At 44.4% G+C, this 65,340-nt stretch overlaps 1 protein-coding gene across 1 annotated transcript; it reads right to left on the reverse strand.

The window, feature by feature from the left end:
* Window positions 1-697: 697 nt before the first annotated feature.
* On the reverse strand, window positions 698-40,401 carry ISM1 (isthmin 1). Its single transcript, XM_071548099.1, has 7 exons — window positions 40,252-40,401; window positions 39,110-39,615; window positions 18,209-18,445; window positions 9,458-9,725; window positions 6,395-6,538; window positions 4,241-4,330; window positions 698-2,591 (listed from the first exon to the last, which is right to left on the reverse strand). Exons 1-7 carry the CDS (start codon window positions 40,259-40,261, stop codon window positions 2,074-2,076), a joined length of 1,773 nt encoding a protein of 590 aa, XP_071404200.1. The 5' UTR covers window positions 40,262-40,401; the 3' UTR covers window positions 698-2,073.
* Between the last annotated feature and the right edge of the window lie 24,939 nt (window positions 40,402-65,340).

Below are 65,340 nucleotides of genomic sequence, written 5' to 3' on the forward strand. Positions count from 1 at the left end.
TATGACCTTGCAAGAATTTACCAAATCTGGTTTTGATAACAATTAAGGGGTGACCCCCATGTTTACCCTCTTGCTCAACTAACCATGTTTTGCTACTACCAGCTTGTGCTAGAACTCATCCACATCTCCCCACAACTCCAACTCAAGCCTGTGCCGGGAAGCTCCGATGACTTGGCCAAGGTTTCCAGCTGCCAAGGTTACCTCAGCAGAGCAGCTGCTGTTGCAGATGTGCAGTAGCTTTGCTTGGAGGTCCAGGCTGCTTTTGAATCCTCTGCTGGGCACTACCTGGGCAGACCAACACCAGCCTGACCCTGCCCAGACTCGACAGGGTTGTAGTGCCTGTGTCAGAGCTGGGGCACACACACGTCAGTCTGTGGGGTCGCAATCAAACAGACCTGAACGGCCAACAGAGCCAAAGATCTACAGCATCTCATGAAAGCCTGGAATGGTTTGGGTTGGAAGGGACCTTAAAGACCATCCCTGTGTGTCTGTGTCCAGCAGAAGGAATTTTCTGTACTCTTTCAGCTCAGACTGACTGCGATGATGGTCGGCTTTACTGCTGTGTGAGGCTCCACTGCAGGACACGCAATGTGTGTCAGCCCACAGAACCCCAAGACAGGCATTTCCCTGGGAACACTGAGCCTGAGTTTGCCAAATGAAGACACTGACTTGCAGCAAGGCAGTCTTTTGCAGGATGGAACTGTAAGTATTTATTTACCCATGGTGTAATATTTTTTCATCTTTCATAAGAATGCAGGTATGAGCTGCTTAATGACAGGTATGTATGTACTTTATAAAAATTTGGAATTAAAACCTTTGCCTAACAACAGTCATATTCTTGGCAATCAAGTTCCATCTACAGAAGCCTTTCATCTTAGAGGCATATCCCACATGTGAGTTATTGTTACAATTCAATAAATACTTTACAAAAATAATGCTAGCTTTTTTTAAAAAAAATTAAGACATTTTAACTCACCAATAGTTCTTCCCAGAGAGCTTCCTTAAAGAATAGCCACTTCTGTAGGACACCGGGCACTCAGCATGAGAAAAATGGGGGAAAAGGGCTGGTTAATTGCTTTATCCCAGGGGACTTAGACTTGTGGATTCCATTTTTCCTGTTCTTTAAAAAATAAACTTCTTTCTTTTCTTAAAAGAAAGAAACAAGAAGATCCAAATATTCTTCATATTAAAAATTGGGAAGGAACTGTGATTTTTTTTCCTTTGACATGGATTACTTCGCTGCCTGACTCCTCCAATGTCTTACAGCATGCTCAGCTCACCGGTAGCTGCCTTGAAGATCTGCTCCCCAGCACCAGATGTAAACCCTGACAGCTGCAGCTCCATGTCTGAGATGTCACCTGGAGTTGCCTGTTTGTGACTCTTGCAAAACCAGTGCATCAGGTCCTTTTCTGGCCCATGGGAAAACCACAGCTGCATCTTCCTGCAAGCCTACCCCAGATGGACTGCAAAGACCTGAGCTAGAAGGTAACAGGAAGAATTCCAAGAAAAAATTGCCAGGAATTCTCTGTATTCACTTTTGACTATTACCCTTCCAAAAAAAAAATTCTTCCCTTCTTAGATATGACTAGTCATGAAATCAATTATAGAGAAAATTGATGCTGTAGGTGCATTAATCTTGTAAACCATTCCCATATGGAAGAGTACATTCTTCAATCCTATTGTTTTTAACAACTTTTAAATATGTGCCTCCTCAGCTGGGGCCTTGGGGCCCGATGGAGATGGCAGCTGCCCACCCCCAGCCCCCCATTATGTTACAGCTGGGAAATAAAATGAAATGCACATTATTACATGAATGTTATTGTGGTATAAAATCCTACCAGGACAAGATTTATGTATGTCTGTATGTAAAAATAGGTGTGTGTGAGATAGAGAGATAAATGTTTATAAATTACACACACTATGAAAAATACTTATGTATTATATTACAACTATATACATTCATTAGAAAGAACTGACCAACCCCTGTCAAGGAGCCAATGCAGCAGCCACCACCAGTTCTTTGGCATCCAGGAAACGAATGCTATTTTGTGTCTGAGGAGGTGGAAAACCTTCTCAGTATTCCCTTGCTTCTTGAAACTGCTTGTAGTAGTCCTCATCTGAGGGGTTCTCTGTGCACTTCTGCCCATTGTTGGGAGGCCGAGCCTCGTTGTAGCGGCTCCAGTCACCTTTGCAAATGATCCAAGGCAGGATGTCCACTTTGTAATGGAGTTCTGCTGAGAACTCGATGCTGATGAGGTTTGGAGTCCCTGCCCCTTTGCCCCTGGTGATGAGCTGCATGTTATCATCGTAGCAGCAGTGCTGTGCCGCCAGCGTCGTGCTCTCCAGGGACAGCATGGAGCGGATGCAGTACCGCGCCGTGGGCTTGTAGATCTCCAGCTTTTCTTTGGGGCCACTCGCGTCTTTCCAGCGGAAGTTTTTCCTCTTGAGTCGATCATAGATCTCAGCAGTGCTGTAAGCAACCTCTCGGGGGTAGGAGCACGGGCAGCTGGGCAGATCGTTGACCACTTTGTGCATGTACTTCTTCAGGAACTCGCTCTTGCAGCTCATCCATCTTTCACAGCTATCAGTATCTGTTTAAGGGCAGGAAACAGGAACTTAGGATACATTATGCAGCATCCCAGTTGGTGGGATCGGAGATAACAAATGAGTCAAGCCTAACTGTTCAGCACCACTGCTTTGCTTTAGAAAGAATGGGCAGCCATGGTTTGCTGCCCTTCCTGCAACGTGTTAATGTGCTGCCTTGTCAGATAAAGAAATCACAGATGCCACTGACTTTAGGGTCCCAGGCAATGCTAGTCTTGAGTTACAGTGCAGAACCAGGACACTAAGAACATGGGACATTTCTTCTACCTGGCAAGTTCTAATTAAGCTGCTGATAACCCCACAAGAGTCACTATTGAGGGTTTAGAAGCAAGAGAAATAGGGAAATCGCAGTGATTTGGTTCCAGTCTGCAGCTGGAACCCCTAGTCAGAACACACTTACCTGGTAAGTGTCAGATGTCATTGAAGGATTTTCTCATGATACTAGAGATTCCAAGATGGCAAGCAAAGCCTGGATTACTTTTTCTGAAGTTTATTTCGAGCCCTAATTCAGTCTTTCTTTTAACCAACAAATACTTTTTTCTACTTGGTCTGTACTTTCCCAAAGTGGTATTTCAAGTGCCTGCAGTTTAAACAGAGACTGACATCTTAGCTGGCAAATGCAGCCAAAAGTGATTCAGATTCTAAAAGGGCATATGTGACATAACATCAGAGTGGCTGTACATTAGGGGAATTTAATGGCACCAGAGCCATGGCATATAGCTGGGATTACAGAGATTTATAGACCAGTAGCATATTTAATACTGGCACTTTATTATTTTGCAAGAGTCTTGGGAGAATCCAGTTAAACATCTCTTACATAAAACATTATTTAAAGTGTCTGTATCAGTTACAGGCTGCCAAAAACCCCCTGCACATCTTGCTCCACACTTATTCATCTGGACTGTGCAGCAGAGGAGCTAACAGGGACCTAAAACTCTCACAGCAAACATTCTTGCAAAATATTTACTTAGTGATCTGTATCCTGATTTTCTATCTCCTTAAAGAGTCGCCTCCTGGCTGTCATTAACTATTGTGCTCAGCCACCATAGGAGGGAGGTGCTGGGTTACACTATTTATTTAGTCCAGCATCCAGTGTCTCTGAGTGGCCACACTACGGTTTCATTGGAGGGATGAAATCAGAAGATTACAGAGGTTGGGCTGAATTTTAGATAGATCAGAACCAAACCATGGCCTGTAAAATTGCTTTGGCTACCCCCACTGCAGCACACACAGCTATAAAAGCTATGCATGCTCATAAAAGTCATTGCCTTTTTTTTTTTAATCTGACAGCTATCTCTAAAATGCTTTTATAGTGTCTTCCATTCATGTCTGTTTCAGAAAAATGCTAAAGAGTGTTGGACTTTTTCCCCTCCATTAGTGTGGAGCCTTACAGATCTTTTCTCAATTAGGACAGACAATAATCATTTTATGATGTAATAAGCACAGGAATTTGCTAAGACTTAAGAAGAGAAAGATTCTGTGACTGACACAAACTAAGGTTCAGATCATAAATGGAAGCAAGTTATTAAATAGCTGTTATTACTGACATTTTTAGTGGTAAACTCAGTATTTTGGTCCCAAGACAAACCTAAGGAAGTCCCTTATCTATTACTGAAAGATTGACTCGGCTGCTTACCAACTTCAAACAGTTTGGTAGCGTTGAAGTCTTCACTCCCTGCGAGCAGGCTCACCTCCGTGGCTGCTGTCCGGAAGGTATCCTCAATCCCTAAGGCAAACACGTGTTAGTGGTGCTGGTGTTTCCCTCTAAAACACAATGGGATTAGCTGCCTCACACCATCCCCTCCTGCCCCAGGCTCTGCAAGGTGCTGTTGTTTGGCAGGGAAGCAATCTGAGGCTGCTGCTGGAGGCAGTGCTCCTTTAGAATTATAATGACCAAGGAATCTGTGGTGTTAGGAGGGTAAAACAGTAGCATGCCTGAAGACAGGTGAGTATGTTCATCTCTGTATGTGGATGAGCATTTTTCAGGAATGACATGGAAGAATGATGCTGTTACAAGATGACTGGTGCTTGTTGTTCTCTCCCAGTGCCAGGAATTTGAAAGGTGTGAGGAGACGAGAGATAACTCCCCAAGCAAATCCATCCCCACCACTGATAGCTATCAAATAAAATATCAGGATCTTAACCTATGAGGATCTTCCACCAACCTCCAGTTAAGTGTTTGCTATCAGTAGAGAGACAGAGATTGCCAGAAAAATGTATTAACTGATCTTGCCAAAGTAAACATCCTTTTGTTGCTGCTTTAGTTCAGCCTATCAACCAGCCTAATGTTTCTGTGCCATGTAGCCTTATAACAAATATCTCAAAGAAGCATTTGAACAGGTTTGGGGTTTTTTTCCTCTCCATTGAATTAAAGACCTCCAAAGAGAGCAGAAAGATCTTTAATATATGATAACTATACGGTTAATAATGAAGTCTATTCACCATCCATCTTCTTGCCAATGAACTTTCTCCTGATCTCCTGAACTGGGGTATAATAGTGGCTTGCAAAGCTTCAAAACAGCCTCAGGCCACTTTTCAACAAAATTATCATAGGGTTTTGCCTTAACTGCAGCACTAGATGCAGAATAATAGATGCCCAAGAACCCATTACAGGGCAGTAATTCACTGCTGGAATTATAATCAGCAGAAGCTGAGCTTTGCCCTTGTAATTTTAAAAATGTCAGCACAGCCTCAAAGACTGAATATATTTTTCTTGCTGATCGTTGGAGGTCTGTTATATGACATAATATATTCTTTCAAGTTTGCCACTGTTTGATGCTAGCTGGTAATAAATACTGGAGAATATAACTGGGGGCTACATGCTTTCTTCTGGAATTAACCCCTTATTATTGAGGTTTCAGGATGTATGAGGGCATCCAGAAACAATTTTCTCCAGGACTGGCTGGCAGCCGTTGCCTTGCAATGGAAACATGCATCTATGTATGAGTGGGAAAAACCTCTCCAACGCTTTCACTGAGTCTGCTCTCCAGCACTTCTGACATTTTACTTCCCATTAAAAAAAGCCTGACCTGCAGTTTAAGAACTTCTGCCTTTCTGAGTCATTAAGTAAACTCAGTGTAATGCAAACCACCACGGCTTGTTTTCACTTCTCTCGGATCTTGCAAAGTAATGAACTTGCACCCACCCTGTGCATTGTGGCAGCTACTGCATGACCAACTGGTCTAAATCCAAACATCCAGCAGCATTTAAAGAACATCATGGCAAAGTTTTCCATAGCAGCTTAAAATTTTTATGATGTAGGTTTGAGCACTCAGCCTTGCTTTTGCCAAAGTGAAGACTGTGGGACAGCAGGGACATTTTACATGTCGATGCCTGTGGATGGGTAGGACCAATATTTTCTGAATCTGTTCAAGCTAAAACTCCACATTCCCTCATCCCTGTTCACCATGCAGGCATGCCCATTCCCTGCACAGCAAAACGGGAGCTCGCTGAGGTAACAGCACAGCTGGTTTGAAATTCTAAAATGAACACAAATTTGTTTCACAAGACTAGATTACACCCTTTGGAATACAAACCTCCTGTGCACAAAAATGACCTGAAAAAAGCCTGTGCTTGCTGTTTAAGTCTCAGGGGATAGTGGACTGCCTCTAGCAGTGTATTATTGCTATGAAAGGACCTGCCATGTCATAAATGGCGTTGAAAATCAGTGTGTCTTTTCCCCCTGGAATTTCTACCTTGCCAGGGAGCAAATGGGCCCCAGGCTTTAAGCACAGGAGGGCTGTCCCTGCTCTGTGCCCCCTCCCCATCCCCCGGGCACACAGCAGCACACCTGGGCAGTTGGGCCTGTCGCAGGTGCGGGACTCGGTGGCCGTGCAGGCGTATCCGCAGGAGCGCGTCCGCTTCTGGTTCCCGCTGCCGCAGGTGACGCTGCACGGGGACCACGCGCTCCAGTCGCCCTCCCCGTCAATGTAATCTGTGTAAGAACAGAGACGAGGAAGGAAATGAAGAAACAAAACTCCTACTGCCCAAAAAACTACCGTGTAGTGGTTTTTATTAAGAAGGCAAAACAGGAATGGAATCCAGATGTCTCTACCTGAAGCTCGGGCTGAACGCCAGGCGCAAGACTGCTGTTTAAATGGTTTTCACACTTGATGCTCCTCAGGGAAATGCAGGCAACATTATTTGAAAAAATATTTCCTTTCTCTTTTGACCTTTTGGCAGCTGAGAATCCTCAGCTGCAAAGCTGGGTCGTGAACTAACAGTACACATCTATCCACGTAATCTCCCTGTATACAGGAATATGTTTGCTGACCCCAGACTAAGCAGGTATGGGATAAATGAAGTTTTCTTTTTTGTCTTTTCAAAACACACAGCAATAGGACAACAGTACCCAATTAATTTTCAGGGCAAGAGCTGTATTGGGTGATGGGAAGTTGAGAGTCATGAGTGAAAATTGCAATTTTGCTTCAACAGGGAACAGATATTTCAAAAATATTGCTACGAGTACTGGGAACTGCATACACATTTTGCACTGAGAGCAACTCGCAATTTGTGGTGAATTATTAAATAACATCAAATGGGACTGTTTACGAGCAGGAACCTTCAGAAAATGAATCATGACTTTACAGGATTCCAAGTGTGCACCTCCACAGCTCGGCCTCTACACCACTCAGCACCAATCTCCTTTGTTAACTGTTCTGCATCCCACCTTGGGAAGGCCACCAAACAGACATCCAGAACACATTCCAGTTTCCTTGCCTCCCCACTGGCCTCCCCAGCTGAGGGAATGGTCTTCTCTGCAACCTACAGGAGATATTTAACTGTGATCATAACTTGCAGCCGCAGCTCCTCTGGGTCACACCAGCACTGGAAGCAAAGCAGTATCTGCTTTGGTGGCTCTGAGCCAGCCCTGCTCCATAGCTATAGCACCTAAGCCACACAAGACCCAGGGACAGAGCCCTGCCTTCCCTGGCCTCTGTGCTACACGCCATTCCATGCTGTCTGTGGGCTTCCTGAGCTGGTTAGCAGAACACATAACTTGATTTGTACCATATGTAATGACTGACGACAACTCTGTGGGGTGCTATTAAACATTTATTGCCAGGAGTATGGGAAGGTTATATATCTCACTCGTAGCAAGCTGCCTAAGATGGGAGTTCCTTGTGGCAGGGACCTTCTGTGTTTCTCCTCCTTCTCTCACATGGCTGACAGTTGGGAAGCCACCACGCTGGAATCGGTGTCCGCAGTGTGATGTGGGTGGGAACATGGTCAGCCTCAGTGTGCAAAGACACGTGGCTCTGGGATCTGCCAATAGGCAGGCACTACAACACTCTGAAAAGCCATCAGATGTCTCAGGAAAACATGATCAGCCCTCTCTCCCTGGCCCAGCTCTCCTTCTCAGCTCTTTTCCAACTATGAGGTTTTCCTCCATGTGGCTGGCAAGGAATAGGGCAGGTGAGCAGGTGCAATGCCTGTCAAAGAGCCCAAGAGGCCCAGGAAGGGCAAGGAGTGGGTTTTGGCAGGGGCAGGAGGAGGGTGATAGAACCATGAAAGCTGTGAGCAGGCCAATGGGAGGAACAAGCCTCAAAGCCCCAGAGGGGCAGGATCTGCTGCTACATCCTCCTGGACAAGGCCAATGGCACACGGCATTTTAGGTCAGTCAGGAGACCAGGAGTTGTTCCCAATTAGCAGGATGCTCTGGTGTTCAGGAGAGAGTTCTAGGATAATTTTTAGACCTACCTGGTGTTTACACTGCCCTAGGAAACACACGACTAAATATACCAGGCTAGATTTGCAGCTGGAGCTCAACCTGTTCCTCCTATTTTTATACTTGTAATTCTTACTATTTTTTTCCTACCACAATTATTTGTGAAAGCAATTTTATTTAACTTAAATGAATAACTACCTAAGATTCAAACTCTTGGCCATAAACCCAGCCCACAAATATATGTAGGTGCAAAAAGAAGGGATAGACTTTAATCTTCTGGCAGAAAATTTAATGCACATGTGTTTAAATAGACAATTCCACAAAAAGTCTCTCTCGATTGTTAAAAGTCTAAGACTTAAAGTTAACTAAATGACGGGAAAAACAAGACTGAATCAGTGCATGACAGCCACTCTGGAGAACACAACAGAAGTATCAGGGTAAAAGTACTGTGGCTTTGAAACCTTGTTTGGGCTAGCAGTTGCCTATGTTTACATTCAACTTAAATCCAAGGGGGCTCTGAGCTTCCTGTGAGCACAGTTTAGCTCACCTCCCTTGGGTCATTCCCATGTGGATAGTCACAGCCTGCTGGGGCAGGGAATAGCTGCAGCTCCTCTCTGTTTCTAGTTTCTGCAACTGTTTCATACAACAAGCTGAAAACAATTGTTTTCGCCGTGACACATCTGGAAGAGAATTACACACGCAAATACACAATGTTCCTGCTGCATATGCCACTCCCCACACATGCACCAACATAATTCATCTTATTTGTGTATCCACCAAATATTACCACGTTTTAGGTCTTGCTTATTTATCCCCCCATAGTTGTATCTGGTTCTCAAACCACCGCATGATTCTAAATTTGTACTTACCCTTACTCTAAAAATAAATACGAAACCTTGTTTCCTCTGCTTTTAAAAAAAGCACACTTTGGACTAAAAAAGGGCCCTCTTCTGGGATAACTGGTATGATTTTCAAGATTATAGACTTACCAGTGGAATGCAGCTACCACAGTACAGCATGTGCATCTGCACAGATTTGTATTTAAAAGCTGATGAACAAAAGCCACATGTTGAAAAATCCTATTTTGCTTGGCGTGCTCTCAGCGATGCCTCCCCATTCTCATTTCCCCCAAGCTCGTTTTTACGATCCCAAGATGCCCATCTGAGGCCTGGAACGCAAACTCACCGTACTCTGGCTGCTCCTTGGCCTCGAAGGTGCGGTGACTTGGAGCATGACCATCCCACCCACCGAGAGGGTTCAGGAAGTTGCTGTCCTCAGTAGTGCTGTCATACTTGTAGTCCTGGTCACCACTGCTCATGCGAGTCAAGGTGGAGGATCTCTGCCACCAGCTCCTCCAGTCAGGAGATGGGACTGGCCAGCTGGACTTGCTGCTCTCCTTCTGCACATCCTTGTCTGTCTCGGTGTCGGGGCCATCCACCACTTCAATGGTAACCTGTGCAGTTCAAACAGACCAGCCTGGTCAGTGGGAAACTTTCTATACAGCCAAAACTTTCTGTACAGCCAAAACTTTCCATACAGCCTGGCACTGCCTTGCAGAGGGGCTGTGCAACACCATGGGGTTCAAATGTTGTGAACCATGTGGGGATTACTGAGCCCAGAGACATGCAGTGACTGAGCCGTTCCTTCTGCTACCTCTGCTGAATCAGACCTTGGAACAAAGGCTAGGAAAAATGCTGCACAAAGTAATAACCCGGGCTGTGCCCAAAACCTTTGCAGCCTCATGGGGAAAAGATGTTTAGAGCTGACCAGGAAAAAGAAAATCAAATCTGTACTCTAATTGGAGGAAAGCATGAAGCATACGAGAGTGCAGAGCTCACTCCAACGACTTGGACTGACACGAGACAGGCTAAGTAAGCCCATGAGAGTGAAGGTGAAGATGCAGAGCCCAAGCTGTCTCTGGGCTTGCATCTGTCTTGTCCTCTGGCAGCAGTCCAGTTGTTGCCACTACATGAAACCACACTCTGAGGCAATGCTGGGAGCCAGCAGCTCCTTTGACCATCAACGTGCTGCAAAGCCCTATGAAACAGGTCCTCTTTTCATGCTGGGGAGTATAATGACCTGTTATGGTCAACCTGTTTATGGTTTCTACAGAAGCCCAGGGCCAAAATGCAAAGCTTGCTGCCCAATTCCCTCACAGACACCATGAATGTAAATACGATTCCGTGTAGGAGCAACCCTTGATTATTGCTTTTCTATGCTGAACAATGTAATTGTGAAATTCTTGGATATGCACATAGGTGGCTATTTAGGTAGAAGCAGGGACTAGCCAGCAGGAACCTTGGCTCTGATGGAAGCATTGCCTGGCCACAGATAAATCATGAAGTGCTCTGGATGTTTCATGCTAAGGTGGTTCAGCGATCACATCGGACTGGCTGAACAACCAGAAGTGACTGCCAGATATGCCCATAATGTTTAATAGGTATGGAGGCATTGTCAGTGTTTTGCAGATTTACAAGGCAGTCTTTCAAGACAGTACACCATGAAAATCAGGTTGTATAAAACCAGGAAAAACAGAATAATGTACTATTATGATAAAAGTCATTTACATGGCAATGTGGATGTGCACTGTGGATAAAATGTTAGTTTTATACAACTGTTATTAACAAACTCACGAGACACAGGAAAAAGAAAGGACAGGTGACAGCTACCTGAGATCCATGGAGGAGTGTGGCACAGGAAGCAAAGCAGAAGTGCTGCCACAGCTTTGTAGATGCAGACACAGACAATGCCCACACATCCTTTTTTATGGAGAAAGGAGATTTTGATTTCACGCTTTGCATTTGACCATAGACAAAGCTATTGAAATGAAACTACTTTGAGGCTACTACGAAGGTCCACAGAGAGACAGAGCAAGAGCAAGAGAAAGTGCAGTTGTCAGCCTAATGGCATCTTTACACAAGAGATATTTAACTCTCAGGCTAAATATGGAATTGGAATGACTGCTTCATTAAATCTCAGTTTCTACAGACCAAGAATTAAAACGGATTTCATAAGTTTGAAAACATCAGGGTTAGTTCAGGGCCTCAAAATTGCTGCATCTATCCAAGGAAAACAAAGTTTTCACAATAAGTGAGCAGCAAACACTGCACTGCTGGCCAGTAGTGGGAATTTGGTGCTCCCCACCTGAAAATTAGCATGACTTTAGTACTTCAGTAACAAGTATTTTTAAGACCACACCAACTCTGTAAGCAATGACTCAGCAAAGTGGAAAAACCAAGCAAAACAAAAAACCCAAACCAAGTCCTCTGATAAAAAAACAATGATAATCATTCTATTTGCTTTGCTGATCTGCAGTTGTGTGACAGTCAATCCCCATGAACTCCCATTATTTCAGCCAGGTACAGTTTCATGAACCAGAGGGATTTGATTTTAAATACTGACTAATGATGCCAAGCCGGTTTATGGAAAAGAGCGTTTGGAGGGACAGAGAAGCTCCTGCTGAGCTTGGTGCTACATTGGTGAGGACAGGCAGGAGGAGCCCATGCACCTCCAGCTCCACCAAACCTCATCAGACCTCCAGCAGCACTGCCACCAACCTACTTTCCAGACACATCTGTGCAATCACATATCCCCTTCAGTCTGTTTTTACCACCAAGGAAGGCTTTCAAAATGAGTTTTCCAATACACAGCCCATTTAAAGCTCGAAAATGGCAAAACCAAAATGCAGTGTGTTGGTCTGACACACACCTGTGTCCCACTCTCTGCTGCCTTAAGCTTTGGTTCCCAAGGTGTTTGTTTGACATGGGGCATAAAAACCATGGAGTGAAAGAAATTCTAAAGAATCCTGGGATTGTCTGAACTTCCACTGTCAGAAATTAGGAGGCAGCTTCAGTCAACTTTGTCGCAGTCTTGTCAGGGACTTGGCCCAGCTCCATTTAATTTATGGACCTCCCAGAGGCAGGGAGGAAATCAGTGCATAATTCTACTAATCCCTCCATCATATGACCCAAAGGTTAGGGCAGAGGTGTGAGAAGAGGCTGCTGCTTCAGGTGAGCTATTCCTCCCCTATTCCAGCCTAAAATTTGGAAAAATCAGCATTCATTGAATTTTTCCCAGATTTAACAGCATGAGTCCATGACTGTACATATATCCAGACCCATATATTTGTCCATATACATGGTAGTCAAACATGGAACTTGTTGCTATACTGGGAGCCGAAAGAAGAAATCAGATCCAGAAGCAGAGTCATAAAAAATGGACATTTAGAGCAGCTCTGGAAAAGCTTTCATGCTCTATAACTATTCCAACAAAAACATGTCCTCTTAAAAATTAAAAAATAGATCTGGTTTAGTATTTCTATCTTGGAGACTATTTCAAAGACTGATTTCTTCATCCCGTGATTATCAAAACTGTAAAGATTTTTTTTCCCTCAAGCTGCCCAAAATGTCTGTGGTAACACAGTTCTTGTATAAATCCACAATCATGCCCAGAAGTATTCAAACCTAAAATGAAGCCACTTCTTTTATGGTTGTATAAGCTACAACTAAGGACATTCCTCTAAAAACTGTTAGAAGCACTTGGCATAGGTAGGTTAAAACAACAAATTTGCAGGCAATTTCTAATGAGACAAGTGTATCGAGCACAGATGTCCTCAGACACCAACATCCAATTTTCTCCTGGCCAAAAATATACAGAAGATAAATATTATCCCCGCCTGTTGGAGCGCACAAAAAGTCCTGTGTTCTTCATCCTGTTTACTGACACAATGTTTTTGAATTCACTTTCCTGGTGTAAACATTACCCTAAGCAACCAGAAGATTGTGTTTCAGGAAAAACTGCATTTACAATATTGTGCAAGCAGTGGGTCCTACGATATTTCTATCCTCTTGTTTCCTCCACGCAATTGCTGCCTATTTTCAGTGCAGAACTTGCCATTTTGTAAAGATGGGTATGTACAAGTCAGCAGTGAGGTGGCTGTAACAGGATAAGAGAAACAAGTTCATTGTAAGGGATTGAAATGGGAAATCTAACCTTACACCACATAACAACTTCAATTAAAATGCTATCAGTACTGACACCAATTTACTTCTGGTTGTGTCGCGTCACTTAGAACAGTTTTCTGGACTTGATGAAAAGTGAAGGACTCTCAGAATTTGCTAGGAGCAAAGAAGATAACGTGACTTTAAACCTGAAATTCATATTTAATGAGGTCAATCCTATTAGTAATCTCTGGCGGATTGAACTGAACCCAGAATTAAAAATGTGATCTGAAACCCAGCTCTGAATTTTGCCCTCTGCAGTGAGATCTTGTTACACCACGGCATTAAGACACTTGCATAGAGGTAGCAACAGCTCTTGGAAGTAGCACCGTGGCCCTCTGGCATCCTGCTCTGACTAATCCTTCCAGCCTGACAGAGGACTAGTTAGTTCCTGAAGGCTACATAGTGCTTCCAGTGCTGCAGCTGGGCAACTCCTCTACTGCTGCCTCAAACTATTCAGCCCTGGTGGTATTACAAGAAACAAACACTTCTGGAGCCTTCCAGTTCCTCCTGGGCTACATTAGAGATGAGACGTACAGGTCAGATACTACTGAGTCCTCTGTGACAACACAAAGAGGGTGTTGCTTTCCAGTGCTTCCCAGAGCAGCTTCAAATAACAAATATAAAATGACACCTAAAAAACACATCTAATAAAATCGGTGAAAGGTGACCTATGATGGAATGGAGGTGAGGGGAACAGCCATGGGTAAACCCAAAGAAGAGCTGGCTTGAAATCTGCAGTCCTTTTTAAAAAGCAGATCATACAGCCTTGTTTCTCTGTAGCTGTGCATGTTCCTAGAGTGGGGGGGTCTGTCCAGATGCTTTTGGAAGAAAAGGTAGTAACTGAACAGACATTGAAGAGAGAAGATAGATAATCAGAGAACTAATAGATAACGAAGCTAACACAGCAGCACTGGAGTGGCCTGACTAGTGAGTATAGTACAGGCCTCATGGAAAATGATAAAAACACATCACCAAGCAGGCAGCACTAACTTCTTCTGGGCTCAGAATCACTCCTATGAATTACTACCAATCCTGCAACTCAAAATGAGGACAATAATCCCAACAGATTTAATCATATTCTGACTTACATCAGTTTTCCAGGGCACATCAACATGGTTTTAGACAGGAATCCTACCTATTCCTGTGCAGTTTTCACTTGGAACCCATCCCCTCATCCAAAACGTTTCACACACCCATCACAATTGGAGCTCACCCAGCTGTGTTTCAGGTCTGTTGGTTGTGAAGCTTGACCAAGATTCGAGTTCTCTGAAGAGCATTAATATCAACAAAATGCCCTTTCTGCCCACAGAGGTTGTGGATTCCCCATCCCTGGAGGTGTGACCAGGCTGGAAGGGGCTCTGAATAACCTCATCTAGTGGAAGGTGTCCCTGCCCACAGTAGGGGGGTGGAACTAGGTGATCTTTAAGGTCCTTTCTAAGCCAAATCATTCTATGATTCTATGAGTTTTCCCTTTTCTGCTTCTGGGGCAGCTGCAAAGCAGTGGGACAGCAGAGAGCAGCACACCACCTGTACCTGTTACAGTCCACAGGGCTGGGAAACCTGCAGTAAGAAGAAAAGGGGAGGGACAAGAGCAAGAATTCAATTGCAGCTCAAAACATCTGGCTCCAAACAGAGGGTTGGTTGCCAAGAGCAGAGAGCTGTAGAAGGCTGGTTGGAACAGACAAGAGAAACCCATCAGAAATGGAAAGCAGGCAGGTTCCTACACACCTCCCCTCTGACATCATTCTGTTACTCAAGGGTAAAAACAATTCCAACTCTGAATAATAACCCTGCCCCAGGATGCATCAGCATCCCTTGGGTAGTTCAGCCAACGAGTGCAAACCTAGACAAAAGGGATTTTCCACTTGTGAAAGGAAACCCAAAGAAAGCGTGTGATCAGTTTTTGTAATCACATTCTCATCCAGAGATCTTCCAGGCATTGACAGAACTGTTAAAATGACAAAAAAGAATCAAACAAAATAGCCCAAACCAAGGAGCCAGACTTTGCTCAACAGCAGCTCCTGCGGTTACTCTCAAACAATCAGTGTGGAAGCAACACTACAGCACAAAATACCACTTGAAAAGATGGGAGATTTACAAGGCTAGAGCACCACAGGAAGGCCAGTAAGTGTTGTCCTGGTCTTGCATGCAAAGAATCAAACTGCATTTGAATTACTGCAGCTCTGACTGGTGTTTCTGAGGGTTTTCTAGAAGACAGCCTGCTTATGTGCTTATCATCTGATAAATGGAGACATAGAATTCCTGAATTCTTGTGATGGTGTTCTGGTATTTACCACTTCCTCCTGAAAGAGCACACCCCAGGGCATCATTCAGCAAGTGCCACCTCACAGGAACCAGAGAAGGAATGGCCATAAAGAGAACTCACTGGAGTGTCTTTTCCACCTGCTTTTTTGGCTGAATTTTATGTCTTGTTATTTTTAAATTTTCCAGGTATAATTTCCCTTAAAAGGTGTTAATTTTGGTCTAGGTATGTTTATACCAGTAGAAGGGAAGAGATTGTGAGTCTTTGAGTAGAAAACGTGGCAATTGTGCTATCTTAAGACACAGGCTTTTTCCTCCTTTCCAACCTCACGGTCCCAGGAGGACTTTTAAATCAACACCACCAGGATTGTAACTTCCATAGTCTGAAGCCACTGTGCAAAAAAGACCATCTATTCTGCTCTCACTGCCAAACAGCTGATGAGAAATTTGTAAGTCAACAAGTGTCACTATTTCTGTTCAGGTCAGTATGGTATTGTAATAAGCAAGAATTCACTATAACCTTGGTTTTTTTCTAAAGGAATAGGCCACCTTTTATAAACTTTAGGCAAAGAAATAAACTTTCTCTGACTCTGTAAGGAATTAATGCAAGTTTTATCTCCATGAGGCTTGACCTGCTGCAGGACTGTCAACCAAGAACTTGAGGAACTTTGTATATTCCTGTTTATGCACCTGAATAAGCAGAGTAAATGCAGAGTAAATACACTGCAGAAGTTAGGGAATCTGTTTGTGAAAGAGCTCATCCTTGTGCACAAGTGCTCTGGGATCAATGTTGCCCAATGTTTTCCAGTTTACAGGACTCGTCTTCCCAGTTCTCAGAGTCCAGCAAAACTGCTGAGGTAGTTGCTGACACTTCCAAGATCACACTTCTCCAGGGTGGTGGAAGAAGAGATCACAGCAGCAGCAGTTACTACAAAGAGAAGCCAGGGAACCATTTCCATCTCTTTTATCTATTTCCTGGGTCTAAACACTGTATGTTGTTACCAATCAGAGAAGGTTTTTGTTTCCTTCCCTCCTCTGTGGTTTACAAACTGTTCAAACAATGATGTTACTCTGTTTATCTTGTGCCCCAATCTGGGGCCCCTATACCTTCCCAACCTTCCCTTCCTAAGGCCTCCTTAAAGGGGTCTCCCAGCATGGGAGATGTGTTCGGGCCCCACATGTTGAACATGTTTACTGCCTTGGCCAGCCAAGTATTAGACCTGCACTTGACCCAAATCTGTGAGGCTTCTCAATGCTGGGCATTGGCGAACACGATGCAGCGATAATGTGGAGGCGGCTCCTCCTCACCCAGTCATGGGATCATGGGATGGTTTGGGCTGGAAGGGACCGCAAAGATCATCTTGTTCCAACCCTCTGCCATGGGCAGGAACACCCAGGAGCTACACCAGGTTGTTCAAAGCCCCATCCAAGCTGGCTTTGAACACTTCCAGGGATGGGGCATTCACAGCTCTTCTGGGCAACCTGTGCCAGGGCCTCACTGTCCTCATAGGAAAGAATTTCTTCCTAAAACTAAACTAAAATTACCCTCTGCCAGTTTAAAGCCATTCTCCTTTGTCCTGTAACTCTTTGTCCTTGTAAAACGTCCCTCTCCAGCTCTCTTGAAGCCCCTTCAGGAACTGGAAGGGGCTCTGAGGTGTCCCTGGAACCTTCTGGAGGCTGAGCAGCCCCAGCTCCCTCAGCCTGTCCTCACAGGAGAGGTGCTCCAGCCCTCTGAGCATTGTTGGCCTCTCACCAGAAGATCTATTACATCTTTACATACGTCCTTCTTACACATATCAAAAGCATGGTAATTTTGTGGGCTGGAGGACTGTAAGAAGCCAGGAATTAATTTAACCAGAAAACCAGATCTATTAGTGTATTGTTTTTATAAGCACATCTTAGGCAGAACAACATTTGAATTTATTGTTTTGGTTAAAAAAGACTGCTTATTAATGCCAATTTTGCTTTAAGGCTCTGAATTAAAAACAAATCACTCATTTTTTCCTCTTTCCAATCCTTGAAGTTTCAAGATGCAAGTGGCTTGTAAGAGGCTGTTCCAAACCCAAGAACAGTTTGAGGAATAACATATAACCAAGTTTCTTACAGACAACTTTTTTTACTCCAAGCAGCTGCTGCAGAAATTAACTCTAAGGCTTGGTTCCATACAGCACATTTTGAGCTGAGACTGAAAGACTTGTTCTCTTACAATCTTTGGAGATGATTCCATTTTATAAAAGCATACCGAAAAGAGGATCTGTTCACAAACAAATTTTACAACAGTAAATTGAAGACAGAAATTTAAATACCTACTTATTTATCAATGAAGGTAATATGCTCCAAAATGGCAATGACAGAGATGGGATCAGTATCCTAAACAGGTCTACACTGATCCCCAGACTTATGCAATTAATACTGTCCAAGGAGAAATTTAGAAAAGAGATGAAATATTTACATTAACTTAGAGACAAAAAGTATATATATATTATTTATATATTACATTTTATAAATAAGACTATGTTATATTCTATTATATACATTCTCTCCTGGTGCTATTGGTAGAGACAGACTGTTCTGACTGCATGTCATGCAGGTCAGGCTGCAAGTCCTCTTGGTTCAATAAAACAACTTTGTGCGAGTCATAAAAGACTCAGATGTTAACATAAATTCGTACCTGAATGTTGGGATTCTGCCCATTGATATCAGCTTTTGATAGGTCAGGGAAGTTGGGGAGATCGAGGAGGAAAGACCTGGGTCCGTCTCTCTGCAGGGACGTGTGCCCGTTGTCCTGGCTGAACCGCTGCTTGGGGAATGGCCGGTGGGCAGCCTGGAGCTCGGGGTATTCCCTGTGCTCCTCAGGGTTCAGGGTGAGGCTGTCCTCAGGAGACTGGTCATCTGCACTCAGGGTGTTCTGGGGAAGAAAAGCAACACACTATAACCACCACTGGGAGAGCGTGCAGTCCTGCCAGTGCCCCCATCCCTCTGCTGGCTGCAGCCTCACAGCACCCAGACCCACAGCTCCCTACTGAAACACAGATCTGTGACCATCTGACACAAAATAAAACCGGGTCACACTTGGGGACTCAGCTCTTCCAGGCTCCTGAACCATTCCAGCCTTGGTGTGAGCACCCACACATCGCCACAAGCACAAGACTTCAAAAAAACCCAGACACGTGAAGCCCTGGGAAATGAATTCATAACACATTAACCTAAAAACGGTGAAAGGTATCCTTCCTATAAACCATTTTAGTTTGCTTTGTTCCGAAGTGAAGCAAAGACACTGATTGCTATGCCCATGTTGAAATTCATGGCACTAGAAGATCCCACTGCTGAGCTGGCAACCTCCCCTCGGTCTGCAACAACTTCCATCTCGTTGCCTGTGTCCTCATCCAGCCTCTCTGCTCCTGAACATCTGACCCTTCCTTCCTTCCTCTGGGATCTCATTGTCATGTCTGCCTATGGTGGGTTGGGTTTCCCCAAGCTGAGGGTCAGTGGTTAATGCTGCTGTTACTGCTGAGCGCACTTTGGGGGTTGTAGCACATTACAGCAGCTGCCACTGCCTCTGACCTCACCAAGGAGACACATTTACTGTCAAAACACTGGTTAGGACTGGCTTGGGGACTCGGCTTGAAAAACAGCAGAGAAGTCCAATCTTCTTATGGCTACAAAAATATATATATATATAAAACTGCACAGGGCAGACTCAGCACAGGTTTTGGTTTTGACTCAACTGAAAAGTTTCAGGCTTGAGGTCTTAGTATGACTGCCTGGGGAATTTTTATTTTCAGTTCATAAAGAGACAGCAAGCATGGAGAGGGTAAATGTTAAAGACCTATCTTTTAAAACAAGCACAATTAAAGCAGAATGGCCACATGTGGTTCTGGCTCTGCTGAAGCGTATTTTTGCCAGCATTTCTGGTTAAATGCAATCTCCATCCAGCTCTCCTGGTTCAAATTAAGCCATAGCATACCTTTAGCTAAGCTCTCAGATAGATAACAGCTCCAATGCCTTTTCTTTTATTTCGTGTTTATTTGCTTAGAAGGTTCTAAACTGACCTTTAAAGAGATTTTACAATATAATCTTTGCACATTACAGGAAAATATTCAGTGAGTTAAATAAACTAAGACTTAACAGTTAATCTGGGACTAAATGAAATTGTCTCAAGCAACAACAAAGGTGGTTCTCCTCTCCCCTCCTCACTGTACTCCTTTTGTAAAGAGCAAAATCACATTCAGCAGAATTAATATTGTCCTGGTATTGTCATGCCCAGAATGGTTATACTCTGAAAGTGTTTACCACTTACCCAAAGGGTAATTTTATATATTCATCTACAGCACATAAACATTGTTCTGAATTAGTGTATGTGTGTGGTGCTAAAAATGTATATGCTCCTGACAACCTGCATTACTTGAAGGTTAAAACATAGACCCTTCTCTTTGTTGAAGATCTTTGGTCTTCTTTTTTGAAGATGCCTTTGGTGGCCCACCCATTATTCAACATAAAAGCACAAGCTGCTCAGTTATGTCTGACTAACAAGGTGTAACTCTGCTGTCTTTAAATTACTTCAGTCAGGAACCAAAAAAATAAGGTATTAACTATTTTTACTGGGGTATCATGCCCATAATCTTTTCCTTATTAAAAATAAAGTAAGATTTTATTAAAAATAATAAAATTCTCACCTACAGCTTTATATTTTCCCCATGTGCTTGCCACTTCAGGAGCATCCTGATTCCCCACATTAATGTAGCACGCAGCTAGAGCTGGCTGAGGACTTCAGAGACCTACGTTTAATTCTCTGGTAAGACTTGCTGTGTGATCCTGACAGGTCATGGTCTGTCTGTGCCTCGTGGGGATAACAGCGCTTCCCTTCCTCCCTGTGATATTTGCGGGGAGCTCAGCAACTACAATAATAAGGGGTATATAAAAAGTTTTTAATAGTGTCAGACAGATGGAACATCACATGGAGTTAGTTAGAAAATTGTCATGGTGAAGTAATGACATCAGGCTGATCGGGCCCACTACCAAGCTGCTTGGGGCAGGGACTGTCATTAATTACAGCCTCAATGAGATGGGACTTAAAGTTAGAAAGAAACACGGAGGGAGGGAGGACAAGACAACTGCTCTGTCCCAAAGGATGCTGCAGGGAAGGGAGGATGGACCACTCTGCTTGCTCAGGGTGGACATGACCCTTTGGGGGCTCAATGTTAGGCCAACATTTCTAACGCCAGCAACAGCCAAGCTCCAGAGCAGGGTTTGAGAGGGACACAGAGCCTGGCTTTAAGAGCAGGGCTGACAAATGGCTGGCAGGAATGGCACAGGTTAAACAGTGTGTGCTCTGCCTGCAGTCCCTTTCTCAATAGGACAAGGCCAAGCTGTGCCTTCCTGGGGCTCCTGCATCGTATTGCAACATGGGCAAAGGGAGAAGCTCAGCATGTGTCAGTTGTATCATTCCAGTCATCTGCTCATTGAACCAGCACAGAAAGGCCATTTCTAAAATGAGACAGAGTGCCCATTTCTAAGGCAGTCAGCAATAGGACAAGGGGGCACAGGCTCAAGCTCTGCCAGGGGAAATTTAAGTTGGAGATCAGAAAAAAATTCTTTCCAGAGAGAGTAATCAGGCATTGGAATGGGCTGCCCAGAGAGGGGGTGAATTGGGCGTGGCACTGAGTGCCATGATCTGGTAAAGGGACTGGAGTTGGACCAAGGGACTTGATGATCTCAGAGGTCTTTTCCAACTCCATCGATTCTATGATTCTATGATTCCATGATTCTTGGTACAGTGTCTAAGCTGATTTGCAGTAGTATTAGAAATGTGTATTTCTGGTAAAAAGACAAAAGAGGCTGCCATCAATAAAAGTGAGCTTGAACTGCTGTGAAGAGAAGAATATGCTCACTCTGTTCTACTGCATTAGCTCAGTAAAGGCTCTTCCAAGACCCATCTAGCAGGAAAAAGTGTGTCCTTACTGCAATGCTGGCATCTTTTCTGAAGAAAACAAGGTTTGTGTTCCAAAGCTAATAGATGTAATTTAATTTAGGGTTTTGATTTTTTTTTCCAGGGGAGATATTCTTCTTATTTGTACGTTATTTCCCATGCTTATATTTCATGCTCTTTATTTTTAGGTGTACACAATTTGTATTCCTGATGCTTTTTGGAAAGCAGTGTTGCTTGCCTTCCTTTAAAAGCCACCTCACTTCATTCTGAGTTACTGACTCAATTTCTTTGAAGTTATGACATTTCTAATTCAGGCACATTGGTTTCTTGCTCAAATGATGCATCTGCTCTAAATATTTTAAGATAGAACAGTTTCTTTCCTTCATTTACTGGGATTATTCACAACTTTTAAACTTTCCATGAAGATGATTTTGAGGGGTTACTCACGCTGGCTGTCAGCCACATGGGATCAGGTAATTATAAGTTCATAATACAAAACCAGCTTAGGATTTGTGAGTGTTCCAAGTGTGGACAGTATGCAAGGGCAATGAATTAAACCCTTGAGAGAGAATCTGCCCTACTGTTTGCATCAGAGTAACGCACCTTGCAACACCCACTGCTGAACAAGAGAGGGCAATAGGTCAGAGCGTATCAACATCTTTGTGTCCATCCATAACCCACAGAAGAAAAGCGACTCACAGGGATTTTGTGAGGATGACTTTAAAAGCTGGTGATCCAGGAGGGACTTGCACCGTGGCATCCACCACTTGCATCGTTGTTTAAGGCACCAAGGGACAGTGCAGGAGAAATTTTCTGCCTGATACCACAGTTTAACTCTTCAGCAATCAAATGGGTTTTTTAACTCCCTCCCTGACATTTTGTTTCTCTCTGTCAAGACAGACATGAGCTGCAGGGAACTCCACTGTTTCTCTTCCCCACAGAGAAGCTAAACAGAAATGGGAACTTGTAAAAATACCAAACTAGGGGAAAAGGGAATTTTTCTGCAATTTTAGCAAGTAAGGAATCCTCTTTTCCTTATTTTAATCCCATTTCAATCTCTGGAAAAACAACCAAGACAGAGCATAAGTGAGAAATGACTGCAGCTATAGAAAATATTCTGAAGCAGCTGCTCTTTCTCCGTCCTTCATATTTGTTACCTTCCTTCATTCCCTCCCCATTTGCCAAACTAAGGGCGCATTTGCAAGCACTGCTAATTATGGAGTTGAAAGAATTTGGGAAAACTGATGCAACTTATATGCTAACAGCTCCCAGGCAGCAAGGGAATCTATTACTAAATCTTTGCTGCAGCTACACTGCTTTTTTATTTCTTGTATACTTCTTTGAAATATCTTGTAAAATGATCTTGACAAGAGGCCTTGAACTGAAACCCGACGGTCTGTCAATGCACTTTCATGATGCACCTGTACAGCATCTTCAACCACCAGCAACAAGGACCATGTATTTATTAGGAAACTTCAGAGACGCTATAAAAGATTATATTGCTATCAGAGACAAAATGAGGCCTGGGGCCTTCACAGAGAACCATTACAGCCATTAGGACTGGTTTCATTTCCCACCTGCCTAAACAGATTGTTTTCATTTTGAAGCCTGTCATGTGTTTCCAGGTTAGTGCTAAATGATCACTTGAAAACTACCCTGTCTGGGGAGGCAGAGTAGCAGCACACTGGGACACTACATGAGACTTTCACCTCTGCAGGTCCAAGATCTGTAATGAACTTGGGGGACCTAATCCCTGGGCTTTCTTGCTTTCTTTCTCTTTTCTTTCTTTCTTTCTTTCTTTCTTTCTTTCTTTCTTTCTTTCTTTCTTTCTTTCTTTCTTTCTTTCTTTCTTTCTTTCTTTCTTTCTTTCTTTCTTTCTTTCTTTCTTTCTTTCTTTCTTTCTTTCTTTCTTTCTTTCTTTCTTTCTTTCTTTTCTTTCTTTCTTTTCTTTCTTTCTTTTCTTTCTTTTCTTTCTTTTCTTTCTTTCTCTATTTATTTATTGTCTATCATGAGTATAAACAGCACAGGATCTACCAGGATGAGGTATGAGATGCAGCCACTGAGGCCAACTGAGAAGCATTATCAGAGATACACAGAGAGAGGTTTCTTTTATGATTAATTCCACATACAGTCCAGGCAGTCAGACAGAAGAGGAGTCAGACCAGAGTGGTGTCACATCAGCCACTCAGCTAAGACATTCTCATTTTTCCTTAAAATGTGCTTGCCCCTCATTCATACATGGCAATGAAGTGAAAGGCCTTATGTATCTTTGCAAAACTGCACAAACTAATTGTTTCAATAATTAATAGCATGTTTTAGATAATAACTGCTCATAAATAATTTAAACCAGACTACACTGGCTTGCACGTACACAATTGCTTTCACTAAAGGGCTCCAAAATAGAGCATCTGCTTTAAACATTGTGCAAATAGAACATCATGAATCACTGATTACAGTTGGTAGTAATAATAAATATAATAATAAAGTTCTTTTAATCATGGTCTAATTTTTAATAATTCTGTATTTAGCCCAGCAAAATCAGTCAAATGACAGCGTATCCAGTTCTAACTTGCAGTACATCTGCCTGTGTCACTAACTGGCCAAGGAAAGACCAAACCCAGCCATCCCACAGCACACTCCTATGGGGGCACATTGGCTTTGGGGGCTGTATGGCTCCTGGAGAACTTTTTTCTGTGGAGAACAGGATGGAGTCACAATGCTGCAGTTAAGGAATTTAGGGCAGACATAGGAGCAGCTGTGCACAGTGAGGGGCTTGGGATGCTCCAGTACCCACTCAGGCCACCACAGCTGGTTCTCTGTCCTGTGCTGCAAAACCTCTCAAGAGCTGTGTCCAGCAGAACCAGAACCTCAAAGCACCCAGGCACATTCACTGCAGAATCACAGCTTCTGAATTTTACAGGTTTTACACTAAAACCTTCTAGCCCTCACAGCTATACGGAAAATCTTGAGCACTGAATGTGCAGCCAGGATGTGTGTTATGACTGCAGAGGCTGCCTAAGGTCTAGGAAGTCCCAGGCAGCTCTTTCGAGGCAAATGGCCAACACTAAGTCAGGACCCTCCACGGCTGTGCAAAAGGCTGTTGACTTGTTGAACCTTCTGAACTGATCCACCCAAGTGCCAGAGCAGTGTAACACCATTCCTCCCCCACTGAGCCTGTTTATTCACTTGCACTCGTCAAGCTTTTGTCCATCCTCTGCTCAGACTCTGCCTGGGAGCTCCTCTTCCCAAGCTCCCTGACTCCTGCACACACCACCAACAAACAGCGGGGCCACATCTCATCTGCTCTGGCAGACAGCATTTTCCCTCTGAGCTCAAGGAGAAACCCAACCATATTATACTCAAATCTGGCAACCTTTTGCTACATGTTGTGGACACACATTTCACATCACAGCTATTTTTTATAGCTCTGTTGTTTGCTTGTATTTCATGTTTTCATTCAGCTGGAAAATACAAACAGTATGGTTCAGCTTGGAGGTGAAGAACTGCCAGTTTGTATAAACACTTTGATAATAGAAACTTGGTGGTGATTACAGCTCGATGTCTGCTGGAAAAAACAGAGGTCCTTTACTAAATTTTTAATGTAGTACACACTGGTGCTTTGTTCTTCAGCAGATACTCAGCCATCCAGGGGGACAGCCAACCACACAGAATTAAATTGCGTAGGGCTTTGACAGATGTTCAGTGTGCAGTTTTGCTTGTAGTTAACAGATATTTTCAGTTGTCTTAGCTGGTGGTAAACATTTTGTGTTCTTCAGGAGTCTGAAGACCTTCCCTGTAATCACTGCCTGGCTGGAGCTCTCCACATTGATTTGGTGGCGGAGCAGGCAAATGTACAACTGAAGAGAAGCCCAGCTATTCCACTCCAATAACCTTTAGTGCCAAAATGCAAATTCTTTGAAAGTTCTAGTTCTTTTTAGGGTTTATTAAACACTTGCATAGAATCAATAGTACAATAAAGCTTTACATAGAATGCATTTTTACCCTGGGTAAATTTAATTGAACTAGTTTAATCTCATCCATCATTTGAAATCTCCATCATAATTTACACATCAGGTTCCAACAGAACAGGAAAATCTGCCACAAGCTGCAATCAAAACTGCAAAGGAAATCCAGAATATTCATACTTTTTGTACACAACTCTTTGGTCAGGTTCTGCAGACCAGCACACACAAAGTCAGTGTAAATGAAAGAGAACATACATCTGAAATTATTTTCCTGGGTTTTAAACTGTGTCCTTTTGCAAGTTTATTCCACTAAATCACTATGGCTAGGATTTCAGTAGGTGAACCAGCTTTAATAAATGAAGTTTTCATCTCTCCCTAGCTGAAAGAGTAACCTTACTTCAAGCCTTTTCAATTTCCAAAGTTGCCTTCAGCTGTTAGTTTCCAAGAAACAGCTATTCGCAGCCTCCATGTCTCCCTCTCATATGCCACTGAATATCCACCCTGTGCTTTCAAAAGTGTCTGTGACTCTGGCTGTGTAAACTGGCAGATGTTTTTAGAGACTAGAAAGTGTTTAGTCCCTGTGGACTAAGAGTTACATGATGACTTCATCACATAAGCAAAAGCTAATAACAGGAAAGCAAGAAAGCAGACAAGTGTTATATTCCAAAAACATGATGTTTCCTGTGCTTCTGGCAGAGTTACTTCTGTGTCTGAAAAAAGGCAAATCACTTGAGTCTTGATGCTCAAAGCACACACACCACCAAATCACCGTGAGATAATTACCTCACCCTCCCTTAGCTGCCTTCCCCACCAGTACTCACTTTCCTTGGATGGCAGCAAGAGGCTGAAGGCAGAGGGAAGGCAGTGTTTGTTTGCCCTCCATACCTGTGCATCAATTCTGTGCCTCACAACACTGCTGGAAAGGGTCCTTACCACCCCCAGGAGTTTACAGCTGAACAGCAGCAGCAATCTGAGTGGCTGCCTCAGGACCATGCACCTCAGCTCCTGCAGTCAGACACTCTTTCAAGTGTACAGTTTTACCCTCTCCATTTAGAAAACTTTGGAGACTGATGCCCGAGCAACTGGAAGTCATTAGTATAAATGGCATCTGCACATGCAGTGCAGCACTTGCCTTGGGTTTGTGTCAGGCCATGAGCAGTGGACACTGTGCCCTCTCTCTACATCTCCCTGAACTGCCCGAGTGACACATCAAGAAACCAGAGGGAGCAGATACACAGGAGAAAGGCCTCCCTCCAGTGACATGATGGGGAAGAGGAGCAAGTGGTTGGACAGGCAGCACACCTTGGCAAGGCAAAGGGAAGACCCTTCTCTGCCTAAGATGGGAGAGGGGACCCAGACCCTTCTCTGCCCTGAAAAGAAGTGTGGGCTTTCTGTATCATGAATTCTATGCCTGTACATATAAATTTTCTTACAACAGTACGGGACGGGGCTATTTCCTAGAGCTGATTAAAGAAGCATGACTCGATTTTCAATTTCAAACGACTCGGGGGGCATTCCAATCGGCTGCAGACAGGAAATGAATACCATACAGGCACTGAACAAGGCAGATGCTTTTCAATCTGACACTTACGTGAAATGAAAATATCTTCATTTCTGTCTCTCCTCCACCCCATGATCACTAGCTAGTTCTGAGCTATTTTTGGGATAAATGGTTTTATTTTTCAAACTTGTTATAATCCTAACATGTGCCTGAAGCCACCCAGACGCCAGTGACAATAAACGGCATGGAGCAGGCCAAATGCAGCTTTAGATTAGTCCCAGCAGCCCAGCACAGCAGCAAGGTATGAGAGGGAAGATAAGCAGTTCAGGTTTGAGATACCTTCTCCTCCTGTGGTGAGGAACAGAGATGGTGGGTGCACCAGGGAGAGAGAATAGCCCTGCACAAAGAGAGATCCCAAACCACATACCGCAGAAACACTGCAGAGCAGGTTGGAAGAGCAACTCCTGGCAGAATTCACTTCCAGCTACTTAACTCTGCTAAAAACATAAGTATATATACATATTTTCCTCATACAGCTCTTACAAGCATCTGCAATAATTGTCATGGGAGTATTATGGGGTTTATAACCCGACTGCAATATAATTGTGGCTCCTTTTATCAATGGCTGCAGTGCATATCAGAGAACTGGCACAGGCAGCTCTTTTCTCCCACTTGGTCCATACGTGTGCAGACCCATGATTTCAGCTGCTCTTGTATTTTATTGTGAGAACACTTAAATAGGATGAAAGAAAAAAAATCAGAGAGGTGGTATTAATCTGGCCCTTACTCTGATGTTATGCAGATAATTAGTTCATTTTATCTTGATGTTAAGACAGCCGGAGTCTAAGAACATGAAAAAATGATCCTCTTAGGAGACAGACAGGAGAAGAAGAAAGAGGGATGGGTAGGTGAGAAAGGCAGCTCTGATCTACATTATTCTAAAAGCCATCAATGCCAGATCAAAGAAGAGCAGGAATCAAACTCACTGCCACTGAAGGATTTCAGCAGCTTTTTCCGAGCTATTGATCTCTCAAGGGCAAAGCCTTTTAAACACTAGGTGATGCCTCTAACTAGCCAGAACTCCCACCTTATACTGGCTAAGCCTTGCATGGTTTGCTTTCATCAGCTGGGGAAAGCAGAAAGAGCTCAGACAGCGCGGTATCTGGGTTCGATGAAGGAGACATACAGCAGAGCACGGCAACAGCACGTGTGCACTGGCTGCACCAGATGTTGCCCTCCTAATGGCCATCATGGTAGATGTTAACTAAAAAACAGATTCCTCATTGATGAGCCCTGCCTTTGGTGACCAGCAGTGCCATGGAGTGCTTTGTGTGAGGACAGAACACTCACCCTGGTGAGAGCTCAGGGTTTGTTTGCCCAGCACTGACTTACTGATTGTCACCTCATCTTCTGTGTGGAATGAAGGTGGGGTAAGACATCTAAGGGGTTAGTCAGGCTCAGCTGACAAGTGGTGACTTGTTCATGAGTTTGGACTCACAGGTCTAATTTGAACACCCAGAAGGCACAGGATCCAACCCTAAATCAAGTCCTGAATTGTCAAATGAACTACTGATTGGCTTCTCCCTGTCATTCCTTCCCTTCCTTGGGTCAGGTGTCTTTGCAGTCTGGTAGACAAACTTCCAGGTGTTTTGCCTTGTTGGGACACTTTGAGATCATGCCTTAAGCAAGAGCCACTGGAACTGGGTGCAGTAAAGCAATTTCACCGGATGCATCCCCAGATGGTTTCCCAGGAGCTGCCTTTGGGCTTCTCACACGGATCTCTGTGCAGTGGGCTCACTGCTGCTGCCCTCACTGCATCCCCTGGGAACACTCCACTCATCCTGCCTTCCACACTTGCTGTGCTACACACAGGGCTGCAACAGCACCTTACGGGTTATTCTGCCCTTTCCAAGCTCTGCTCCCAGCTGGAAGCCCACCTGCTCCCACCAGCACTCAGAGCAACCTGGTACCTTAAACATTTTCAGGAAATGGATGAGCCTTTTCCTCCTGCATGTTTGGATCTGGAGCTAGTGCTGCTACCATTTAAATGCATATCAGAAGCTGCAGGACTCTGTGAGGCTGAACAGCTCATTTGAAACCTCTGGCACTATTGTTCCGGCGTGCTTGAAGGCACAGGCACAGCGTGGCTGCCCTGGGTCTCCCTTTAGAGATATATACCCACAAATGTTAGACATGTACATATCACCCCCCTATTCTTTCCCAAGCTTGGGCTCTAAAGCACAAGGTGAAGATAGTCTATTGGCCAGCTGCAACAAGCCTTTCATGAATAACATGACAATCAACCCCCGTAATGGAAAATGATACTCCAGAAACTCTGTCCTGACAAACATCTGTTTTCCTATTGTAGGAAGGAATAAGAAATAGGAAAAGTTAAATGCTGAATGCCTAAACAAACTGAATTAAGAAGAGATGGTAGGAGCAATGATGGATGAATTGAAAACCACCTGCAAATGTTAAAATCGCCATACTCTTCTGCAGACCATTAAGTCTATACTGCAAACCTCCAACAGACAGAGATTGTGCTCTATAAAAATCATGATGAATGCAGGCTTGTTTTTATATTATGGAGGTCCTAATCCTCCTCCTCCTCTGTCTTTGCTCTATTGTTACAACATCAAAGACCCACTGCTGGCCGAGATACAGTCAATATGAAAAGGGCGACCAGCAAATTTACTGCTTGACTTCATTCCCTTTAAATGGAATAGGCACCATGGCCCTTTTTCAAAGTCCAATCGCAGACATATATCTTTTTTATTGGACATCATGTACAATAAAGTGAAGCCGTAACTTGGAAAAAAAAATAGAACACCTTAAAAAAATCCCATGAGGTGAACATTCCTTTATAAAAATATCACTGTGGTTACGTGTTTAGAAAAACCTCGGGCACTCCACAGGGCAAAAGGCATGGGCTGGTTAGGTTATACTTTAGCTAAGATGCATATCCAAGCTAGGCCTAATACTGAGTTGGCTTCCAAAAAACCCAAACCTAACCAACTAATAAAAAGTGATATATTTAATTCAGACTGCCAGTGTCATTCAAATAAAGCCAAATGGCAGTATTCACGTCACAAGAATCATTAACTGCTTTGTTATAGCCTGCTCTGTGCAGTGAACCCTCACAGGCTTCTTCAGTCCAGAGAATCTGAAAATCAGCAGCACAAAACGCCGATATACACACGGCATCTGAAACAACTCCAGTCTGATTACTGAGGTAACTTCCAGAGGCACGTTCAGAAGAGAGTTGTATCTGCAGATATTAAAGACAGGGACAGTTTTATTGCTGTTGTGCTGCTAAATAGAGGCTATATAATTTCTGGCTATGCAATTAAACAGTGTGTAAGTCACATGATGTAGGAGATGAGTATAGAGGGGTGTTACAGAATCCATGTTAGGTAGCTATGTTTTTTATTTTATTTTAAACTATTTAAACTATTAATCTTTTTTGTTTCTTTGGGTAACTTGTGCCAACAGACAATAGAAAATATTTGGCTACAAATGTTATATCTAGACCTGATTTTAAAATCCTGCACTGATGTATGTGGCAGGTAAAACCAAGCAAATTTATGTTGTGTTACACCTATAGCAAACTTCAGCAGCTGGTTCCAGTGGAGTAATTATGGTTTCCCCACAGCAAAAACTGCTGCTGCTGCTGGGTTACTTCTAAGGCAATACAGAGACCAAAGCTGTGTAACTAATTTTTGAAGCACTAGCTTAAAAAAACAGCCATCTTATCACTAGGTCCTCTTCACACTCTTTCTGACACAACATGCTCTGTCTTTAGTCACAACCTCTTTCCATCACAACCTACAGCAAAGCTCTTCCGGTGCAAGGACCTCACCTCCTACTCAGCATTCCTGGGCATGCAAGAGAAAAACTGCTTTGATTACAATGTTCAATTGTGTAACACCTGAGTGCCCAACTCAATGGGAATGCCAAGGCAGGATGCCCGAAGGAAACTTTTTGGCAGTTAAACCTTGCCCATGGATAACATGGACTCAGTAACTTCTCCTTAGAAAGACAAGAATCAACTTTTTTGAGACTGGTCCTGTAAACAGTAGCACAAAAAGATGGGGCACACTATTTGATTGGTTTTTATAGACATTTACAGTACTCAGTGGTTTGGTCACAAGTACTGATCTCAAGAGCCATGCAGGCAAAGAGAAAATGTTAAATTCCCAAGGAAGAACAACTATTGTGGAACAAACAGTCCAGGATTTTCAGTGGGGATGAAAACTAACAATGAAACATAACAGATGGGAATTAATCCATGCAGTCTGAAGAAAGCCACACACGAAAGCCCAGCCTGCCTTTAGGGATGGAGGTCCCGTGGATTACGTGCGTATCAGTTCTGTAGGGAAACTGGGCTGCGAAAGATCCGTGTTCGAGGATCTTGGGTCTGCAGCCAACACAAGTCATTGATTAGTCTTGCTTTGTGGAAGTCAGTGGAGCAAGATCAATTTAAACACGCTGAGATTGGAGGCACAAAAGTCAAGGGATATTTGAACTCCTCCTTTCAGCATGCACTGACTCCACCAAGAGTGGTGAGCGAGAGATTTCACTTCTGATTTTGCTCTCTCATCTTCAGGAGCACCTCCACAACATTAAAAGCTTGGAGGTGAACAACTCCTGCTTTCATCCAGCTGACTGCTGGAAGAGAGGAAAAGAAAAGGTATGCCCCACGGCCATGAGCTCTCCCAGCACTGAAAAACAAGGACAAAAGGATGAAGGAACTACTTCCCAGTACCGCCCACACCAGCTCCTCTAACCAAGCATTACAGTGTCACACAACTGACCACTGTGGTGAGCCATCCATTATTACAATAGTAAGTTACATTTTACTTTGTTTTCTTTCTTTTTCTGGTATTTTGAATCGAAAGTACATGGAAATACCAACACTGCAAACATTCTGCCCTTGCTGATGTATCAATGAGCTCACTACACTATTTCTTGAAAATGTTATTCATCTCCACTATGAATTTAGCCTGGCATTTACTGTCTCCAAAACTTGTAAAATATGCACAATGGTCTTAAAGTGCAACAGTAACCACTGCATCATTTAATGCTTCCTTCTGCCTCTTACTAAAGCACTTTGTATTTTTTCTCTTTAAAGCTACACTCCATCATTCATTTGTGACAGTGCCTACAGTCTCCATTCAGCCCGGAGACCCATCACACTACACATTGTGCACAGGCTGCACCACAACACTGGAATCTCAACCTCAATAAGCCTGGGCTGAGATTTTAAAAATAAAATACAAAAAACCCTGCTACCACTGAAAAATAACACTTTTGAACAGGCATTTTCTATGGAGAACATTAATCAGTCAACTCAAAGAGCTTTTAGTTAGTGCAGTCTTAACGCAGACAGCAAGGTAAGAATTGTAACAAAAAGGCCAAACAAGCAGTAACCAACCAACAGTGGGAACAGAACAAATGAGGCACAACTGGGTGACACCACATCTGGCTGCGAGGAAGACTGGCAAACACACAGAAGAGCACAAAGCAACCAACTCTGAAGTTAAACCTGCCAAAGCTGCTAAGTCTGGTCTATCACTGTATTTTCACGATGTAAGTACAAAGGAAAACTACATTGCTTCAATTTTTGAGGTTTATGCTTGTGTAAGAAAACATCTGAATTGTCTGTGTATATGAATGAGTGTTTACAAGATTTTAAAGTGACACAGAAGAATGTAAGCGTAAGAAAAGTACAGCAAAATAATTTCCTACCATTATTTGCATTCTGTGCACTTTCACATAATGAAGGAAAATAAGTAAGAAATTCTTCAGCATCAATATTCACAAACCTGTGCATCTTTAAAAACAAAGAGACTTTCAAAGGGATTATTTCCTTCCCACTGGAATACAAACCGGGTTTTCAGAAGTCATGTCTATCTCTATCACATGATTTTAGAAAGCTTTTCAAACATTTACTAGTTTATGTATGTATGTATTAGGTGGCATTGCATCATCTGCATCATTATCAATACCACTGTCTTCTGCACTTCACTTTTTGTGAAGTTTTCAGACGTGTGACACAAAACTACCGGAATTTTCACCTAATCAATCATCCTTTCATTGTTCCTTGTTTTCTTTGAAGACATTTTCTATCATTTTGGAACAATTCAGCATTGATTACTAATACACAGATGTCGTAGATATGAGTAGAGACAAAAGAACAATGCTGAATTCAAACCATGGGTCCTGATTTATATTCAACACGCCTGGATTGGTTAAACAGATGTCTCCCCAGTAAAAGAATTCCACAGCAGAGAAAGGTGTGGAAAAGCTTAGTATGCTGAACCTTTAAGTACTGGGGCTCAGTTACCTATTAGCAGGTCATAAGATGTATGTTAAAAATCACACGGGAGTACCCAGTGACCAGCCCCAGACAGGACAATGATGATGAAACTGTTGGGGTCATAAAGGTAAATAGCAGAGCTCCAGCTCTATAGGCTTCCTGTCTTCTGTGGACAGCTGGAATTAGGGAAGGACAGAGCAGGGAAATTTGATTGAACCAAAGGGTTGTCAACCAAAGCTGGAGGAGTGAAGGAGGGGTTATGCCAGTCAGGTAAGAGCCAGGGGTCAGCAGCAGTGTGGCTGTATCACTGTTACAGCTGTGATGGACCTCAGTGTCATTCTGTGTACAATAAACCTCTTTGTGTGATCGGCAAAGACTACAAAATAAATCTACTCCAGAACTAGTGGTGACTGTCCAAGTTAGATGAACCAATTGGAAAGGACCGAGCTGGCTCCATCCAAGATCTCCATGAACCTGTGCCTGGTCTCCCTATTCTGTCCCCAAGGGCAATCGTTACAGCCCCAGACTCTCCCAGGAACCAGTACCAAACCTCCCACTCCTTGCACTGTCACCACAGGGCTCAGAACCCCTGTGAGCAGGTAACCCCAACCCCTCACACACAGCCCCAGAGCACAGGTAAGGATGGACTGAGAGAAAAGAAAGGGAAAAGGAGGAATGGCTCTGGGACCTCTCCCTGTAGTAGTCACTGTGGTTCATGTCTGGCTCCAGGCCCATGGAAATGGACATGAATTTAGAACAACATACACTCTGTTTTTATACAAATAGCCCAATACTATAAAGAGCTGGCAAATGATCTTAAATCTTGCTGAAAACACAAATAAATAACTCAAATATGCTCTGCAGTATAAAGCACTAGGAAAAAACTGCTCTGAGCTGTATTTAGAGAAACAAAATCGAGAGGCACCTTGTGATCCAATGACAGGTATTTACCATTGATGATCCAAGATGAGCAATTGTTAATTGTTGAGCTTAGAAATCAGAGAATCATAGAATCAGTTGGGTTGGAAGAGACCTCTGAGATCATCAAGTCCAACCCTTAATACAACCCCACTTTGATTACCAGATCATGGCACTCAGTGCCACGTCCAGTCTCACCTTAAAAACCTCCTGGGTCAGAGAATCCACCACCTCCCTGGGCAGGCCATTGTAAGAGATGTTGAGCAAAATATGCCTCATCTGAGCATCCTGGTAAAATGTAATGCAGGACATTACATTTGTACCTGCCTAACAGTGCTCCTTGCAGCCATAACTAAACACAATATTCTTGGATCCCTGTTCTGAATTACTGCACTAGTCTAGGATACTAAAAATGTCACATCCTGCCCTGAAGGTGTGATAGCTCTTCTCCACCAAGGATGCTTTAGTTTGCTAGAAAATTAATCGAAGTAATAGGTATGAAGAGGAGTTTAATTAATATTTTCGTGAGTTCTCCTGGAGCCAGGTTTGGAAAGTGAAAGAACCTCTCCTGAAAGCAATGAATGCCAGAAAATGGTCCTTTGCTCAGTGCAGCATCTCAATCCTTCACCCCTGCTCCCTGTTTTATCCTTTGCTTCCATGCATGCAGCAGCAGCACACGTAGAGCTAATCACTCTTCCCTCCCCCTCGATCCTGCAACAAGCCACAGCCCACGAGCAAAACCACTAAAGAGCACACATAATTCTCTCCCTTGGGAGGTGAGAGAATGAACTGCACATGGTCTAAGTAATTCCTAAAGCTTAGTGCACAACTGGAGGAACATATGCCAAAAGGTGAGCTTTAGCTCAGAACCTACACAACAAACCCTGCTGAGACCAGGCAGGTTTCACTGTCACTGCCAAAAAGCACAGCACAGCATCTTCTGTGACAAGGAACCACCTCACCGAACGAGATTTTGGGTAGCAATCAGCCTGCCTCATTCACCAGCCACCTGCTCTGAAAGTTATTCATATGAACTGCTTTTAAGGCAGAGAGGGATTTAGTGTTCATATTAAATATTGGAGGTACATCCACTGATTGGCATCTCATACAGGCTAAGGCCAGTCTGGAAAACCCGAATGCAGAACGTGGAATCGACAGCTTTTGAAGGACGACTTAGACGATTGGTTCCCATTAGGACTTACCAAATGTAGAGCTCCAGAGCTCAAATAAGCTTTAAAAAAACTCAGTCTAAAACTCTCCCAAAGTAAACAGCTCGAGTCCTACTTAACCGAGGAAGCCAGAAAGCTGAAATATGCCACTGTATCCAACTGGAGATCATTTTGCAAATTGCCTGAATGCAGAGCAAGGGTCAGCAAGAATGCACAAGCCCTGAAAACACTGAAATGCACCCCAGCAAAGGCAGCAGGCAGCACACACCATTGCTGAGCTTCTCATGGCTTTGGAGAAAATTAATTATTTTATTTGGAGAAAATGAAGAGCTCAGCTCTGCAAAGGGCTCCTTATGCAGGTTGGAGAGCGACTCTTGTGCAACCATTGCAAGTAGCAGAATGTGTTTCTTCTGGTAGGGCTCAGGGAACGTTTCTGACACGCTGTAATTGCTTACATGCTCATTGAGGAGGGGGGCAAGGACAGGAGCAAGGCGTTTGAAGGAAAAAATCTGTTTACAGCATTGTGCTCCTTTTCCAGTTCCATTCTCTTACATGGTTCCAGTTTTAAGCACAATTACCGAGTTTCAGGCTAATGTAACACTGCTGCAAGGACCGCAGTGGAGACTCTGACTTCATGTGCTATGGCATATATTGTTGGTGGCTCTGTTACTGCATTTCACACGGGCATTTTTCTTGGTGTGGGAACACTGTTTTTCTTGGTGTGCAAGGCCTGCTATGGAAAAATTAGAAGTGATGGGAATAAACTTCCTGATGAAATGTTTTCTCTCAGAATGAAAGAACAGATTTTAGAGCATCATAAAGTATTAAAAAGTCTTCCAAAATTTATGTTCAAGCCTTCCCTTCATTTCAGAACTATGTAAAAAGATAAAAACATACCCAAACAGCATTTTTCCATCTCTTAATATAACTTTACTTGTTCTTCTTCAGAAGCAAATGTTTGTACTTCTTTATTTCACAAATATAGTCAGGATTTTCTCCTCACTTCTGCTCTGTCACAGCCAGACACAGTGACACAAGACAATCCCAGACATCTGGGATCTCTAGAGACACACACAGCACAGGGAAGGGCACCAAAGGGAAAAATAAGAGGGAAGAAGAAATAACTTGTTTAAATTAGGATTGAAGGGGTTTTTTTCTGTATTTCTTTCATCTACCAGCCTAATTAATTGCAGAGATTAACATAATTGAAAGATCAAAAGAAATCAAAACCTATCTTCCAAAATCCTTCCTTCTTTTGAAGGATGAAGGAATGGGAGAAAGAGAAGCTCTTTCTCCCTTAAAGAATCAGACTTCAAATGCTTACAAGTCTCTATTTTAGTCTACTTAAATCTCCCAACAATATTTTAAGACTACTAAGGATTCCTCTTGACTCTGTTGTATGTAAGCCCAACCCAATTCTGACCACTTTATTTGTGCAAATAGACTGCCTAAGACTCAAAACATCATACCATGCATTTGATAATTGAGGGGTTTTGATACAAATTCGCCATGTCAAAAGACATCTATAAACCCTTGCTGCAAAGATTGCTCTGGCCTGGATTTGCCACACCTCTTCAAATGGAATCTTATCAAATGAAACACTGACCTAATCATGTCTTAGGATCTTTTCTCTCCCTAGACCTACTAAGACAGAAAAAACCTGCTTATATCAACAAGTCTGTGCTGTTTTGTTTTCCACCTTGGTTATCCACCTAGGAGTGCAGTGCACCAGGATTTTGCATTTCACTTCAGCACATGCCACGATACAGCCCCAAACCCACCCAAATCAGAAGATGCCGGGGCAAAGCTGCCATTGAAATCTGTATGATGATGCTCTGAATGGAAGCCTCTGCATGTCAGAGTACAACTTTCTAAAGCAGGTTACAGCATTTCCCAGGTATTAACAGAATCAATGGAAGGTATAAAACAAAAAAAATTTGATAGACTTCCATCTGTTTAACCAATTGCTCTAATCAATATCCTTTCCCCCCATAATGTCTTGCACAGACACACTCTCTCAAATACGTAACTGCAGAATCAATTCAGTTGGGAAGTATATAAAATTTTCAATTCTACAAGTGGCAGAACACAAAAATACGAACTGCTAAAGCTATCACAGTGCCTAAAGGCACAGAGTTTATTAAGGTAATCTGTAAAAAAATTACTGGACAGAAAAAATTCTTGAAGTCGACATTTACGAGATTTTCATGAGACAGCCAACTACAATGATAATAATCCAGGATAATTCTCTGAAGATGCTTTTCCTCTTGTTTCACCCTAACCTTGCAAGTGCTCTAAAAGGAGCTCCTCAGGGAAATGGCATCACCCAGAGTTCCCATTTACCCAGATGTTTCCCTCATTATGTTACAAGCCTGTCAAGAAAAGGCAGATTCAGGGTTATTCTAATGATAGCAAACACCTCATAAAAAACCTCTCCAAATTTACTTTTCCAAGGAAGATCATTTCAAAAGGCATTTCAAGTGCCCATGAGGAAAGAAAAGCATCATTCATAAAACATTATTACCAGAAATCTTGAAGATATTAAAAAATCCATCCCGGAATGTCAAGCCAGTGATAAAACTGCAGCTCAAAAGAGAGACAGCATGGTGGGGTCTTACTCAAAGTGCATGGCTGAGCACTCCCAAGCAGGACTCCCACCAAGTCCAGCAGAAGGTTTGCTGAGTTAAGAGGACCCGACTCCAGTTTGTGACTGGGATGTGGAGTCTGCAGATCCCAGGTTCCCTCCTGCAGCTGGTGGGTTCACTCTGTGGACCACCTGCCAGGGATCCCATGCAAATAGTGATGAGTACAGCCTGCCCTCTCCTTCACTGTCCTCATCCTTTATGGAATGTGCCCTGCTGGTACTATAATTCCTTCTGAGATGATAGAGCAGTTTAGGTAAATTTATGGTGATAATAATTATACATTTTCTCTCAGTTCATGATTTGGTGGTTGATTTTTCTTTAACACTTGGATACAGGAAAAAAGGTGGTCAGGGTCCATGCAGCTGACCTGAGATCTACAAGCTTTGCCTGGGGCCGTTGATGACTCTGTAGCTTGGATCACTGTCTCCAACCATTGCAATTGAATGGCAACATGTGATACTGAATAAAAAAGTATCACCTGCAGAAATAAGGAAACAGAAAAAAACCCGTCCTTTACGTTTGCTGGACACTGTTGGGTTTCATGGGATCAGGAGACTGGAATGAGCTGAATAGGTCACAAGCACCTATAACCCGAAGGTTCTTGGCTGATTCAGGACTGAATGTCAACCTGTCTCTTGACACTTTCCAAGGAAAGCCAAGCGTTTTGTTCCCGCGTTTCCCATCATCATACACCAATGCGGTCCACGCTCGCTCTGGGGAATGCTGTGCCTTCAGAAAGGGGTGCCCTGGGTGGGACCCCTGCCCCGGCCCGGGCTGCCCCCGAGGCTCGCCTGCCCCACGCGCGCCGCCGTCGTGCGCCGCGCCCCACCTGCGGCACAGGGGGACACGCGTGGGAGCCGCCCCGACGCCTCCAGCGCGGCATCCAGCGGCGGCTCTGCCTTGCCCACCGCTGACAGCACAACGCCGAGGAGGGCACAGGACACCTCGTGCGCGCCCAGGGAAAGCCCTCGGGAGGGGGAATCCCCGGGATCGGCACAGCCGCGGCTGGCGAGGGGAGGAGGAGCAGGTGCACGGCGGCGGCTCCCGCCAGCCCGGCCAACCCCGAGCTGCCCCCGACGGCGCCGGGCACGCGGGTGGGTGGTGGGGGAGGCGGGGCGGCACTCACCTGCCGCTGGCTGTGGTTGCCGGCGCCCGTGGGGGCGTGGGGCTCGCCGCCGCCGCCGCGCAGCACGGTGATGTGCAGGGTGAGCAGGAGCAGCCCCAGCAGCAGCAGCAGCTCGGCCGCCAGCCGCACCATCCTCTTGAGCCGGGCGGCTTTAGGGCCCCGCGGCGGCGGCCGCGGAGGAGGCGGAGGCGGAGGAGGAGCCGCGCCCGCCGCCGCCGCAGCCACCGGGGCCGCCGCCGCCGCCGGAGCGGCCCCGGTCCCGGTCTCGGTTCCGGGAGCCGCAGGACGGGCGGCGGGGACCGCGGCGCCCTCGGCGTCGGCGGGGCGGGCGGCGGGCGCGGGGCAGCGGCGGCAGCAGCAGCAGCAGCAGCGGGGGCCGCCGCCCCACGGCGGAGCCACGTCGGGGCGGGACGGCGCGGCGGCCGCCAGAGTCCCGGCGCTGCCCGGCGGTACCCGGCAGGTACCCGCGGCGGGGCCGCGGGCCGGCGGCGTCTCTGCGGGCAGCCCTGCAACCCAGAGGCACCGCGGGCCGTCGGAGGGAGGGAGCGGGCGGCCGAGCCCCCGCCGCCACGGGGAGCCGCGGCCGGCGGAGAGCAGCGGGGCTCGGCGGCCGGCGGGGAGACGCTGCGAGGACGGGGGGAGCCGGGAGCGTGTGTGCGAGGGAGAGGGAGGAGGGAGGGAGGGCGAGGCGGGGGGGAGGCTGGGGACGAGTCTCACATGGCGGGGAAGCCGGGACGCTCCGAGGGGAGGAGAGAGCTCGGGGCTATCGCCTCCCTCCGCGCGCGGGGATGGGGGTGGCCCCTGGACCAGCTTTTCCCCCTCCCGCCGCCGTGTCCTCGCCCGCCCCGCCGCTCCCCCCTCCCTCCGCGACGCCCGTCGAGGCGTCGCCCTGCCCTGCCGGGTCCGCACTGTCCCGGCGCTTCGCGGCGGGGGTGGCACCGCGACCCCCGCCGGCTCTCAGCCCTCGACGGGGCGGCTGCGAGCTCCTCAGGGGAAAGAGGGGCAGATCGCTGCTTCCCTCCCCCGGCCCCCTTCCTCTTCTCTACCCCTTGGCCCGGCCGTGGGAAATGGGTTGGGGGCGCGGGGGGCGAGGGGCTGCAAAAGGCTTCAGCTGCCCGCTGCCCTCCCCGGGAGCTGGATACCTGGCTCCATCTCTCCTCTCTCTTCCCTCCAGTGCCCTAGGGCTGGCAAGGGCAGCGCCGCACTCTCCTGCCACCGTGTGTGCGTGTTTGCGAGCGGCTGCCGCGCCTCCTGGCTCCTGCTGCTGCTGCTGCTTCCAGACCCACTTTCTCGCCCCCTCGCTCTGTTTCGGGAGAGGTACGTGTCGGATGCTTTTATACTGCCCTGCCTCCCTCCCCTGCTGTCCTCTCCCCCTGCTCCCCCCCCCTTTCCCTTCTCCCTCTCTGCAGCTTCTGCTCCAGCCTAGCGTATCCCCCCCCAACCCTGCTCCCCTCCTCCCTGTGCCGACCTGCCCCTCTGCAAGCCCTGCTTTGCCAGGACACCGCACTTGTGGACCCACACCCCGTCCCGCAGACAGTTGCACCTTGCGTCCCGACTGCCACCACTGCTCGGCTGGGACGGAGCTGCTCTGAAGTGACACGTCCCCTTCAGCTGGTCTGTGTGTCCCTTGTAGCACTTGGGCTGCTGGGGTTTGACACTCCTCACTCTTGTTTTCCTTCTCCTCTTGGTTGCTGACTGCATCAGTACCGTGGAAAAAGATTTCTCTCTCAGATGGGAGGCCCCCAAATTTAAAGTAATGTGGATTTGAAAATATGTGAAAATGAGGCTTGAATTATCACTTGCTGTAAGGCAGTATCTTTGCATGCAGTCTGAGGAAACCAAACATCTTTTCGAGTGCTCAAGATGCAGCTCAGTGTAACAAGAACAAACACAGTCCAAATCAGCTTGAAGCATAAATAAAGTGACCTAACAAAAGACAGGAGATATGCAGTCTTTGTCATTATTTTTCCACAGTTGGCAAGGTTTTGTGTAAAAATGAGGATACGAACATTCATGGCTTGAGTGAGTGTGTCACAGTTGGGAGGCTGAATTGGTACCAACACCGCTAAATGGGCGAATTGGGGAAAACATATTTCTCATCCAAAACATTTTTAGCCTGAGACCGATGTCCTCAGTAGGGTTCCTGCAGTGTAAGGGTGAGATGTTCCTCCAGTGTGAGGTGCCATCTGGGACTGAGGTGATCGTGGGAGCCTCAGCCTATAGTGTGCCCAAGCTGGAAATCTGGCATATTTGGTGCATGAGAGTCAGAGCTCAGGGGAGGTTTCTTGCAGGTCTCAGTGCAGCTGAAGGCTGTGGTCATCAATGAGTCAGAATGATGTCTCATACCTTTCCAGTCAGATAGGTTTCCCTTCCATTGATAACCACTGTTGAATACACAGGAATCAGGCAGAAACAGGGTTAAAATAATTGCACTGGAATATCATTAAAGATATGACCAAAAGCCACAAACCCCAAACCTTCAGACTGGAGGATTTTTAATCCACAAGCGTGTTCCATGATAGCACTGCAGTGGGAATGGTCAGCACAGGTGATTGTGCAAGGTAGGGACTTCCAAGGGGCTGCCTTGAATACGTCAGAGTGAGGTACAGCCGCTCCATCTCGTGAAACCATTCACTGATAAGTGCCCAGTGTCACACAGGTGCTCTCAGTTACACAGCAAATCATACCAAGCGATTTGATAGTTCATACAGCCATAACAGCCTGTGGGACTGTCACGTGGCTTTTAAAAAATGTGGTGCCTTTTTTTTTAACCCAAACATTCCTTGGACTAATCGAAATATCGAGAAGATAAAAACACTGATGTACTTCAGCTGTCATCGCTCGGCCTGGGCTCTCCTCCTGCCACCATCGCTGGGATCCTGGTGCCAGGCATGGCTGTGAGCACAAAATGGGATGGTTACGGAGGCAGGACTTGGGAGATGGACAGTGAAGAGGAACAAGTGTCCTCCAGGTCTGCCAAAGCCTGACCATTCTAGAGGCTGTCAGTGGATCCCGGCTGCCGAAGGAAAGTGGAAACTTGGCACGTGAGTTCTGTATTTCAGAGCTTAATAGTACAAATTGACAGCCAGAGTGAGCCTGAAGGCTCGTAATGTGAAACAGTCCGAGTGACAGCCTGGTGGAAAACACACACATGGATGTGCCGCCAAGCTCTGGGTAATGTGAGTTCTCCCTCGCCTTACGAAACTGAACCAAGAGACATCTTTAATCCAGATGAGATGGGCCCATGGTGGTGCGCATTTCCTCGTGGCACTTTATGCATTAAGCTGTTGTGCAAAGCTAGAGAGGGACAGGGCGATGCAGTCACTGGCTCCAAGCGGGTGCCAGCAAGAAACTGAAGCCTCTTCCCACTGGAAAAAGTTGATGTAAAAGTGGCACAGGGGTATGGTGATAATGCCTGCATGGACTGTGCACACAGGTGCACCAGAGATGCCCATTTAAATTCACACTGTTAAATCAGCAGATGATTTCACCAATGAATCCAGATGGCTGCATCACAACCCACAGGGAGAGGGATTTAAAGGCAAGGGGGAAAGCTCTCTTTTCCTGACTGGATGAACACTTGCTCCAGAAGCCATCTAGTCCCTGGAAAATGAAGGCAGGGTTTGCCTGTGGGATGCTGCTCCTGGGATACAGTTCCGGGCACTCAACAGGGAGGTGGGTCAGCAAGCGTGTCTGACAGTGGTGCTGGGGTAAGGGAAGTGTTTTCCTTTGACAGCTCCTTCTCTGTGAAGGTTCACAGTTTGCACCTCACTCCTCTACCTCCATCTTTTACCTTCCACTTCTCTTCCCTTTGGTGGTAAAAGCAGACTTGGCTCCTGTGCACTCCCAGTTCCTCACCAGTGTAAGGGGAAATGCACTGAGCCCAAGCTCTTCAAAACAGGGTTAAATTCGCACATCTTATGCAGCACTTGTGACATGACAAGCGTGGTGTATGGTTAGGTACTGTAGCTCAGCTGATGTGAGAGGACTCGGGAAGCTGTGGTAGCTCCTCTGATGTCCTGCCTCTCCCAAGCCTGGCAGATCCCATGCCCCCGTTGCACAGCTTCAAAAGGGGGTTGTGGGTGTCCATGTTGTAGCCTCCACCACGTGGTGAGGACTCTCTCACGGGAAGGTTGTTTCAGGGTTCTGTTGCCCCCAGTCATGACATTGCCAGATGGAAGGCCCCATAGTCTCCCCTAGACCGGCCTGTCAACAAAAATGCCCAGCAGTTGTCCACAGCCACTGTGCCACCGTCAGTGCCACCTTCAGTGCCCCAGGCCAAGAAACTCTGTCCAGGGCTGAATTTGTGATGTCCTGCTGGTGGTGCTCCTGTCTCCTGCTGTGCCCATTGTGCCTGACCACCTCATGTGCTTGTCCACCACACTGCCCAGGGTCAATGCCTCTACATCACTGTGTAGGTACCTCCACTTGGTGTTAGGAGTCCTGAAAATATTGCCTAAGTGAGACACAGCACGTTACAGAGGCTGGGTGGTCCTAGTGACTGAAATAAACAGTACTTCGATTGTACTGGTCAAGTGTGAAAAATCCTCACTTTGGATGAATGCCACCAGGTGACACCCTTCAAGGCCAGCATGAGAATAGCTCGATAAGGAGGAGAGAGAAAAAGAATTCAGTATGATGTAACATAAAGCAGCATCACTCGCTTTATATGCTTTATCTCAGAAATGAGGACATAGAGGTGGGAGCACCACTGGGTTTTATACCAGAGTATCACTTGAGTCCTACACCCCAGTTGTCCCAGCAGTTAAAAAGTATTGGTGCTGACCTGCTTGGCCACTTTACCCCTTCACGGTCCATCCTGGCATTGCTTCAGGACTGTGGAGGCATTCCTGTCTGTAAGATCTGACAGCTTTTCAGAGCAGCATTGCTGGTAGAGCCCCATCTGCCCTCCTCAGCCTGCACCCACTCCTAGGATGCCGTTGTTTCATCTTTAAGCCTGGGGGTTGCTTTAAAATTATCAGGGATGAAAACCTGGCTCCACTGAAGTCGTTGGCAAAGCTCCCATTGACTTCAGAGGAGCCAGGATTTCACCCTAAGACGCTTTGTAGATTATTGGTGAATGGAAAGCATACGTCTGGCTTCTTGAGGGTTATTATTGTTGGTGGTGACCTCTGCTCTGGCAAGCATTGAGCAAGGCTGGGTTGAGACAGATGGCTAAAGCTTTCCCTGCCTCTTCCCTTGCTTCCTAACAGGGGCTTTGCTTTACAGCTCATCATCTTGGATGCTGCTTATCAAGGAATACCTTCCCGTCGCCTGCCGGTGGAATTTAATGCCTGTTTGCCCACATTCCCCTTCCCCCAACGCCAGCAGATCAGCAGATAGGAGACAGAATGGCTGATTAGCTTCTAGCTCCAACCTCTTAGGTATAAGCTGCAAATGCACACACAAGGGTCTTCTCTTAAATAAAAAAAAAGGAAAAAATAATAACATTCCTCTACAGGCAACCTAAGTCTTTCTGTGATTCATGGTTCCTTTTATCTCAATAAATTACAATGTGAATAGTAGTCACCCTCTTTTTTTAAAAAAAATATTAGCTTAGAGATCTCCATTTTCCTGCTTATTCTAGTGTTTTGCTTCCCATCTACATATTTTGCCACTGACTGGGGTCAAGATTTTCTGAATTCTGTGGTGCCTTGTATGACAGGCTGGAAATTCAGTGGCCACTTTATCAAAATTTGAAGCAAAAGGGGAAACGTATAATGAGCCAGAATTATGGAATATGGAAATGGAGAAAACAGTCAGTCCAGTTTCCCAGCTGTTAGGTGTTTTTCTTCTAGTACCAAATTCTGTTTATTTTACACTCTGCACATTTTCACTGTTCAATATGCTGCACATTTTTGTACTGATGATGTGCAACTGCAGCGTAGCATTTGCCAAGATGTGGCAGTAGGGGACTGTGGGAATCAGCATGCCAGGCCACGCTTTTCCAAAGTGCCCAGAGTCTGAATTCTGCTGACTTTCAGAAGAGCTTTGCCACAAGGCAATTTTTGCCTCTTTAGAGAAATACAGTGAAACCAGCAACCCCCTTTCCTCTGTGCACAGTTCTGGTGCTGCAGAAGTGCCTGAATTGGCATTGTGGACCCGAGTGCTGCAGAGGAAAGGCTCAGACTGATTGAGTGAGCTGGTTCAGTGAGCCACAGCACATCAGCTGAGGCTTCCCCGGTGGTTTTCTGTCCGAGGTGCCAGGCATGTGGCAGGGCTGGCCCCCTGGCTCAGAGCTGGGAGGCAGCCCCTGTTTTGGCAGCAGCGAGCCACTATTTTGGCTCACCCACTAAACTGACTTGGCCAAATTTATTGTTAAATTGAAATTATTACATATAATTACAAATAACATGGCAGCTCATCCTCTGTATACCTACAGGAATACTGAAGGGAAGGAGCTTTACAGGAATATGTCTGGTGGGAGCCAAGAGCAGAGAGGAGGTGATCCTGTCCCAGCTGATGGCTAAAAAAGTTGTAACTCACCGTAAAGGGTTGTATGACTGAGGCTTGACTTGCCTGATCAATTCTGACAGGTCTTGTCCTATGTTCAGCAGAGGAGCCACCAGCCTTCTTGATAACTAAAAAGAAAAAATAGATAAACATAGCAATTCACACCTTCCACACCTATGGTTTTCAACCCTTCACTTCCCCAGGGTGAAGTTACTTTACTGACTTGCAATTGGTTTTTTTTCAATCCTACTTTTGTGACTCTGGAGATCAGAAGCTTAGATAAATAATAATAAAAACAAATCAGAAAGCCAGCTGAGGCTGAAGGACAGCTCTGCAGCAGGAAAAGGGAGTGGAGGATTTCATAGCAAATGGTGGGTGAGATGAAGACTGCCTCTTAAAGGAGTTGAGATGTCTCCATTGCCTTGAAGCCTTCATTCCCACAAAGAAGGTGAAGAAAATAGAGCTCAGTTCTTGGTGGCCTCAGATGATGACACCTAAATTCACTTCACTGATTCAACACAAATAGAACTCCTGTTACTGTGTTGCTGCACTGACACAGGTGGGGGTCTGCCTAGTCTAGTTATGCCTCACGGACAGAGGATTCAGGAATTTGATTTTATTTGTTTTACTCAGTCGGTTCTTTTGCTTGATAGTCGACACTTTGTGTTTTGTAATATCTTTGTGTAGTGCTTTGTCAAGTCAAAATTATGCCACATCAATGAAACCTTCAGTTTTGAAACCTGCATGTCCTAATGCCTCTAATGCTTAAGTGTTGAATTTACACTGAGGTTTCTCAGCTCCATTTTGAGCCAGTGCTTTAGTAACCAAACAGTATTAATGATAAACATCCTCTTCTATAAAGCGAATGTTTCCAGATAAACACTGCACACCAGAAACTGACGCAAGTGGAAAAATGCCACAATCCTGTCATTAGACAAGGACTTTTTTCAACAACGGTGGGAGAAACATGGAGAATGAGGGCGGGTTTTTTCACTGCCATTTGCCTCTTTCTCTGAGTGCCACTGGTGCCCCAAATCTGAGCCTGATGACAAATGCTGAGACATCTGAATGATCTACAACAGGTCTCTTAAAACATCTATGTTTTCTGAGATGCAGGAAAAAAGCTCTTAGGGGAAGGAAATCTCTGTTCTTTAGGGATTGTGACAACATGCTCAGTGCAGGCATTTCTGTTACACAGCCATTTGGTTGAAGGAAACTGAGAATAGTTACTACTGCAGGTGAAGAAATAATTTCAATTAGCACGTGTGCCCCTAAATGTTTTGGGGTTTTTAAATTGCCAAGGTGTCAAATTAATTTCTCCGGGACTAAGAATGGATAGTTGGATTAGATGCTTCTTCCACAGTGTGGAAGTGCAGGCTGGTTTTTCCTCCTCCCTCAGTGCAGCTTTTTGCACAGCAGTGCCCATGTCTGCAATGTCCCAGCACCTACAATGATAATTGTAACCCCAAATAGTGCCTTCAAAGGAGGGTGACATCATGTCAAATAAGGCAACAGAGAAAGAAAACAGAGAATCTGGGGCCTCTCATCCAAAGTATTTAATTCTAAGAAAAGCGTTCTCTGCTCCCCAGCTCCAAGTGTGCTGTCTGGCAAACAAATGTGCACATTGCTGGCGCTCTCAGGCGCAGTTTGGATAGCAACAGCTTCACCTACTGTCCACGGTGGGATGTGAGAGGCTGAGAGGATCTGGATGAGCCGCTGAGAGCACAGAGAGAAGCTGCAGAAGAGCCTTTGCAGCAGCCTTGACACCCGGTTCGTGCCAGTGAATAGCGGCGAGAGAGCACAGGCACCCACCAGGCTCTGGGGAAATCACGCAAACATCTCTCCTGGTCCTGCCAGGAGCAGAAGTTGTGGACAAAGTGCTGGGGACACACGTCTGGGCCGGCTGGAGGCTCCTCTCTGCACTTGGGAGAGAGAGAGGGAGGGAGAGAGGGAGGGAGGGAGAGAGAGAGGGAGGGAGGGAGGGAGGAGACGGCTTAGAATGTGCAGCGCCTGGGTACCTGCGACTGAGGAACTTAATAGAGATCAAAGCCCGTGTTTATTCAAGGCAGCTGACCTGTCTGGAGAAGATTTTCGCTCCTCTACAACCCTGAATACATCAGCAAGTGTCAAACAGAACGGCACCGACAAAGCAGTACCTGGAGCTCCACCTTGCTGCCCGAGACAGTTAGTTGCTGCTAATGAACAACTAAGAGTTTTCTTCTCTGTTTATTGGTAATATCCTTGTGCAGTAAGAATTGGCTTCAGGAGGTGGTGCCACCCTACAGAAATCCTCCTCGGAGGCTTTAGAAAGACCGGTACAAAACAGAGGCACGACTCACTGTAAAACAGCACAGCCCTACCTGGAAAAGCCTTTATAATGTTGTTAATTTTATGCAATAGCATCATGTAACAATTTATAAATTTTCTTATACAGAACATCATTCCTTCAAAATGTGCGATGTGTGGGCTTGTTGTTGCTATTGAAGCTGCAAGTGGTGGGTTTTTTCTGCAAAGCCAACCAGTCTGACCAGCTGGCAGGGCAGCCAGGGCAGCTTCTTGTAGTTTTGGTTCCAAAGTCACCTTTTCAAAAGATTAAAAACTCAGAGGCAATTTGTAGCCCTAGATCCAAAAAGCAGGTGGTTGATAAGATTGTTGGCTCAAGAAAATAGGAAATTCGTGGCTGGGCCCGCTATAAAAGGAAATTCTTTTTACAAATAAATGAACTTCAGTGCAGGCAGGATCAGACCCTGTGTATGAAGAATCTTTTTACTGTATATGGAGTCAGGAGAGAGATCTTTTTTAAACAAGAAACAACTTGTCACAGAGTGAGAAATGGAGAGAAGGGGGGCGTGGGGGGGAAGCAAATTAACCCTTTTTTGACTTCTGGTACTTAACCTCAAGTAGCTTTTTCGTAGATACCCGGGGAAGTTTTTGTGTAAAATACTACAGTTTACAAGTGGGTTTAACCACAACGTGTTGCTTTTCAACCACAGGCAGACAGGAAAAGATCCAATTGACACCTGCTTCAGACAACAAATGGGACACAAAAGATGAAACTCATTTCAAAGGGTCTATTTGTTTGTCTCTTGTCATGGATTAAACCAGGGGGGCCACAATTTCAGGATGGATTCTGCTCCCATTCCAGTCAATGGGGGAAAAAAAAAAAGCCTATTTGTGTGAATAATGCAGAACCTGCCCCTTGGCGAGGAAACGAGTTGGTTGTTGCTGAAGTTTTACTGACAATTCTGTAGTAAGAAGAGCTATAGTACCTCTGAAATGCTCGATTTGCAAGCCAGATGTTTGAAATATGAATATTCACACTTGCAGAACTTTCAACAGACCGATGAAAGTTTACTGAAAAACAACTGGGAATACAAGAATTTTTTTTTCAGAATGCAAAGTACCACAGTACTTTTTAGAAACAGGTTTTCAATTATTGAGTCAAGTCTAACTCAATTTAGAAAATTCTTCCTGTCTAAAGCAATTTGTGTGTGTGTGTATGTAAGAACAGAGAAAAACTGCTGAAATTATGCTTTTTAGAAATTCAAACCAAACGAAAAAAAACCCCATCTACCTCATTGCCAGTAATTTCATTAAAGGACATAATGAGATGCTGAAGCAAAAATTCCAAAAAATCATCAATATACCGACCAGTTTGTGTGCAGGGGTTGTGTTTGCAGAGCTCCCCTAAACACGTGCCTGCCTTTGCACTTCGTGTTTTGGTGCCGGCGTCCTCCTCCCTGGGTGCGGGTGAGGTCGGGAGCTGTTGGACTCCAACCCAGCTCTGCCTGCCCAAAGGAAAAGAAAAAAAACAAACCCTGACATGAACATGTTGGCAGCTCTTTGTTCCAAATAGAACAGAACTTTGTCTGCTGCTTGTTGTCCTTTGATTTGGCGGACGGGGTTTCCAAATCCCTGTTCCTGCCAAAGAGCAAACCAGATTTTGCCCTCCGATACCTGCCTTTAATCCCCCGACCTGCCCTGAGTTTGCTCCACACAGAAACTTTGGCTTTGTGTATTTAATCCCTGCGGGGGTTGTGGGAGTTAAAGCCTGACTGTTGTTATCTGCTGTTCTGCTCTTGTCATTAATCTCACCATCACTTTTATTGTTATACTTAAAGCCTTCAAACTTCCAGCTACATAAGTGGGATATATTTTAAACTTGCTAATGCTGATGGGTATAGAGGAAATAATGAAGTCCAAGAGGCTCCAAAGCAGAAGACAAACCCCAGTAGGTGCAGATTTTAACTCCCTGAATACCCCGCCTCAAAGCTGCGTTTGGGCGTCTCAGCCATGGTGGCACCCAGAGTTTGGAGGCCACCACTGTCAGAGGAGGCTGCAGGAGGAGCTGGACAGCGGAGGAGCAGCCAAACCCACATACCTGGTGTGCCGCAGGGCAGCAGCCCCAACACACACTGCAGAGGGTGATGGCGCACAGGGAAGCGCTAACTCTGAATTTCCTGCCTTTTGTAGCGAGCACCTCGCCCCTTCCAACACCGCTAAAATGCCAGTAAGCAATAATTTTGTGTTAAATGTTAGGTTTTGTCATGCACTTCTGAGATGCTTGAAATTCGATTTCTGGCCTTTTAACTCCCGGTGGTTCCTCGAAGCTGAAGGACACGGGGGTTTTGCAATCAGTTAAATTCTTCTAATTTGAAACTGGTATAACTGAAATACTGGTGTGTAACTGCCCCTCTCTGCAGGCAGGGATGATGCAAACAGAAAATGTGTTCAGATCTGCAGGAATGATCTATACCAGTATAAAGAATGTTTTACTGCTAACCTCATCTTTGTTAGGGTTTTCATTAATTAAACAGTTTCCATTAAAAAAATCATACCCCCCACCTGAAAGAAGACTGGAAGGCACGGCCATCCCTGCTTAATAATGCAATTAGAGACATCAGGACTGAAGAGATCAGTTGGATGTATGTGCAATTCAAGCTGCTGGTTGTAGATGCATTAGATAACGAAAAACAGCAATGGTTAAGGGTGCTGAGTCTGAATCCTGCCCCAAGAATCCCAAGCAAACTCACCTATGTTATAAATAATAACTAATAAATAAACTAATTTAAATTGGGCAGCATTTAGCATCTTGGGGGAACATGAATGTGTAAATGTTTAAATTGTTCTGGTTTGCCTCCTCCTTGTGATCATCAAGCCTACAGTATCTTTACACAGGAGTTAGGTATGGCAGCTTTAGTTGTCTCTGGAAAACACTTGGCAATCCTCTCAGAAACATTTGGCTCACAAACAGTTCTGGTTCGTGTAGTGCAGTGGTTGTGACTATAATGTTGTCTACTTAATCAAGAAATCAGTACCAAGTCAAATAGTTGATACAACCCTTAGAGAAATAGAGGACTTGGAAGCATAACATGAGAAGAGCTATGAGACCTCTCCAATCCACTGGCATCCTTCAACTGTTCCAGCAAAACACCACAGCTTTGCAGAAAGGCTCCTACCTGAGATAATTAAATGAACTGGTTGACAGGCCAAAATTTTGCCACAGACTGAAAATAATTTAAACAGTAAATATTAAAAAATTAGAATAATTACCATATATCTATCTATCTATCTATCTATCTATCTATCTATCTATCTATCTATCTATCTATCTATCTTTATCTGTCTACCTGAGAAGTGATTGCTAAATTTAGCAGGTAGCACAAAACAGATAAAGCTAAACAAAGCTGAAGAAAAATGGGAACAAACTCCATTCCAAATAGACAATGCAACAATGGAGAAAGTCAGAGTAGAAAAATGTAGCAAAGTATGTTGCAAAAATGCTCCCATGCTTTGACGCTAAGGGAACCTTACTAACCTGGGTGTCAGTATGAATGATCAGCAGCTCATGACAGAGCTGGGAAGAGCTCAGAAGAAAAGCTGTGCATGGGGAGAAAATAACGCCGTAAATGTCCTCTCGCTGTCATTTCAACAGTGTTTTAAGTGATAACTCTATATCAAAACTACAGACAGAGATAAAATTCCACAGGACAAGCGGGGTCAGGGGAACTTTCCCATATGAGAAGGGACCTAGACAGACCAAAAGGAAGGAAAGGATCAGATGTACAAGTGGACAGAATAAGATCTAGTAAAATAGCAGCTGGTTCCATCCTATTGGACAGAGAGAATGCAGCATCATTAATTGACATCACCTCTGAAAGCAAAAAGGACCATACTTTTTAATAAATAATGTCTAGCACTGTAGAAATGACTAGTGCTGAAACCAGAAGAACAAAGAATTTCGCTGGAAAACTAAGCATTTTTACAAGACCAAAATCTCTTCCCCAGATATCATAATATTAGCAAAATCAGTGATGTTCCATCTAGTTTTTAATGTAGACTCACGCTTTTTTATTTTTTTTCCAGTGGACACACAGATCCCTGTGCAGCTCCTGAGCCTGGTGACATTACTTTGCTCTTCTCAGCTCTCTGTTGCTGTCCCACAGTCACAAACTGCGTCTGAGTCCCCTTTCTAAAGGATTTCAACCCTCGTGGCTCAGGACACAGTCATCTCAGGACCAATTAAAAAAAACAACTAGTGATGGGAATGGAATGATTCTCCATTGGACTTAATTATCTAGGGCAAGGAGAAAACATCCCTTTCATCCAGGAATTGCGTAATTGTTTATTATGGGCTACAGTCTCTGCTTTAAAATGAGTGACAACACTCATATTGAATTAAATGGAAGGAGGATCTGACCCATGAGGGTTCAAACATTTTGAAGCATCTGAGTTGGTGATCGCTGAGAAAAAGAACCTGGGAGAACCAGTTCAGTACTTAGACAATATACTCGCAATGTTTGATAACTCTCTCTCCCTCAAAACCCCAAACCAAACAAGAAACCTTGGCTGATTCTGTCTGTCTTCACAGTGTACAAATGTATTTATGAGAGAAACTAAATTTGCCTGTTGCCTGAGTGCAAGGGCAGGCCATACACAGAAAATAAATTTTGCATGTAATTTGGGGGTTTCCTTAGGCTCAGGAATGTGTTTATTTATAGATTATAAAATAGAGGTGGAGTATAGGAAATATAGAAATAATCAGCACTCAAAAGACTGGTCAAGGCTTTCGCTGCAAATAAAGAAACCAGGCTAAGAGACCAGTCGTAGTCTGTGTTAGGCTGACAAAATGGATTTTCAATTAAGTTTTAGCCAGAATGAGTTTCTGAAGTTATTTTTAGCCTCAGCCATGTGAGAAGCACATGGCTCTCCATAAATACATTCCCCTCAAGAATAAGTTAACGGGGGTGGGGTGTGTGGAAGGAAACAACCTAAACAATTCATTTAAAGTTAATAACCGAGTGGAGAATTTTATAGCTTTGTTTTTGAAACATTTTGTCATAAAAGTGTGATTCATTTTTGCAGGAAAATGCATTCACAGATCGACAGTGCATGGGACAGTGGAGTGGTGGGAGGATCCAAATAGGCCTTTCTCAGCCTACACCATCCATGGGCCCCCCTGGAGCTCAGCAAGAGGGGAATTATTCACATTTTGGTGCAGCTGTGGTGGGCTCTGCCTCTGAAACGCCCCACAAAGGAACCTGCCCTTTCCTCTGCTCTTCCAGAGAGGGCTCGGGGAGAGTCAGCCTGCATGAAACCCTCCAGGCATCATTTTGGAAAACTGCACACAAGGCAGAAAGTAAAGAACAGAACAGTCAGGCAATAATGCTCAGACATTTTCACCAAACATACAGGGAGGGACTCACTGAATGCCCCAAACACATTTATCTTCCAGTGGAAGAAGGCTCTTCCAAGAGAAAGGACTTGTGCAACAGAGCCCTGCTCTGTTTTCCAGCTACATCTGCAGATCTTATGGAAGGACAATAGCTCCTCTCCAAACCTCCTCTCTCCCTTGGGTAGAGATAAAGATGACAAAGGACTGGTGCAATTAAAGTGTATCACTATGTCCTCAGTTTGTCAGCGTTTCATTTTCACTCAGGAGATGCTCCTTTGCTTTAGGAAACAAACAAACAAAAAAACAAACAAAAAAAAAACAAAACAAAAAAAGCCCAAATCCCAACACCCCTTCCCCCCCCCCAAAAAAAAAAAGAAAAAAGAGATAAATAGGTCTATGGGGCTTGTTTATTCTGGTTCATCCCCTGACCCAAGAGGTCACAGGCCAGTGGTTTTGGTGCTGCACCTCCCTAGGCCTGAAGGTTGATGAGCAAATTCATTCCTGGTAGGAGAGCAGACACACAGGACTTGGTGATTTGCTGGTTTCATTAAGTTGAAAGAGGCACCAAATTGCTGATGTGAAAGTGAATTTGGTGCCCAGCCTGGAGGTGACCCTGTGAGGGGTCTCCAGGACCATCTGTGGCCAGCAGGGTCATGGAGCAAGGGCAGCTGGTGAAGGGCCTGGAGGGCTTATCTGGCTGTTCTAGTTTTGCAGCTTTATTATTTATTTTTGTCACCCCCTCATTTTTCATAACTGCTTTGTTACATTGGGTCTCCTCTGGTAGATGATCCAAATAAAGATTAAAATAAATGCAGTCACTATAAAATCCAGAAAAGGGACTTTCTGAGGTGAAATGGCAATGACTTGGAGTTTCTGGCATGCTGAAACCTGGGCCCTTCTGTGTGTGTGATGTGTATATCTCCAACTATGGGTTTGATTTTCTTAAACTCGACAGAGAAGTTTATCTTTGGTTACTTCTACTGTGGACTACTGGCTTTGCCTCTTTTCAACTTACAGATCAAAGATGTTATGTAAAAACAGTGCAATTATGACTAAAATAAACACTTTAAACTCTGTTACTGTGATTTCATCCAGATTTTCTTTTTCCTAGGTTTGTATTAACACTCATGTGACTCAGTCAGCATTGGTAGCAATAAAATACACGTGATAATCCCCTGCTGATCCATCATTTGTACCCAGAAGACTTGAGTGGTGCAACTTGTAGTTTATTTCCTTTTTCTGTGCTCTGTCAAAAGTACATGCCCTTATGAAATGTACATGTGATACTGAGAAATCAAAAGAACAGCTAATTAATTACATCCCACCTCCTCATATGGAAAACGGATCTAAACTAGCATCTAAAACACAATGTGTTTGCTTTAAATAGCCAAATGCTGAGGGACCAGAGAGATCTGTGGGGAATTTTTGGCACCATATGAAGATTCTTTCAGCCCTCGAATCCCCCACCCTTGAATTCTGTGGTGGGTTAGTAGGGAAAGGATATAAAAATGTGGATTTTTTAAAGGCTTTTCTCTTTGTTTTCTATTCTCCTTGGCTGCACTCTTATATTTTAATACCGTACAATAGTAAGGAACAAGGAGGGTCATTCAAAAATATTTTTTAATCTTTATTAGAAACAGATTTTTTTTTTGCCTTTTGCTGCTGCTGGACCACATTTACCTACAAAGTACTAAAATGGTTGGAAGAACTGCAGTCATAGCTTCTACTTAGGGGTTTTGAGGGGTGCCCACACAAGCCTGAGTGACTGCTGGCAGTGGAGCATACCAGGCTCACCAAGTTTTCACATGGTGCTGACCACTTCAGTGCCAAGGCATTTCCCAGGGGGCCAAAATTAGATACCAGCACTGCTCTTTTGCTTCTGAAACAAAAGAGATGCTTTGCTTAGGCCTGACTTTTTCCACTTAGCCCCCTTTCATTAAGGCATATTTAACTTTAATTCACCATGATGGGGCAGTGGGGTGAATTTCAGGGGTTTGGTGCATGAGGAGGGGATTGCTCACGTATTAAAGGCTATGAAGTGCCACAGCAGCAAGAGATGGAGTGAACACTCGGTCCAGGCTGTGATGGGAGTTAGTTCTCTTGCTTCCAAGAGTACATGCACATTTGGGCTTTTTATTGCTCTGTGCATACTTGCACTTTCAGACTTAATTCTATTGCTTGCACCAGAAAAAGGAACTCTAAAGGTCTGAAGAAGGTGAAAGGCATAGGGAATATGAGGCTTTGGAAGAAAAGGTTTCATAATTCAGAAGTATCAAGGCTGCCCCAGCAGTGGGGCTGGATGCCTGTACTTGCTTTTCCTTCCTCCCACAATCCTGTACAATCTCAGCACCTTCTGCCATTTGCACAAATGACCAACAAAGCCTCCCATGACTGGAATTCATGGATTTCTTCCACCTGTGGCCATTTCCATTCTTTGCCCAGTTTGTACAGCATGAGGCACTGCCCCAACTTCCATGCCATGGAGAAGGTCTCACATTTCTGCATAAAAGGAGTCAAACTTCCTGCTAATACTTTTTAGGACTAACCAGAGATCCCAGTGCCTCTCTTGTGCTCAAAGGAACAGCTCCTGGGAATTCAATTGCTGACATCACCTCCTACACTCTTTGAAATGCACCATCAGACTATTATGAACACTAACATAAAGTAGCAGTCATATTTAAGAACAAGTAAACAAGAATTAAAAAACCCCATAAAAATTAGAAACACGGAATTTTAAAAGCAGGAGGATGTAAATGTTTACATACCAAAAAGAAGGAGCAATATAAAAAGAATGGCCATTTGCCTTGCATAATGCATGAAGATGTCTGGGCTTCTCCATTCTTATTTTTGACTTTTTAAATAAAATTCTCAGACTATTAGAGAAAAAATATTCATTAAAACCCACCAAAATGCCATTTAAGATGCCAGGAAACATTCTCATTAGACCATATGCATCCTACCTCATGCTCTTTGATGTAGTTACAATGGACTTTTTTTTTCCTCATAAAGAATGGGGCAAAGGCAACTCCAGTAAATATTGTGTACCTACCAAAATAAATGGATAAACAACATGTCACCATGAATTATCTTGGGAAAAATATCCAGCAGAAGTTACAGCAGCATCACGGATATGCAGACCAAGTATCTTAAACCAGTCAAAGTATCTATTATTGCTTGTTTTTATCTTTCTCTAAAGGGAAGCTATGTTTGACCTCTAGGGAAGGTCAACAACTTAATTATTGTACTCGAGACAAAGCTACTCTGTGCACAGGAAATGAAAGCTAAAGAGAAGCACTTTGAAAAGAAAGACGTTTTACTCTCTTAAATAAATGAGACCTGCAAAATTCAATATTGTTTTCATCCTGACCAAGCCTTCTGGCTGGATGCTAAGTGATGTTCATGGGGTAAAGACAGGAAATCCAGGAGCCTTCCTGCCTTTGCAGCACAAATAGCAGGGAAAGCAGTTGGGAGACAGTAAAAGAGACAAGTCTGTCCAGGGAGGGCTCTCACAATCATTCATCGTTAGAAAGCCAAACCCATTTGATTGAGAAATTAACACCTTGAGGCACTTTGATTAAAAAAAAAAACCCAACATTCACTTCTTATTTTAGGACACTGCTTAGAATAGGACAGCTCAGATCTTCCAGAAAGCTGTAACTGGAAGAACAAGGAAGGGGCAAGAGCAGTTGGGCTCTGTGACCTGCCACCTTGTGCCAGAGCCCCTCAGGCTGCAGTGAATCCAGATACACTGAAACAGAAAAACAACCAAAAAATGGATGTGTCACCATCACAAACCATAAGCACTGTGCTGTGGTGCTGATCAGTCCAGAAGGAAGGCCAGGCTGTAGCTCACACACACAGCAAGGAAGGATGCAGTGGGAATGTGGAGAGTTAGGGTTATGGAGGGAGTCCAGCTTCACCAAAAAGCTCAGAAAAGGGTTGCTGTTCAACAGCATTGGGAAGTGTGACTCTTTAATTACAGGTGATCTGGCGAAGGCTGTAAATCACCAGCCACAGGCCTTTTCCAGGATGGAAAACAAGCCTCTTCCAGTGAATGATGCAAAAACTGCAGCCCCGCTCTGGGTAGGGGGGGTGTCCACCTTTCCATCAATCAGATGAAGGTCCAGGTAAAAAGTCTTGGAGTGTTCCCAGTCAGATGAACATGGGCAAGTGCTTATGTGTGTGCTACCCCTTTCTAGAGCTTAACAGGCCATTTTCCTGGTTTTGGGACCAAACTTTCTTCCCAAAAGCAAGAACCTCCATAGAAATGGCTGGATTGTCACCAGGGCAGTGCTGCAGCTTCTCCTGAGGTTAATGGGAATGGTCAGCACAGCACACTGGAACAGCCAGGCTGCTTCTGGACTGAAGATCAAACCTCCCACCACCCATCCCTGGAGCATGGCTTATTCCCAGCCTGGGGCACAGCCAAGAATTGCTGCACACCATCACTCCTAGTCCTCTCTCTCAGTGTGTTATATGGAGGAGGATGAGAAGTCCAGGAGAGTAAGGAAATCTCTTCTCTCCCTACCTGTCACAAATCCCCACCTGTGGGACTGGTTGCTGCTCATTTTTGGCAGCTCACCTGCTCAGGGGTGACTCAGGGGGATGATGTATTTTAAGAGCACCCCAGTGACTGACAGCTCATGTTCCATTTTCAGAAGTCACACAGAACTTAGGAACCTGTATTAACAGTAAAGCAAATGGCAGATCAATAAGGTGGAGGACCTGTGGAAAAATCAGCAGCAGTCATGCAATGAGAAGCTGTTTAAATCCCACTCACAGGGAAAATTGTGTTAGTTTGCACAGATAACTTAATCCTGGCATTTCTTACCATTTGAATACCTGACAAATTCTTTCTTACCCGAAAGGAAGAACAATATGAACTGCTTTGTCTTGAAGGGTTTATGAACTTCAAGAAAGCAAGAGTGATCTTTTCCAATCCAACATCATCATTTATCCAACAGATCTTTAGGGATGTTTTGAACTCTCCGATTTCCACAGGGCCTTGTTTCTTTCCTTAAAATTGGCAGTTGCCCTAAAACTAGACCCCTTCAGGTGACTGCTGTGATACCTGGCAGCACTCACAAATGCACCACAGATAAGGCATTTCAGAGGGAGAAGAGACAACTAAGTTTCAAGTTGAAAATCAGGTACATTCTGCCTTTCTCCAGCTTGTGACAAAAGGGGCAAACCATCCTAAGCACATCAGCTTTCAGTGGGTTTGCACAGTGGCTGAGAACAGAGTGGTCTGGCTAATGAGAACAACTGATTACACAGAATTAACACAAACGGATTTTGGGATGGCTGGGATTGGACTGAATGTGTTCACATGTATGTCCTGACAAAGCCCCCAGCCTGTATGTGGGCCAGGGCTTTCAGAGTTGCTGCTTCCAGGATGTGAACTGTCATCTGCAGCCTTTGTTCTCCAATGTAAGACCTTCCCTTTTGCTGGTTTAAAACACATGTTCAAAGGACTCTCTTTTACCAAGTGTTGCTGTTTGCCTCACAGACTTGACCTGTTATTTACCCCTATGGCATACCTACAACTTTTCCAGCAGCTGGTTTATTTATTTTTTCCTTTCAAATCCTTAATAACAATAATGAATAGCCCAGGGATGAGAACAAAAGTACCCTCCTGATACCCTTCTGTTATATCAATGTACTTATTTAATATGTGTTGCATTTGGGTAGCCACATTTAAAAACTATTTTGTACCACCATTTTTATTATTAAAACTATACTGACTGATGTAATTTTTGTCACCATTTCTTTAACTCATTAACTATTTTGTGCATCTGATTTCCCTGCAGTTGTCTCGGGACTGACATCAGGGTCACTGGGCTGTATCTACCTGGGGAGCCAAGGAGAAGGGGCTCATCTCCTTCATCCTTCTCAAATAATGGAACAGTTGTCCAGTTCTAGCTCTCTGGAATTTCCAGTTCTAGCTCTCTGGAATTTCCCTGGCACCCCATGAGGTGAGGGGGTCCCAAGAGATGCTGTTATAAAGTACAGACTGCTACAAGCAAGAGACAAAAATCTCATCCTTGATGCTTGGAAACAATGTTCCAACACTTGGGATTCACCCAGATCTGGATGGAAATGGATAGAATTTGTTTCTGTGGATTAGCAACCTGTCCTGGTTTTGATTCTGATGTACACACCCAATTTCTGCAACTCATGTCCATCTGGACTCTCCAGTGTTAAATTCCTGAGTGGTGCTGACTCCAGAAGCAGGTTGGTGTGCCTGGATTCCCCACCACTGCCTGGTTTCCACCTGCTGGAATAAATGTCCTGCATTCACACTGAGCTTGCAAACAGCAGCACAGCTGACCTGACTTGCAGGAGTTTATGAGACCTCCTCAAGTAGGCAGTTTTACCTGGTTTCCAGTTTTTTTAGGGAAGTTTTGCTCCAGAAACAACCATTTTTAATGGTAGCAGGGTATCACCACACCTGTTAAAAATGGAGACAACTACTCATCCTTCAGGAGAACATCACTGCACGGAGACATCACTAGGAGACAGTGTTTGACAGCAGACATGTTTTCCCAGGCTTTCTGATTTTTCCCTCAACTTAATTTTAAAGGCTCAGAGAGGTCTTTGGCTTTTCCCTACTTGTCTCCTGTTTTGCATTGTGTATTTTAAGGCTCTGCATACATGGAACCATTTTAATGGGACAGTAGATTGCAGAGAAGTCACAGACTGCCTGACAGATGAACAGATGGCAAAAAAGTGAGTAGTAGTCAGTAGATACAGCCCTGAGAAACAGTACAAAGTATGCCCTGCAGTACAATTTATGTCCAGTTGACATTTCTCCTACATACAAATATATGCTACTGAAAATTGTGCCTGTCTTTGACATTAAAACCATCTGAAATCAGATCATAAACTCTGAGGAAAAAGGTACTTAAGCACTGATGTCAAATTAAGAGAAATCCAGCAAGAGAGACCTCTTTGGCTAATGATCTGTCTTTAAGAGACTCCCCACAGGCTTTCAGAAAACACAGAAATTCAGTTGCTTTCCCTCTTTCTTGTGGGGGAAAAAAAAACCAACCAAAAAACCCCAAACCCCAAAAAAATCCCCAGCTAGGAGTGAGAGATCCTTCTTGTCTTTTTTTTTTCCTAGGGTACCTCCTATCTGTTTGCTCGGGATATTATTTCCTTTCATCAAGAAGGATGGTTTTCACAGATACACTGTTTACATGGGCACAAGGTCAATCTCTGTGCATTTTCTTCCACCCTCACTCACAACAGAAAGAAAAGAAAATTGCATAATCACAGAACAGTTTTTACCACTACTTTTAGGGCTGATCCAATATCAGCATTTCTCTTTCAAGAATAACTCCCACTCTGAACACCACAGAGGTAGAACTGGTCTTGATTCTTTCTTAAACATCCAGAGGGCCAGATTCCCTGCTGGAGTGTGCTAAGGGAGAGGATGATGAGCTCAGAGAGAAGGATCTCCTTTTGAACCAGAATTCCTTGCAGTTCCTGTGGAATCTGACTCTTGGTTGCCCCACATGAATCTTCAAATGCACCTACAGAGACAGATTCCTGAGTTTGAGGGGCAGTACCAACTCCACATCCTTCATTTTTCACACCTATTTCTTTAAGGTCTTAAACTGATGCCTTTCTGTAAATCAGGAGCCCTCCTGTTCACTGACTGCTCCATTGCAGTATCAACTTGCCCAAAAGGTTTGGTGAACAAGAGCAGGTGAGAGGGATGGAGAGCTCCAGCTTTAGACTTCGTGCTTTAAGGTTTGCTGTAAATAAATGTATTTTTACATTTATTTTACAGCCCTGGAGAGTTCTTTCTAATCCTTATATGGCATCTCAGGGCATGTCCTGTATCCATCTCAACTTTTCCCTTGATGTTGCTCAAATTTGCAGTAAACAGATTGGACTACAGCGATGCAATAGTTCAACCAACTACTCTGGTTCTTGACATTTCTGCAAAGGGTGGATTTCAAGGGTGTTATCTTGATGCATTTGCTGCCAGATGAGTTTCTTCTTAGTTTAAAAAGCCACTGAAAATTGATGTTTCATTGACACATTGTCTGTACATGGCCCATACAGACATGGCAAATGCACCAGTTTCTGTCCTCAGCCTGTGCTCTTGGGCTGCAGCAAACAAGCTTTGCAATTTATACCAGACACTGAAGAATATGAATATTTTCTTTACTACTCAGCTCCAGGAAAGGATAATTATTATAAGGAAAACCAGATGAAAATCTGAGAATATTTTATGATTCACTTTCATTAAAAAAAATAAAAGAAAAAAGTCTATTAGCCTCAGAACAATGGGGCCAAATTCACACTTGGGGTAACATCACTGACATCAGTCGAGGACTGAAATTAATTTGGCCCATGGGATCTACTTGAAAATATAACATACTGTCACAAGGATGACAGCCAAATTCTGTGGAGAAAATCTTTCTATACCGACTAATTTAGCTGTAAAAAGACAACCCAGCTGTACAAGCAGTGATCCAGTGGGCTGGATCCTCAAGTGCAACTCTGCTTACATCTGTACAATAAAGCTCAGTTCTAAACACCTGAGAATTTGGCCAAGTGCCTTTCCCAGACCAAGTGGGAGATCACAGTTTAAGTATTATTCGGCCCCAGAATGATGCTTATGTGACATTCAGAGAAACAAAGAGACTGGGGGGTAGAATTCAAGAACAACCAGGTAGCCAAAGATCTAAGTGAAATGCTGATATCCCTTGCTAATCCTTTCTTATCCTGTCTCCTCTCTCTCCCACCAAGCAGTCTCCTGAAGCACGTTAAGCTGCAGGGAGAATCAGAAAGAAAGCAGAAGGCTCTTTTGCTGTTTCTGTCGTCATTTATTTATTTTTAAACAGAAAATTCTTGTCCCTTGCAGTGATGACGTTTTAATGAAGCCATCAATCACTGCAAACTCCAAACTAGAATCCTACATAAAAGAGACCTATTTGTAATACGTGACCTAAGCCCATACCTAACGAAATTAGTTCTCAGGAAGACAATGCAGGTCTTTCATTGCTCTCTCCATGGAATCGTAGATGTTTAAGCTGGACAGGGCCTTGTGGGTCCCCAAATCCAATCCTGTACACCTAGCATCACTTTATCCCTGCCTTGTCCCCTTGAATGTGTTATCTAATCCTTTGCTGACTGATTGTGACCCACCTTACAACTTCTCTTCCATGGGCAAATCTTCATTGTGTGTTACCTAAGCAAGCTCTTGATTGCCCCTATGGTTTGTCACTTCCCCTGTCTCAATGATTTTACGGTGTTTGGATCCATGCTGTCTCCTCTCCACATAATTATTTTAAGTCTTCCCAACACTGTCTGTTGATTTGCTTGATTCCTTGCCCATTGCTCTGTGTCTCTCAGTGCTGCAGGTTGTGTTTCAAGGGCAGCCCAGCCCATGCTGCCTCACACCTCTGCCCCACGCTGGGCCCTCAGGGCACACTCACAGTCAAATCTTTGACTTTATTTGGCTGTAGCCATGTACAATAAACCCCCCAACTTCACTAAATCATGCCTCAATTCTTTGCTTCTCTTTTCATGGCTAACAGACCCTTTACAATTTGCTTTCATTACCTTTGCACCATTTCTCCCATGCTGATGTTTCAGAGCTCTCACTCGATGCTTTCTCATCACAGCATTGCTTTGCTTTGCTCCTTGTCCTGTCCCTACAGGATCTGAGCTTACTTCTTATCCCAGATGGAGAGGATTACTTAACTCCTGGGCTCAAGAGAGTTCTCCCTGACCACTCTTCTTCCCCAAGACTCTCCCCCAGCGACAACACCGAGATGCAGATCCCTAAGATGATCTTCAAAATGAAATCAGACTTAGAGAAGACCCTGACTTCACATTCAAAGCTTCTGGTTTTCCACTCACTGCTTACTGTTGTTTTGGCTGCTGGTAATTTAAACTTATGCACATGATTTAAACATATCCAGTGTGCTGCACCCATGGACAAATTCATGGCTAAATATTCCTGCTGACTTCAGAGGTATCAAAGAAAGCAGTTGCTGCTCCCTCGTGGTAATCAGCATCATCCCTGTTCTGTAAGTTACCATCCCCTGAACTTTGCATCAATTTACAACCTATCTCCTGTCTGTCAACAGAGATGCTTTTTTTCTATAGTCTTGGTTAAGCCAAAGCAAACCAGGATAATGGAGACTTATTTCTGAAATGGCTTTAATCAAGCCATGTCTGCAGAGCCCCATGGGATGACTCGACAAGACAAATCAGGAGAGTTACAAACAGCAGTTTCTAAGGCAACAGGGCAATCCTGACCTCAGTGATTCCTCTCTGTCCTTTTCTACTTTCATTTTTACCACTTAGTAAGGTTTTTTCACTGACTACATCTCCTGTCAGTACTGACATGACCATGAAGCAGTTTTAAAACTTAGGTGGCCCCTTGATTTTTGAAGAACAGATAGAGACCAGGACACACACATTGTATACAATACAGAAATCAAAGCTTAGATGTTATCATGCAGCTGACTTCCTCCTGTGCTCACCATGGATGGCATCACACAGCACATCTGCAATTGTAAAGTGAATGGCAATTTCAAAACCTTTAGAAAAAAAATGTCTTCATGTACTGGGACCAGCACAGAATGCCTTGTTGTCAGATGCTTTTCTTCTTTTTGGGTCCATTGTCCCTTGCTATATTCACAATCAAGATATTTCTTTTCCCATCTGTTAAAACCCAGCATGAAAATCAGACAGAGCTCTTGTACCCTTTTCTCACTCTTTTACATGTGAAAGCTGACTTTACTCACTGCAAATTCTAGCCCTGGAAGGCAAGGATCACACAGGGCCAAATGGAGACCGCCCTCAGAGAAGAATCTGCCTCTCAGCAGCTTCCTTCACAGAGCTAGCACTGAGGAAATATAGCACTTTTTATTACCTTATCATTTTCCATTGGGACTGGGAGGAGCTCTGTGGAAAAAAACCCAGAGTCTCTGTAACTCAAAGCATTGTCCTCTCTCTGCTTGGCTTGTTCTTGACCTGTTTCCACAGTGTCAGTTGTCCTGAATAGAAGAAAATCCTTATTTCCATCAGCTTTTCTTATTTTCTTTGCCCCTGGTTCACATCTAACATTCCTAGTTATGGAAAAGCAAGGCATGTCTCTGCTTTTTGGCTCCACATAGTTCCTCCCTTGTTCCAAACCATCAAGGAACCTGTGTGCTGTTATGGACACCCCTGTCTTACTGGTGTGGTGGGATCTTCTCCTTTATCCTTCTTGTCTGAAAAATCAGTCTGTTTTATTTCCCCCTTCATTCTTCCCTGTGGAGTCTCAATCCCGTCTGTCTCCACTGTCTTGTCATGTTGTCTTTGGGGGATAGTTTCCCTTCCTTTCTTCTTTGCCTCTGAATTGTCTTCCTTCTGCAGCTGAATAAATTTGTTGCTCATGTCCATCTCTCCTGCGCTACCCAATCTCACCCACTCTCATTCTTGTGTAGGGTTGTCCCATAGATACCCCTTTCCACCTTTTTGTTCTCAAGGCCAATTCCTTATTCGGGCATTGTGCTCCAGCATTGCTTCTGCTGGCTCCTCAGGATCACATCCTTCAATTCCTGTCTGAATTTCAAGCTGTCTCTTTAGTGCTTTGTATGGTTTCCTCCATGACTGTGGTCAAAGTACGTTTCATACCCATGTCTGAAACACCATCCTGTGCCACACTGCACTGCTGTGCAGTGGGAGATGCTGCAACCACCCGTCAGCTTGGGAACCCTTTCCTCCTGTTCCTTGCAGATTATTCTTCAGAAGAGCCAAAAGGAGTTAGGTACCAAAATTCCACTGATCCTTGCTAGATGGTTTATAATACATGTTAGAGAAACAGGAGACTATCACAAGTTGTTAAGCAATAAAAATCCCTGCAACATAATCTGTTGTGGTTGGACATTTTATTGAAATCCTGGATAGTCATTTGCAAAAAAGCTGACATGCAGGGTTTGGATTTAATCTTCACATTTCCACTCAAACTGTGGTATTGTTTGAACACAACAGCTTTGGGATCCTGGCAAAAGAGTAAAACTGTCCAAGCTGTTCTACTCTGGTTTGAATTATCTTCTTTTTATTTATTTATTTCTAGCTTTGAAGTCTGTGT

Source organism: Pithys albifrons, chromosome 2 (assembly GCF_047495875.1).
Source record: "Pithys albifrons albifrons isolate INPA30051 chromosome 2, PitAlb_v1, whole genome shotgun sequence".
NCBI classification, from domain to species: Eukaryota; Metazoa; Chordata; class Aves; order Passeriformes; family Thamnophilidae; genus Pithys; species Pithys albifrons.

Bases quoted from the DNA above. Each gene is read 5' to 3' on its own strand.
- ISM1 (XM_071548099.1), bottom strand. The intron at 18,446-39,109 runs GTGAGTGCCGCC...TTTCTTCCCCAG, and splicing joins GCAACCACAGCCAGCGGCAG to AACACCCTGAGTGCAGATGA. The intron at 6,539-9,457 runs GTGAGTTTGCGT...GTTCTTACACAG, and splicing joins CAAGGAGCAGCCAGAGTACG to ATTACATTGACGGGGAGGGC.